Source organism: Nicotiana tabacum, chromosome 7 (genome assembly GCF_000715075.1).
Source record: "Nicotiana tabacum cultivar K326 chromosome 7, ASM71507v2, whole genome shotgun sequence".
In the NCBI taxonomy this organism is placed as follows: domain Eukaryota; kingdom Viridiplantae; phylum Streptophyta; class Magnoliopsida; order Solanales; family Solanaceae; genus Nicotiana; species Nicotiana tabacum.
Genome location: NC_134086.1, coordinates 59,734,108 through 59,806,196, shown reverse-complemented (window position 1 = coordinate 59,806,196; position 72,089 = coordinate 59,734,108). Strand labels below are relative to the sequence as shown.

The window sequence follows — 72,089 nt, the reverse complement described above, 5'->3', positions numbered from 1 at the left end:
ATCCGAAGAAAGTGAAAGTAGTGTAGAGTTGGCCCAGACCATCCTCAGCTATAGAGATCTGTATTTTTCTTGGCTTGGCAGGTTATTACCGTCGATATATTGAGGGATTTTCATCTATTGCAGCACTTATGACCAGGCTGACCTAGAAGGGTGATCCGTTCCAGTGGATGGAAGAGTGTGAGGAGAGCTTCCAGAAGCTCAAGACAGCTTTAACTACAACCCATGTATTTATATTGCCTATAGGTTCGTGGTCTTATACTGTCTATTGTGATGCCTCGAGGATTGGCCTTGGAGCGGTATTGATGTAGGACGGTAGGGTGATTGCCTATGTGTCCAGACAACTGAAGGTTCATGAGAAGAATTATCCTGTCCATGATCTCGAGTTAGCTACTATTTTTCACGCCTTAAAGATCTGGCATCATTATTTGTATGATGTTCATTGTGAGATTCATACTAATCATCAGAGTTTGCAGCATTTATTCAAGTAGAAGGACCTTAAATTGCGCCAGAGGAGGTGGTTAGAGCTGTTGAAGGACTATGATATCACTATCTTGTATCACTCGGGCAAGGCCAATGTGGTGGCCTATGCTTTGAGTCATCAGGTAGAGAGTTTGGAGGGTTTGGCTTATCTACCGCAATAGAGAGGCCCATGGCGATGGATGTTTAGGACTTAGCCAGTCAGTTTGTGAGATTGGACCTTTCGGAGCCCAGTCGGGTCCTTACTTGTGTGGTTTCTCGGTCTTCCTTGTTTGATCGTATCCGGGAGCGTTAGTTTGATGACCCTCATTTGCTTGTCCTCAAGGACAAGGTTCTACATGGTGATTCCAGAGATGTGACCATTGGTGGTGACATGGTATTGAGGATGCAGGGTTGGATTTGTGTACCCAATGTTGATGGGCTTTGGGAGTTGATTCTATGGGAGGCCCACAGTTCGTGGTATTCCATCCATCTGGGTGTCGTGAAGATGTACCAAGATTTGAGACAACATTATTGGTGGATGTGGATGAGGAAAGATATAGTTGGTTTTGTAGCTCAGTGCCTCGATTACAGCAGGTAAAGTATGAGCACCAGAGATCGGGTGGCTTGCTTCAACAGATATAGATTCCGGAGTGGAAGTAGGAGCGGATCACCATGGACTTCGTAGTTGGACTCCCACGGACTTTAAGGAAGTTCGATGCTATTTGGGTGATTGTGTATCGGCTGACCAAGTCCATGCATTCCATACCTGTGTGTACTACCTATTGTTCATAGCGGTTGGCGGAGATTTATATCCGGGAGATTGTTTGTCTATATAGTATTCCAGTTTCCATCATTTCAGATAGAGGTACTCAGTTTACATCATAGTTCTAGAGGGCCATACAACATGAGTTGGGTACTCAGGTGGAGTTGAGCACAGCATTTCATCCCTAGACGGACGGACAGTCTGAGCGCACTATTTAGATTCTGGAGGATATGCTACGTGCGTGTGTGATGGAGTTTGGAGGTTCTTGGGATCAGTTCTTGTCATTGATGGAGTTTGTCTACAACAACAGCTATCAGTCCAGTATTCAGATGACACTATATGAGGCCTTGTATGGTAGGCGGTGTAGATCCCTGGTGGGTTGGTTCGAGCCCGGTGAGGCTAGATTATTGGGCACAGACTTGGTTCAGTATGCCTTGGAGAAGGTTAAGGTGATTCAAGATAGACTCCATACATCCTAGTCCAGACAGAAGAGTTATGCGGACCGGAAGGTTCGTGATGTTTCCTATATGGTTGGAGAGCGGGTCTTGCTTCGGGTTTCGCCTATGAAGGGCGTTATGAGATTTGGGAAGAAATGGAAATTGAGTCCAAGGTTTATTGGTCCTTATGAGGTATTGCAACGTGTTGGAGAAGTTGCTTATGAGCTTGCCTTACCTCCCAACTTGGCAGGAGTTCATCCGGTATTTCATGTTTCGATGCTCCGGAAGTATCACAGTGATTCATCGCACGTATTAGATTTCAGTTCAGTCCAGCTGGACAAGCATCTATCTTATGTTCAGAAGCCAGTGGCTACATTGGATAGGCAGGTTCAAAAGCTGAGATCAAAGAACATTGCATCAGTAAAGGTTCAGTGGCGGGGTCAACCGGTCGAGGAGGCGACTTAGGAGACCGAGCAAGATATGTGCAGCCGTTATCCTCATCTTTTCACCACTTCAAGTATGTCTATATGCTCGTTTGAGGATGAACGAATGTTTTAAGAGGGGGAGGATGTAACGACCCGGCCGGTCGTTTGGACAATTAACGCCCTGATCCCCTATTAACTGCTTTTCTCGTGTTTGTTTCTGCTATTGTGAGTTGTCGGGAGGACTCATTTTGAGTTTCGGAGTGTTTTGGGACACTTAGTCCCTAAATGAGAGCTTAAGCTTTAAAATTTGTACCGTAGTCGGAATAGTGTGAAGATGGCCTCGATGGAATTCCGTCGATTTTGTTAGCTCCGTTGAGTAATTTCGGGCTTAGGGGAGTGTTCGGATTGTGCTTTGGAGGTCCGTAGCTTATTTAGGCTTGAAATGCCGAAGTTGAATTTTTGAAGTTTCCGGATCGATAGTGAAATTTTGATATCGGGGTCGGAATCTGATTCCGAAAGTTTGAATAGCTTTATAGTGTTAAATGTGACTTGTGTGCAAAAATTTGGGGTCAATCGGACATGGTTTGGTTGGGTTTGTCATCGGATGTAGAATTCTTAAGATTTCAAGTTCATTAGGCTTGGATTGGAGGGTGAATCGTGGTTTTAGCGTTGTTTGATGTGATTTGAGGATTGGACTAAGTTCGTATGATATTTTAGGATTGGTTGGTATGTTTGATTGAGGTCCCGGGGGCCTCGGGTGAGTTTCGGATGCTTAACGGAATTGAATAGGGACTTAGGCATATTTCTGTTTTGCTGAACCTGCTATAACCGCACCTGCGTATGTGGGACAGCAGTTGCGACACCGCAAAAGTGGCTTGATGATCGCAGAAGCAAAAAAGGGGCAAGGCTTCAGGAACCGCAGATGCGGTTAGGTGTCCGCAAATGCGGCCAAGTGACCACAGATGCGGGCCCAACCCGGATAAGTGAATTTTGCACCTGCAATGCCTTTTCCGCGAGTGCTGGACCGCAGGTGCGTCCCCCTGACCGCAGATGCGTAAATCGCTGGGCAGAAATATAAAATTTTGAGGGTTTGAAGCTCATAACACCAAAATTAATTTTTAGCTCGGGAGGAGGTGTTTTTGAGAGGATTTAGAAGAGGAAATCAGTGGTTAATGATTCCTAATCCCTTTCTAGTTGTATTCCATTAATCTAATCTTAGTTTTGTCATTAAATTTCGAATTTGGGTTGAAAAATTGGGAGAATTGAGGAAAAATTCCCAACTTAAAATTTGAGTTTTGAGGGAGATTTTGGCGTCGGATTTTGATGATTTTTGTTTGAGTGTGCTCATAAGTGAATGGGTGTTCATAATCCGTAACTTTTACCCGATTCAGAGATGTGGGCCCGTGGAGGATTTTTAGGTGTTCTTGTATTTTCTTGCCTTAGCTTCGATTTCTTTAGCTAAATTAGTTGTATGTAGTTGTATTTATGTTATGATATTGATTTGATTAGATTTGAGACACTCAGATTTGGATACTCGTGGCAAGAGTGCAATTTCGGATTGATTTTGAGCTGGTTCGAGGTAAGTGGCTTGCCTAACCTTATGGAGGGGAACACCCCTTAGGATTTGGTATTGTTTTTATATGAATGTCATGTACGTGAGGTGACGAGTGCGTACACGTGCTAATTTTTGGAAAACCCCATTTTTTATTAAGTAAATATATGTGCTTCCTATTTGTTGAACGCTACTTGTATCTTAAAGCCTACTGTTAGCTTAGGAAAGTATGCTTAAGTGATCTAGCTGTTCTACGTGCTTAAACTATATACTTGAATTTTGTGCAGCATGTTTAGAATAGAAATCTTTGTTTTCATGATACGAACTTGAATATAACTATATATATTCTTTCTTGAGACTGTTGTGTGTTTACTTTGGGACTACGGGACGATATTCCGGGAGATCCCCCCTGCATATTTACTTTGGAACTACGGATCGGTATTCCGGGAGATCCCCCTGCACATTTATATTTGGGACTACAGGACGTTATCCCGGGAGATTCCCCCTATACTGGATATTTACTTTGGGACTATAGATTGGTATTTCAGGAGATTCCCCTACATAATTATAATTCGGACTATGGGACGATATCCCGGGAGATCCTTTGCACATTTACGTTTGGACTATAGGACGATATTCTGGAAGATCCCCTGCTGCTACCTCTGTGTACTGAGCTATATTCTTTCTGTGATTTTATTTTTACTCGATTGTTAGTATTTTAATTATATTGTCGCACTTCATACTGTTTTACCTTGTTTTATATGTATATAACCAGTAGGGCCCTGACCTTCCTCGTTACTACTCGACCGATGTTAGGCTTGACACTTACTGGGTACCATTGTGGTGTACTCATGCCCTTTCCTACACATGTTTTTTCGTGTGCAGATCCAGGTCTTACTGCTCAACCGTTCTATCAGTAAGGCGGGCGACATTAGAGACTTTGAGGTATATCTGCCACGTCTGCATACCCAGAAGTCCCTCTCTATTCTGCCTTTTAGCTTTAGACTTCCTGTATTTACTTTTGATTAGACATTCTGGAGTTAGAACACTATGTAGTTTTTCATAGCTTGTGATTTCATAAGATTTCGGGTTTTGGGAGTCTTTAGCCAGTTTGAGAGTGTGCTATTGTATAAGCCGAGCGACATTTTAAACTCTTTTATTATGTTTTAATTGTAACTTGCTAGCTTCGTATTTTATTTACCTTTTTCGCAATTTGTTAGGCTTCATGGACAAATATTCCAACGTGAAAGGGTCCGGGCTCGGGGTAGTACTAATTATGCCCTTGGGAGAAACCCCGAGGCATGCCATAAGAACTGTTCCCTTGACGAACAATGAAGCTGAGTATGAGGCTTTAATTGCAGGACTTGAACTGGCCCGCGAACTAGACTCCTAGATCATTGAAATCAAATGTGATTCATAACTGGTAGTAAATTAGGTATACGGGATCTTCGACACCAAAGAAGAACATATGCAACGGTATGTTAACAAGGTCCAAGCAATGATTGCACGATTCAGGGAATGGTCAATCATACACATTACGAGAGGAGAGAACTTGGAAGTACAAGGATTGGCTAATTTGGGGTCGTCCAGGGAGATGAAAAGATCTGACTCCGGTATAGTCGTTCAACTTTGTGAATTCAAAACAACCAATCTAGTCTGGGACTAGAAGAATGAGTTCGTCGAATATCTTCGGCATGGAAAATTGCCCGAAGACCCAAAGACGTCCTGGGAACTACTGTTGCTCCCAAACGCACAAGCAAGTATAGGTGGCCGTACAAGTAATAAAATGATAAGTCGAGTGTCAAACTCACAGAGACTTGTGTTGACTATCCACTAGTTTCACCAAGATTATTATTTGGTCAAGTATTTTCGAGTTCAAAAGTGTGATTATACTACGCAATAATTCTAACATGTAACTAATTTATCAAGCAGCAAAATGGTTGTTATGTATTTAGTAGAGACGAATATTCCAGGTTGTGATCGATTCACCATTCCTATTGTATTCTAATTAACTCTCCATTTCATACAATTCACTCATGGTTGCTAATTAATCGAACAATTGCTCTCGTAGTATTCTCTCGAATTCCTACTCACCTATTCAAAATAGATTAACGCCTATATTCTTATGGAATCAATCTATTAAGAACGCATTAAAATTACGATATTTAATTAAGTATAATGACTAGGTATATTCCTATCCTAACCACAAATTCACCCCCTCAGAGTTAAGATCATGCTATATTCAATTCTTCTCTAATCTAAACATGGTTTTCCCAAGCATATCATAGATAGTAAGTAGAACCTAACTGTTGGCCTGACAGTTAAGCAATTAATCATATAACTGAAGAAACAACCATATATTGGTAAATTATAATCAAGGTTAAGTCAACTTTAAACAACAATATTCATGGTTAAATCACAATCCCGGGACTATGGATTTTAGCCACTCATGATAATATCAAAACAAATTCAAGGGTTGACTAATTGAATATGCTAAGAAAAGATGAAGAAAATTGAGATATCCTCGCTCCCAAATGTTTCTCATGTGTATTTTTCCTTCAAAGTGGCGTCTCCCCCTCAAAATAGGTTTAGTCTTGCTTTTATACGTGTTGGGTAGGCCTCGGGCCGAAATAACCTTGTCTAGAGAAAAGTTGGAGATGTTTCCCGTCGCCAGCGCCCAGGGTAGCGTGGGGCGCTGGTCCGGGCGCTGGAAAACTGAAGATTCTATAAATTACGCCACAGGCCGCCAACTTAGCAAATAGCAATAGGTGCAAGTTTAAGTGGCCACAGGTCCATTTTACCTATTTATATTAAAAATAAAAATGGATTACATGAAAATTTCAATATAATTAGATAACAATGCAATTTATTTTATTTTAATTAAATTAAATTAAATATCTAATTACATCACATTTAAACAACTATGTGCTTGTATCTAATTATATCGATCACCGATTATCTTCAATTTTAATAAGCAAAAAAGTTTTATGTTAGTTTATTACAATTTAATAAATTAATATCATAAATCTACTTAACATTAAAACCGAAGAACTTAATATAATTGAAATATAAAAAGCACATATGACACTAACAATATCATAATTCACTGACATAATACAACAAAAAAGTTATGACAAATAAAGATAGATATTGTAACTAATTTTAAAAAATCAATTTTTACTTTAAACAAATTTTTAGTTACAATAACAACAACAATAACAAGTTCAGTATAATTTCACAGGTGGAGTCTGGGAGGGTAATGCGTACGCAACCTTATCCTTACCTTGTGATGTTGTCTCCAATAGACCCTCGGCTCAAGGAACAACGAAAATTAAGTAACAAGCAGTAGCAACATGTAACGATCCGACCGATTATTTTGAGCTCTAACGCGTCGTTCGGCAGTTCGAGGCCATGAGCAGCTTCACTTCAGATATTATGACTTGTACGCATGGTTGTTCAGGAAGTTTGGAATTTATTTGGAAAGAAAATTCACATTTTTGAAGCTTTAAGTTGAAAGAATTGAGTAAGGTTTAATTTATGAGTGAATGACCTCGAAATCGGGGTTTGAAGGTTCCAGTAGGTTCGTATGATGATTTCAGAGTTGGGAGTATGTTCGGATGGGGTTTTAGATGACTCGGGAGCGTTTCGGCGTCTACTACGGAAGTTAGCATTTTGGAAGAACTCTATAAGTTTGGGTTAAAGTGCATTTCAGTGGAATCGATGCCTTTTTGAGATTTTTCGAGTTTGGGAGTAGCTCTGTAGGGTGATTCTGGTATTGAGAGCGCGAACGGAAGTGGATTTGGAGGTTCGTAGGTCATTTTGGAGTAATTTGGCGAAAGTTAGAAATTTGAAGGTTTTTTAGAGTTTGACCGGAAGTGGACTTTTTGATATCGGGGTCGGACTCAGATTCCAGAAGTTGGAATAGGTCTGTAATGTCAAATATGACATGCGTGCAAAGTTGAGGTCAATCGGACGTGATTTGATAGGTTTCGGCATCGAATGTTGAAGTTTGAAGTTCTAAAATTCATTAAGCTTGGATTGGAGGTCGATTCATGGTTTAAGCATTGTTTAATATGATTTGAGGCCTTGAGCAGGTCCGCGTTTTGTTATGGGACTGGTTGGTGTGATTGGATGGGGTCCCGAGGACCTCGGCTGGATTCCGGGTGATTAACGGATCAAATTTGGAGTTGAAGAAAAATTAAGGCTGTTGGCATCTGGTGTAACCGCACCTGCGAGCTTTTGGCCGCAGGTGCGGAACCGCAAAAGCAGCCTAGAAGTTGCAGACCAGGTGAAGGACCGCAGGTGCGGAGCCTTGACCGCATCTGCGCAAGCGCAGAAGCGGACGCGCAGAAGCGACAAAGGGTCCGCAGGTGCGGAACTCGCTGGGCAGAACGCATTAAATAGCGGAGTTTGGCCATTTTTGCTCATTTTCTCCATTCTTGGACGATTTTTTGAGCTTCTTGAGAGGGGCTTCCACCTAGAAACTTGGAGGTAAGTTAATCCCGCCTATAATGAGTTAAATATATTGATGATGTGTAGATTTTAACATGGACATTAGTGGGAACCGGGGTTTTGGGGAAAAACCTAAAAAATTGGTATTCTTGGATTTTGACCATGATTTTGGACATAAAATTGAGAGTAAATCATATATTTGAGTTCGTGAGGTTATGGGTAAACTTTATCTTCAAAAAAGTTCGGAATCCGGGCATGTGGGTCCGAGGGTGATTTTGTCAACTTTTCGATCAGGGTTAAAAATTGTTATAAATTGGATTATAATGGGTGTTTGAGCATATATTAATGGGTTTGCATAATTAATGGCTAGTTTTGGAGCATTGTGCATCGATTTGAGTTTTCGGAAGGCCGTGGAATGCCGGTTATGGAACTTCGGAGCGAGGTGAGTCTCCTTTCTAACCTTGTAAGAGTGAATTAACCCCATAGGTGAAATAATTGAATATGTGCTCCTATTTGTAGGGGCTACGTACGCACGAGGTGATGAGAGTCCGTGCATAGCTACTATTAAGCTTAAGTCCAAGTAGTCTAGGGATCCAAAAGCATGCCTTCCTTGTAATATTTGAAATCTTGTTGTCAATTTAAAAAGGCTTAAATCATATCGAATTGGTAAAAGAATTTCTAAAGGAATTAAACATCATTTTCTTGGCCGTTAAAGAGCAATTTGCCTTATCTTAGATAATTGCTTCTTGATGAATTCTTGATTGATTATTTAAATGTGTTTATCTATTGTGGAACGGGCCGAACGCCTCGGTAGATTAAATAGATGCAAACTATGTTTCGCGTCATTCGACCCTCTAGCAGTGCACATTTTATTATTATGTTGGATCGCGCCATACGATCTCGGCATAATTTGTGCATGCTTGTATTGCTTGACTTGCAAACTTATAAATAATGATATTGCCTCCCTGACTTGAGATAAATGTATAAATAATGAAAATGAATTTGGAAATTCCCTATTAATACGAGAATTATTTACTTGCTTCATGTTATTGAGTTGCAACCGTTTTTATAAAAACTCTCAATTTACTATATTATCGGTATATTATTGGACCACTAATAAGTGTCGAAGTCGACCTCTCGTCACTACTTCTTCGAGATTAGACGGGATACTTACTGGGTACATGTTGTTTTTGTACTCATGCTACACTTGTTGTGCATTTTTGTTGCACAGACACATGTATGTCTAGTGGCCTAGTTTGGCGCAGCAGCATCGTTGATACAGAGACTTAGGTGAGTTGTACTTCTCGAGATGACCCACAACCAGCAGAGTCTCTTTCAGAGTACTGTATCGTATTTTCTCTACTGTCCAATTTGTATTCCGGACGGTTATTATATTACATTGTTTCCTAGAAATCGCCCATGCACTTGTGACACCGGGTTCTAGGATGACTATGGGATTATTCAATATTTAAGTTTATTAAAGACACCATTATTCATTCAGTGAATTTCATTATTTATTGTTTAATGTATACAGAAAATAATTTCAAGAATATTAAAACGAGAAATTACTAGTTATTTGGTGTTGGCTTGTCTGACAGTGGTGTCCAGCGCTATCACGACCCTTAATGGATTTTGGATCGTGACACAACAACAATATAATACGAGCAAATAGCACAACATATAATAATAAAGAACCATGAGTAAGAAAATACTTTTAGGTACAATATAAAGGATTTTTAATGCAAATCAAAACTCAAATACGCATATGCACAACAGATTAGTAACCATTTTGTTTATTTGTTATTTGTCGGAAACTATTATTATTATTATTATTATTATTATTATTATTATTATTATTATTATTATTATTATTATTATTATTATTATTATTATTATTATTATTACTGTTGTTGATTACACTACTTGAGTTCTGGTTGGTATATCTTTTAGTTTTTTTTAAGTATGTTTTTGTTTATTACATAATTTAGTATCGGCACTTTGAATATTCCATGATAATGTGGATAAAATATAGTAACAATAACGAAAAAACAAAAGGAGAAAAAAACCCAAACACCCCAATTCCCTTGGGAAAGATCAAGAACCTAAACCCATTCCCGCCTACATATTAACGGCAACCATCCAATCCTTGTCCCTCCTCTCTTCGCAAACCATCGCCTAATCTTCATGTATGGAAACGAGCATCACCATTCTCTCGGGTCTAACTCATTTCTTTACTTTTGGTTATTGTTAAAATCCTGGAACTTTTCGCCGTAGGAATCTCTACAATTTATGGGTGTTTTTTGGTATTTTTTAATTCCTATAATTTCTTTTTTAAATTTGTTCAAATTGTTCTGCTGTATCAAATGAGATTAGTACTTAAAACTTAATTGTTGTAGTTCTAAATGCGATCGTGAATCTTTTTTTGGTGATAAAGATAATATTGCATTAAACATAGCTAAAATTACTACAGAGAAGGTGATGCTTGTGCATCGCCAATATAATTGTTTGAAAGTTGTCTATTACAAGGATTAATACTAGTTATCCTAATGGTGTTATCTACCACATTTACTCCATTGGATGTTGTGGTTTCTTGATCAGCCTCATAGTTCCAAAAAGTGTTTTGATCCATGTCTGCAGCTTGTTCCGACGGTCTGCATGTTGTCTTCCTATAACGAAGCGTTCCTGCCTGATCCATTTGAAAAAAGGTGTTGACAAAATCCGGTGGCTCTTCAAAAACATTAGGTTTTGCAGCAGATAACCACCTCATTCCCCTCTCTGTAAGTGTGTGCAACGGTAGTATTATGCAGTTGGCCCAGGAGGTACCTGCAGTCAGCTAGTATATTAGTATAAACTATGTTGTCATTTTTTAACATGGTAAGTACCTCTGATGCATCGACGTTTATTTCCAGCGGAACCAAATTGTGTGTATTTGCCAATTCCAGTGCATGAAATAGGGCATTTAGTTCTGCATGGATGGTGGTGGCAGTGTCAAAATTTCCTGCAAAACCTATAATCCAATTTCCATTTGAGTCGCGTATGAGCCCCCTATACCTGCTTTATGAGTGACCGATGAAGCAACCCCATCAGTATTTAATTTATAGTAATTCGGTTTAGAGGGTATCCATTTGATAGGTTGCATTATAGAAATTTTTGTTTTTTCCATGTTTGTGGCTAAGTAAGTAAATCCCAGCGCTTGACTGGTGATTAATTGAGTTGATAGTTGTTGTTGTGTACGATTAAAGTTGTAATTGTTACGAGTAATTCACGTGTGCCATAATGTGTATGAAATAAAAGTTTTACTATTGATACGGTAAGGCATATTCCTGTGATTTGTATTAATGAGTTTCATTAACCATTTTGAAGGATGAGAAGAACTGCTTATATGGGTGATAAACTTCATTAGACCTAAGTCATTTCATATGTGTTTTATGTTAGAACAGTATAAAAACATATGGTTGATAGTTTCCCGATCTCTCCGACATATTTGACACTGGTCGTCTAGTGTTGTGCCTATATGATGAAGGTAGTGTTTTGTAGGTAACCTATTGTGCATTGTAAGCCAAAGGAATATTTTTATTTTGTGTGGTACTGAAATCTTCCAAATTCAATTATAAAGACGTGTGTGGTCTATTATGTTTAAATCATGTTGTAGCAACTTTGAATCTTATGAAGGAAGGAATATTTTAACCTTTTTTAAATTAATAACTCTATTGCAAATTATGTATTAAAACGCCATGAGATTCCCTATCGCATTTTAGCCACTACTAAAAAACAGTTGTTTACCGACGCATTTTCCATCGGTATTTTGAGGCACTTTCTGACGAAATTCCTCAGTACTTTTGAATTTTTTAATTTTGAATTTTTTTAGAAAATAACCGACAGACAACTCTCAGTAAATAATGATATTTTGACCGGTCAAAATTTAATTGGTTGTACTGATGCACTCCATCGGTAATTTACCGACAGACTCCCTCAGAACATTTTGTATTTATATTTTTGAATTATTTTTTTAGGTACCGACGGTGTCTCTCGGTGCTTTAACAAAAAAAAAAAGAAAATAAAGTTATCGACGTATTCAATCGCTATTGCATTTACATTATATTTTGAATTTTTTTCTTACAGTACAGATGGACTTCCATCGGTAATTTAAATAAATAATCTTATACATAATTATTTTGTATCTTTTATTACACCATACCGAGGGAGGCCATCGGTAAGCCCCTCGGTAAGTATTTACTTAATTATCTCACTGGTTGATTAGCTTTTATTGAAATTTACACTAAGTGAAGGTATCTACAAGAAAATCACGTATTACATGGGTATTTTGTTGGTGATTATATAAGAAAATCCGCAAGAAACTTAGTTTCCTGCGAATTTTCCTTCCAAAAAATTCCGATGGAAAAAATCTTTGTAGGTAATTATTAACTGCAAATTTTAAAAATATCCCCAAGTAAATTATCTGAAATTTTAAATTCGCATGTAAATTACTTGTAGATTCTATGATATTGTAAATATTCGCATGAAAGTTTTGGTAAAAATTTAATGAAAGTTGGGAGTTTTCTTGCGGATTTTGATAAGAAAATAGCTGCAAGTAAATCCTCATGAAAATTCCCAAGTGCATAAGTCGACATTTTTAGATAAAAATGTAAAATTACCATCATAATAGTTTTATATACTTTTTTTAAGTCAACTCTCCCACATATATTATTTTTTGTACGCTCTATATATGGCCTCCCCCACCCACGGTTTGCACACTATATTGCATCAAGGATGTTATTTTACTCATTGCCAATTAATATTACTAATTACTAATTTTTCTAATTGTATAAATGTAACCCACCTCCGACATATTTCCGTTTTATCATTTATTAATTTCTTTACTTGAGAGGTTTATTACATCAAACCACAAGACAAATTTACTGCTAGCAAAGCCCATCAGTACATGCGCTCCAACAAGCTCAGCTTATAAAGTGAAATAATTTACAACTATTGACCGATGTGAGACAAGAATCCATTATCCACTTCCCAAATCAGTAACCTCTACTTATTATTTATTTATTTATTTTATAAAAGGATACATTAATTAAGGATTCGTAAATCAAATGAAACACTCCTTTTCAAGTAATAGCAAATTACGTTTATATTACTTTTAATTTTAATATATTCTTAATTATTTTTTCAAAATTTTATTTAAATTTTTTGAATAACATATTAATTACTTTTTTATATAAAGAAAATAGCTAACATGACTTAAACACATTGGACATGATAATTAGTAAAAATTATTTCGCTAATCCTAATAAAGTATGCAGGATTAACTTATTTTAATAATGGTAGGATTTAATCACAGTGATGATTGCTCCCAATGGGAGGACCATGCCACGTAACCATGCTACTTAGTAATGAATAAAACTTTCTTCTTCTTTGCCAACAAAAAAAAAATCAAAGTAATGAGGTTAGAAAGTAGAATCATAAGATCATTCGATATTAAGTTTCAATATTAACAATCTCAAACTATATTATTTTATATTGTAGCTAAATTTATCTTATTAAATAAATGTGAAAAATAAAATGCATAAGCTAGAAAGTTAATAAAAATTAGTTCATTTTTATAAATGTAACATAATTTTCCTATGCTTGGAAATTAAACATAAATACTTTTCAATCATTTAGTTACATTCAATATATTTCTGATGATATTAGCTGAAATATGTCAAATGTAGTCGTATCTTAGCTTTATTATGCCCTTTATATCAATCATATTAAATTTTAATTCTTAAAATAACTAGTCGTGTGATAATTATTTTGTTATTGAAATTGTTGAAAAAGTAATAACCGACTATGTTATGCCTAATGACTTATAATGTTCAATCCACACATATATACATCGTTAAATTTTATATAGATTCAACATTTTTACATTTACCAATAAAACATAATAGATAAAATTAATTCCTATGGATATTTTTACATATCAAGTTTAGCTAACTTTGAAAATATATTATTTTTAAATTAAAAAATAACATCTTAAAATTAAATAATATTTTAAAAAGTATTTAAAGAATTTCAAACTTAAATATGTTGTTATAAAATCTTTAGATAAATTCTCAAGGATTATATATGTCACGATCCAAATCGATGGGCCGCGACGGATACCCGATACCTTACTCAATCGAGTAGCAATGCGACATATCTTTCATATCATACTATCATAGGTAAATGTCTTTCATTGGCAAATGGGCCAAACGGGCCGTCATGGGCTAACCAGAATAAACATTGGGGAATACTCAATATATGACGACCCAATCTGATATAAAACTTATACACGTGTACGGGCCTATAAGGCCGATGTAATCATTTGTAAACTCAAAACATAGGCCGGCAAGGCCATACAAGCATCCGTATATATGACATCTGTCTACAAGCCTCTAAGAGTACATACTTATCATAAAGGTCGGGACAGGGCCCTGTCATACCAAATAATACACATCTAAATCATACTGACCAAGCAAGCAACTCCGGAGCAAATGGAGCACACCAACATCTTCCGCTAAGCTGATACCCTACTTGGAGGACTCTCGACCTGTCTATCGGGACATGCGGGCATGAAATGCAGCGTCTCCATGCACAAGGGACATCAGTACAAATAATGTACCGAGTATGTAAGGAATGAAAATCAGTAACTAGTAGACATGAGAGAAACATGGAGTAAAAGACTCAACATGTATATCTGAATAACTCTGTGAATCATTCATATTATAATGTCTAGCATATGTGTATAAATGTCATACCATACATGGGTATATGCGTTTATAACATCATCAAGCCTCTGAGGGCATCCCATCATATCATCTCGACCATTGTGAGCAAATCATCAACGTATATCAACTGATCAGGTGGTGATGCGTATAAAATATCGTAACCTTTTTCCATATCCCATATACATATATATACATATATACGCATATATAATGTCATCTGATCATAGGTCAGTGTACATGAATGCAATGCATGAGAAGTACGTCAATAAATCTCTTGGAATGTCATAAGATCATTATGCCTTTGATTAATATCAGGAAATAAACATTTTTCAACTTATGTATTTTTCTGAGACCCGTGAACAGATGATAAAATAATAGGAGACTTGGAAATTCAAGAACATAGGCACCCCTAATACTTCTATCAATAGAATCATTCCAGGAAGTTGTTTGTTTCGTATGGATCATGCCAAAAGAATGAAGGGATAGCCTTAACATACTTGAGTCGATTATCTTGACAATCATCCAACATACGTCAATTGCGACAAATCATATAATGACGGATCAAAGTAGGAAAGAATCAGTATGATATTCTTTGAGAAATATTGCATTGTACTCCCTTAGTATCGCAAAACCCCGTTGCTATAACATCACATAGTCTCGTATGATCTTTGGTAGCAAAGTCACGTTGACAACATTTGAATAAGTTGCTGAAGCTTCCTTCTTCATTTTAGAGACTCTAAAATGAATTTGAAAGGCTTTCTTAACCTTTAGGAGTGGGCCCCCCATTTTGGCTTAGTTGATCCAATTATCTAAGAATGACACCTTGAATAATTATATAAGAGTCATATGTTGGGGGTGTTGGGGGTTGCCACGTTTTCTATGTTCATTCTTATCCAATAGTGTACTAATTAATTGCTTAATTAATTTGCTAATCCCCCAATAACCAATAATTACCCAATTATCCACATAATTAGGAATTATCTCAATTTACTTGAAATACTACTCACTTTTAGTACTTTTTATACATCTTACTATCATGACCATGTGGTACCTTGTATGGTACTAGTCCATAAATACCGGGTATTATAGTTCGAGCTGTATTTTATTCCAAATTGACAAACTTCGACGAAACTCATTTTCTTCGATTTGTTTGTCCTCTCACCTTCACGAATTTACTTATTCCTTATTAAAAATAGCATAATACTTAGAATTCCAAAATAATCTCATTCCCGAGCTTATGCCGATTAACTTACGACGAAACATCAACGTACAAAAAAATGCGGGACGTAACATCTCACTTCTGAGCTCTCATTAATTTATTTATGGCGTATTTTCACGTACGAAAATATGGAGTGTAACAATATATCCAACTAAAACAACAACAATAAAATTTCTTTTAAATCCTAAGAAATAATCCTCAATCACAATCGTATGATGAAATACTCAAGTAAAATCTCAAAAAAAATAATTCCCACCTAAAATCACACAAATAATCTCTAGTTAATTTTTTAGAAAATAATATTTCTAGGTAAATACCAAGATATATTATCAAGAATAATTTCTAGCAAAAATTACTATAATAAAATCCCATGTAGTTTCACCACATAAGTAACCCCCCTACCCCCCACCCCCACCCCCCAAAAAACAAATTCTAACTAAATTCACAGCAACATAATCTCTAGGTAGTTTCCCAGGTAAGAAAATCCCTAGATAAATCCTCAATAAAAAATTCCTAACTAAATCTACAGCAACAACATTTCTAGGTAATTCCGCAGCTAAAAGAATCCCCTAGTAAATTCCCAAAAAAATATCCCCAGCTAAAATTCGTAGCAACAATATCTCCAGATTATTCCCAAAATAAGCAAATCCCCAAGTAAATCTCCAAGAAAATATCACCAACTAAATTCGCATGTAAAGTTACCTGAGATTTTCCTACATATTAACATAGGATTTTTTCCCATTTTCTTTATATATTTACCTACAAATTTTCTTACGGAAATGTATTTGCCGATTAGTTTCCCCAGGTAATTTCCCAGGAAATATTTTAGCGTATAATGGCGCCAAAGTTACCTACGGATTATCCTATGAAATTGTTTTCCGCAAGTAAAATATTTTAAATTTAGGAATTTTAATATTCTCCATGTAAATCCGCAGGTATTATCTGCGAATAAAATCTCCAAGTAATATTCCCATGTAATTAGCACTTTTCTTATAGTGGTAATTACGCTACTTAAAAATATATTAATGGTAATTAGCTTAGTAATTAATAATTACACTAAGTAAAAGTGAATTTGTAGTATCCTTAACTACATTGATTGACCTATACATTAATAGTTACACACAAAGAAGAAGTGTATTAGTCATTTCCGTAAGAAATATTGGTGATGGTTTATCTTATAAATTGATAATTACTGTAAGTATAAGTGTATTAACGATGTTAACAATTGATTATCATACACATTGATAATATAACTATCAATGCAACCAGGGATGGAGTTATTCGATCACAGTGGATTTCGTGCCTGAATGTAATGTGCAGTCTGGCCTTCAATCCGATTAGGGGCATGTGGTCCTTTCTCCTACGCCTAGTGCCTCCGCCCGTCCGCTGCTAGGTCCGAAAATGGCATCGGGCGAGCCTGTAGACATGTGATTTTTGATCCTCCCCAAGATTTTTTATACTTTAGCATGTAAATATTTAATTTAGGTCTAATATCGCTATTTTAACTAATTTTGACTCTTTTACTTTATTTTATTACAAGAAAATGAAAATTACAAAAATATTTTATTTTATGTACCTTTCATAAAGTAAAAAAAATACAAAAATAGTTCCTTATTTTTATCTTTATATAATCTTGAAAAATACAAAAAATATATAATAGTTTCATATTTTAATATAGTTTAGTTTAATTAATTAGAATTTATTTTTGCATCATGTAGTATAATTATCTTATATTAAAGGAATTTAGCTATGGTTTTGAATAATAATTTTGGAGTCTTCTTAGCCCAAAATTAAGACACAAAAAGACATGGTTCAACCCAATTACCCTTAGCCCATTCTTCCCAACCCATTAACCCATTTAAGTGCAAGATTTAATCCTAGCCATCTATTTTCTTCTAATCTAATGACCATCATCCCTTCTCACTTCCATATAAAATACTCAATTATAGAAACTCTACCCTAAGTTTTCAATTCCAAAAAACCTAGACCCTGAACTCTAAGCTAGAACGGCAGGATTCAAAAATTTCCTACATCTATTAACAGCCATACCCTCTCCCACAAAAAACCAGCCGCAAACCACCTTAACTCCACCACCCCATTCCAGCAGACCCATTTTCCATTGACAATCACAACACTCTCAAGCGCAGAGCATAAAAAAAACCCAACTCGGAGAAAATGAGGCAATTCGATCCGTGACCGGTTTTCTTCTGCCGTGAATGAAGACGTAACTGGCCATTCCTCGTCGGCTTCGCCGTCACCGGGGCTGTCATCACCAGGCTCTCCCTCGGTTCACTGAAGAGGATAGGAAGAACTCTAAATTTGCGATGAGGCACAAGAAGTAAGTGTATTAATGTGTTGAGATTTGATCTTGTAGATCTAGAACATTGACTATTGGATTATGAATCGACGAGTGGTCTATTACGATTGACTTGCTTGGAAGCTTCGTTAAATTATAGTACTTTTCGTTTTTGTTTTAGTATCTTCGTTAATTGGATGGTATATGTATTCTGCTTTATGGGCTTTCTTAGTTTATATGGTAGCCTTAATTTGCTAAGACGTAGTATGGGATTAAGCCTTTGTTTATATCATTTCTAGTAGACATGGTATTGTGTTCGATGTGTGGGAGGAAACAGAAGATGAATGTTTATGGTGCTTAGAGTAGACTCGTGTTTTAATAGTTTATTAGTACATGAAGAGAGCAAAAGTTTTTTTTAAAATGTGCTTCTATAGAAAAGGCTCGTGACTTGTTAGGTTTGTGAGTTTGTTACTGTATGATAAGAAAATATAGGTAAATACTAGAATGTGATCCTGGGTTTGAGGTGTAAGATTATTTATCTGAGCTATAGATTGATTACGTTGGATAGAAAAGATAGTTGAATTTGAGTTGATAAAATAACGTGCTGGTCTTAGCTTCATACCTAGATTACATCATTTCTTTCACAATTTCCCTAATGCATGACCCTCGCTTAATTATTTCTTTTTTAATCCTTAGAAATTGAGGTGTGCCATTTAGTCGAATTTTCACGACCCTCGCAAAGTTGAAAGTGTGTAGATGTTTTAGGCGCGCTATTTTTAAAAATTAATTTCCTTAAACTCAGGTGTGCATTTCATGTGACCCAAATCCAAATCTCAACAACATTAAATAAAATGCGTCAAGGACTCCGAGTGCATTTCATGTGGCGTGGTTCAAGACGTGTTTTAGATAACATTGAATCTTCCTAAAACTAATTAAAAGTGGCTAATAAGTTAAAAATGTACCATAGGATAAAACATGTAATAAATCAAATAATTAGGCCAATAATAATAGTTGAGCGACCGTGCTAGAACCACGGAACTCGGGAATGCCTAACACCTTCTCCCGGGTTAACAAAATTTCTTACCCAGATTTCTGTGTTCGCGGACTGTAAAACAGAGTCAATCTTTCCTCGATTCGTAATTTAAAACCGGTGACTTGGGACACCATAAATATCCCAAGTGGCGACTCTGAATTTAAATAAAATAATCACGTTTCGATTGTCACTTTAATTGAAAAAACTCCCTTATATCCCCTCGGGGTGAAAAAGGAGGTGTGACAGCTCTAGCGACTCTGCTGGGGATCGAACCTGGAATTTCTGGTTCAGGGTTCAAGAATTCGAGCTTAGAATAACTGTTATACTTGGCTTTTATTTATTATCTGATTTTTTTAAATGTTTGTGCTAAATGCCGTTTTTTACCGCTTTAATATTGTCTGAAATGTATATAAATTGTTACAAAACCCTCTTCTCTCTGAGTCTTCTAAATCATCTGGGAAGTGTGCACTTCGTGTGACTTTTTTTTTGTTAGAGTCATGTCCCAATTTTAGAACGAAGTTCGGACAAGTTGCAAAGCCAGTGAAGCTTCTGTATTCCCGATACGCTACCCCTTCTCGGCTCGAGCTGTCCACTTGGGTAAGCCAGGTCTAGAATAATACACCCAGGTTTTTAAACCTGGAATAACATAACCTCATGCCGGATCCCTAGTAGGAACGTTTGTTTGCATCACATGCATTTGACTTTGGATACTCAACACAGGGGTTGAGTCTGTCTAGGACAGGTGTACCCAAAAATCAAAAGACCATCTTGATTCATCTTACGTGCTACTTGCGTATCTGTCTGTTTCGGCTTGCATGTTGACTGACTTCTAGAATAGGGAAAGAAAAGAAAAAAAAAGGAGAAAGAAGAAAAAAGAAACAAAAAGTGAGGGGTATAGAAAATTCTGAAAATCTGCCAAAATTCTGGGAAAAAAAAGTCATTTCAAAACGATTTCAAGTGTCATGTTTTCTTGTTCCGTCAAAACTGGGCGAACTACGCGGGTCTGATTCTCACCGGATGTGAGATACGTAGGCAAACCTCATCAGTTCCGGCCCATAATTTAAAAAAAAAAAAAAATATTTTCCTTTACTTCCTCTCTAGAAAAGTCTTTTTTTTGAGACACCATTTTTAAAAAAAAATTCAAAAAATATTTTCATTTACTTCTTTCTTTAGAAAATCTTTCTTTTAGACCCCAATTTTTTTTAAAAAAAAATAAATACAAAAATATTTTCTTCTAATCTCTCTCAAAATCCAAAAATATTTGTTTGTAAATTCAAAAACAAATCTCTTTTCTTTTGTAGTATTTCTTTCATAAATTCAAATCAAAATCCAAAAATATTCTCTTTCTTCTTTATAAGTCTTTCTTTCGAAAAAAATAAAATAAAAAATTCAAAAAAAAAGTTAGTTTATTTACTTTATTCATGATCTTTCCGAACTACGCAAGATCTGATTCATGTTCCCACATGATACGTAGGCAACCCACATCAGGTTCGATCACCATTAAAAAGAAATGAAAAAAATGAAGAAATGAAAAATATTGATAATAATAATGACCGACTGAGTCCATTTTAACATGTTTTTGTTTTGAATTGTGAAGAAAATTGAGGTGGTCGGTTTGCGGTAAGCTGACAACACAAGATCCAAGGAAATAATGTCATTGACAACTGACATCGAAGTCGTTACAAATGCTAAAGAGATTCAGGGTCAGAGGGTTCAACAAGAGTATGCTATGGTTGAGGAAAATAGAATACTGAAATAGAAAATGACTAAAATGTGTCAAGCATGTACCAATGGCCAAAGACCGCCCTTTTTTTCTCATGGTTTCCTAGAGTCCACACCCATCTCAACTACTACCACTCAGGTCTCATTGTCTGAACAATCCCATCCACCTAGGTTCAGTCTTTATCCCAACTGTGCGACTATAGTTGGAACTTCTGTTGCGCGCCTCCAAAGTGTTCCATTGACAACCAATCAGATAACCACTACTGTTATGCCTATCTTTCCCGTCCCACAACCGACAGTGGTGCAGAGGAAAACTCATGAGTCACAGTTTGCTACCCAGCAAGAACAATCCCACTCTCCTGAGTACCATTCGTACTTCTTTGATCTTCATGCAAACATTGAGAAGCTTGCCCGAAAGATGGCACATGAAGAATGACCCAAAGAGTGAAAAGTTTAGAACAACAGTTTAAAAACATGCAAGGGTTGGCAGGTCAGAAGAGTATTGCCTTGAAGGATCTATGTATGTTCTCCAATGTTCATTTGCCACTTGGTTTCAAGGTCCCCAAATTTGAAAAGTACGGTGGACATGAAGACCCCATAGCCCACTTGAAAAGGTATTGCAATTAATTAAGAGGTGCAGGAAGAAAGGAAGAATTACTGATGGCTTATTTTGGGGAAAGCCTTACGGGTGTGGCCTCTGAATGGTTTATAGATCAAGACACATCTAACTGGTATGTCTGGGATAACATGGCACGGGCCTTTGTCAAACAGTTTCAATACAACAACGACATCACCCCATACCGTAATTCCCTTTCAAACCTGAAGAAGAAACCAACTGAAAGTTTCAGGGAATATGCCATTAAATGGAGAGAGCAAGCAGCTAGAGTTAAGCCACCCATGGATGACCACGAGCTAATCACTGTCTTCCTTCAGGATCAAGAGCCAGATTATTTTCAAAATATGATGTCTGTAGTGGGCAAATCCTTCTCGGAAGCAATTAAAATGGGAGAAATGGTAGAGAATGGTCTTAAGACAGGCAAAATTATAAGTCAAGCAGCTCTTAAAGCCGCAACTCAGGCTGTCCAGGTTGAATCTGATAATTTCAGTGACACAAATAAGAAGGATGAAGAAATCATGATGACAACAGGGTCGATAAGAGGTCCCAAGAGAACATCTCGAATGTATGAGCAGCCTCATCAGGTTTCCCATGACTCCCCTGAGCATTGCTATCCACCTCAGAACCCATAATACTCTGTCGCTCCACGTCAGTATGTTGTCCAGCCACCAAAACACCCCAGAAGGCGAGCACGAACATCACAAAATCTCCACCAGCCTCCACAAAATTTTTAGGTATCCTATAACCCACATCCAGACTAGAGGTATAGAGGGGAACAAAGGTTTAAAGATAATTTTACACCAATAGGAGAGTCATATGCAAGCTTGTTTGAGAAATTAAAGCATTATGACATGATTGCACCTATTCCTCCAAATCATGTGGACCCACGTGCAAGAAGCTTTGACCCTTCTAAAAGGTGTGAATACCATTCCAATGGTACAATGTTGAAAGCTGTCGGAATTTGAAAAGAGAAATAGAAAGGATGATCCAGGAAAACCTGATTGTGATCCAAGACAGTGACACCCAGAATATCGTGCAGAATCCTTTACCTGTACATGATGATGCACACTTTGTGGGGATGATGCGTGGTGACAGGGAGTATGAGAATCCTCTCTGGAATTTGCTAACTGAAGTTAATGATTTTGAAATTGGAGAAGGCTCTGTTGATTCTAATGAGCAAATTTGTGGCTAAATGTCAAGCTTAGCAATTGAAAAGTCATTCCCTCCTCACTAGGAAGGAATCTTGGTAGTCTGTTTTGATGTTTTCTCTATTATCTGGGTTATTTTAGGGTTGTGATCCAATTTTATTTATTTTATTGAGTCGAACCCTTCTATCCCTCCATTCTGTTTGTGTGAGTCTTGTCTTTCTGTTCTGTTGCTATTTTCATTAGCCGGGTTATTTAGGGTTGTAACTCGAATTTTAGGTTGTTTGTCTTGTTGTTTACTCAATGAAATACAGTTTGTCCTTTTGTGTCATTCCATGCTTAGTTCTTTTCCCGCTAGTTTTAATGACATGACATGCATGCGGAATTTTTGGAGAGATCTTAAAATTGATTTAAGTTTGAATTGGACAATTGAGGAAAAGGCCTTCTTGAGGATGAATAAAGAGTTGAAATACTTTGGAATTAAGGTCGAGTAAAATTCACCTTCAAATCATTGCGAAGATCGGGCTTGAGGATGTTTAATCAATTGAAGTTTGTTAGAAATTTTGACACTAAGGGATGGAAAGTGTCTTGTGACCACGACACACCAAGAGGACAGACATGTTCATCAATGCTGTGATCGCGAAAGATACTATATTTGGCATTCTCGAGGCTGGGAGGCCCTCTTTCTGCTATCCAAACACTTTATATCCTTTGTCACACCTTCTTTTTACCCACACCCCGTAAAGGGCAAAAATATAAGGGAGTTTTTCTAATTAAAGGACAATCGAAACATGATCGTTTATTTATTAAAAATCAGAGTCGCCACTTGGGATAATTTAGGGTGTCCCAAGTCACCGGTTTTAAAATTCCGAATCGAGGAAGTTTGACTCTATTATCGGTCCGCGAACACAGAAATCCGGGTAAGGAATTCTGTTAACTCGGGAGAAGGTGTTAGGAATTCCCGAGTTCCGTGGTTCCAGCACGGTCGCTTTGATCATACCTGGCTTATTAAAATTAGTGATTTTAGATCCTATGTGCATTTACCCCTTTACCGCTTTTTAATTAAGAAAATTATCTTGAACTGAGTCACGCGTACGTGTACCCATTTGTTTGGCACGTCAAAAATCATGTCACGCGAACGTGTCCACAATTAATAATGCCTATTATTATTAAGAAAGTTTAGCCAAAGTTACGCGAACGTATACTCCGATTTTGTTTTTAGAAATCACAATCATGTCACGCGGACGTGTCCACAATTGCAATGGTATATCAAACGTGCCTAAAGCAAACTACGATCATTTGTTATTTGTTATATCTAAATTATGAACTTAATACGAGGCCCATGTATGATTAAATGGTGGATGACACACCTCGGACTATATGAACTAAATTTTATTAGTGGTTTATTAAAACAATTTTATTATTAAGAAGAATATGATCGAAGTTGCACGAACGCATACTTCGAATTGGTTTTTAGAATCATAATTATGTCACGCAAACGTGTACATAATCAAGATAGATTAATTAAGAACAATATTTCCGACTATTCCACATGAGACATTTGCTACAAATTGATACAACTCTCTTAAATTCACTCAAGCTAGAGGCTAATGAAGATTTTTGTGCATCGTGGATTTTATTTACATTTGTATTGGATGTTAATACCTTACCGTTGCATTTCTATTAGTACCACAGTAGTTGTTTGTTGCATGTATTCGGCAGGCAAGTCATTAATTCATGGAAAGCATTCAATTTGGATTATACATAAAAAAAGGTTAAGGTTCACAAATGCCTTAAACATAATCAACATTATGTGTAATATCCATAGCAATCACAAATTAATGCTATATACTCTTGAGTTTAAATACTTCAACGATAATGAGCAAAGATCTGTCAGCTTCATGGACATATCCAGCAAATCCAAACAAATCGGGGTGCAACAAGAAAGTCATTTCTAGCAAAGCAAAACGTAACAGAACCAAGCATTAAGTCTATAGGCATGACTGCCCGTATAGGATGATTAAACATAATAAGATACCTATATGTATGATTTCTAACACATCAACATATAATAGTATACTGTTAGACTTATAGGCAGGATTTCTACCCAACTTTTATTGCAAAAATAAGAAACCCTTCCCGATTTCATTAACACCCCAGAATTATTATTATAAAATAATTATTACAGACCATAAATTAATGTAATGAATTATAAAGTGAGTAAACTATAGGGAGCCTACAGCAGGCCCAAATACACCTGGACAGGCCAGGCCTTCAACTCACAATAGCTCCAAAAGCCATGTTCATACAACTAACCAGTTGTTGAGTGATTCACCCATATATCAAGATTGAGCATACAGAACCTAAGTCCCTAATGTGTCAGAGTTCCCAAAGGCTTCAAGAACCTAGGGTAGTGCCCACACTAGGGAGATTGATCAGAAACAGTTTAGGGGGAAGACTAGGGACCAAGTCCTAATGTGTCAGAGTTTCACAAGGGTCTCACATGAACCCTGATCAGTGCTCACACTAGGGAGTTCAAAGGGCAGAACTAAATAGTGTTTGGCTTTCAGTCGGCTAGGAATAAGAATTCAGAAGGGCCAGATAGTAAAGGAATAGGAGATAGTCAAAGAATTTCACTGAAGGGACAGAACACATATACACAAACAAGTAGTAGACATGCTTGAACTTAGGCAGATTTGGTCAAGTTTTAGGAATTAATCACATGTTAAAAAGGCAAGTTCATAAGCAGATTTGTAGTGATAACAGAAGATCTAGATTAGATTAAGTGCAAACATTGGTATCATAAGAAAGAATCACACTAATTAGCAATAGATCAGAGCATGTTAAAAACTAATTAGGGTCGTTACTAGAGGGGTCATAATATAATGAGAACAAAGTCAAACAGACCAGATTATAATGCACTCAGAAATAGACTTGTTATCCTATTAAGGAAGACACATGTACCTAGTTAACCAAACGACAAAAAAAGTATGAGAGCATGTTTACAAGCAAGTTCATAACAAACTTAGCTTCGAGAGATGGTTATCAATGACATAGAATTTAAGCAGAATCTAACTAATCAACTCAAAATAAGTTTAAGTATATCTCAAAACACAACATAACAACATTTAGGATGGCAAAGGCTAATTGAAATAACCATTAAATAGATAATCAGAATGAAACGGCAAAGGGTTTAATAACTCACCAGTTGAGATGAAATAGGGAATAAAGGAATCCAACAATGCAGTGAATATTACCAGACAGAAGCAAGAATTTGGGAATTTCTGGCCTTGGTTTTTAGTCGGCCAGGAATCAAAACGCATAGCAAAATCATTCAAGAGAGAGTAGAAGCACACAACTTTTGTGTAGTAGTGAAAAGATTTTTGAACTCAGAACTTCCAGGCTTTCAAGGGGGAGTGGGGAGGGGTTAAAATAGTGCCGAAATTAGAACATAAACATAGCTAATTTAAATACCAAAAGACAAGTACTTAAATCAGTAAAATTAAAACCCTAAATTTTGGGTGAAGATACACAAAATCAGTAGAAAATAAGGCAAAGAATCACATAATGCATATAATGAACATAGACAGGGAATTATTCAAAAAGAAATATAGAATTGAACCGGATTTAGTTCAAGTAAAAGGGTCTGAAACCCTAAATTTGGGTAAACCACAAAATCGACAGACAATAAAGGCAAGAATCACATATTAGCATAAAAATATACATAGATAGGAGATTATTCAAAAAGAAACATAGAATTGAACCAGATTTGGTTCAATTGAAGAAGATCTGAAACCCTAATTTGGGTAAGTAAAGAAATCGACAAAAATAGGCAGATTCACAAGTAATAGAGTGAATAGAGATAGAATAATACCAAAAGTCAAGGTTTGAACCAGCTTAAGTTCAAATCAAAAGAAAATCTTAAATCCTAACCTTTAGAGTTAAGTACGAATCAGTGAGATATGAGAGAATTTGTACAAAATAACGCGCTTGGACTCAAAGTCGTCCAAATCCAAGAGGTGAGCATTAATTAGGACAGAATTAAAGTGGGGTACTTTCCATGTTTAGGCAAGTACCTAAGTTATTCCATAAAATAGCACCAAATAAGGAAAATATCTCGAGATGGTAGGTGAATAAGGAAAGAATCCCATTAGAAATGAGATTTGGGGGAATTTTAGTGAGGCAGCGGAATTAGGGTTCATCAGAGGGGGGAAACAGAGGCGACGAGATTAATAATTTATAAAAATAATAAATAAATAAATAACAAAAATATTATTTGTGCATAAGAATGATTTAAAACAATTATGTAACACTATAAAAATATAAAAGGTTATTTTTTTTTGCATAAATAATATAATCATAAGTACATATGGGCTATTATTGCAAAATATGCAATTTAGCCTTAATAATGCAAATGTAATTATAAAAATGCACCGAAAAATATTTAAACATTATGTTGGTATAAATGATAAATGTAGCTGATTAAATCATCATAAAAATAATATGAAAGATAATTATTGGATATTTATATAATAAAAATGCAGAAATAAATTGATTTAAAGCTTTTAAAAATTATGAAAAACTATGAAAAATACTTGTGCATGCTTGTAAATCAAATGATGATACATGTGCACTATTTTGAGTATATATATATATATATATATGAGGTAAAAATTGGATAACAACAGCTGCCCCTCTTTACCCGAGAAGGATGAAAGAGTTGTCGGGTAAAGAAATGATGATCGATTTTGACCGAATGAGGTGTTTTGAAAAATATAGGTTACCCTGGTCTCTGAGCTGCCTACATATTCCTGATTTTACAGGAATCAGGCCATGTGTAGTTCTGGACCCAACGGTGAATGAAACTGATGGAATTGTTATAGGAATTATCGTGTGTTTCGGAAAGGGTTCTTTTGAGTAGGATAGTATCGGATGAATTTATGCGAAGTCACGAATGTGAATTTGAGATGTTATGGATGTATCACAGGCAGATATCTGAATGGTTGTATAGTAAAAACGAGTAATTGGTGGGAGTCGATTACGTTTGAAATAACGGCAAGGTGTGAATGATGTGAGCAGAAATCGGAGCGAAGGTTGCTCCTATTTGAACACACACACACACACACACACACACACACACACACACACACACACACACAAATATATATATATATATATATATATATATATATATATATATATATATATATATATATATATATATATATATATATATATAGAGAGAGAGAGAGAGAGAGAGAGAGAGAGAGAGAGAGAGAGAGATAAGATGGTGACTCTGAACCATGATGCCTCTAAATAATGATGTGCAATATTGAGAGATACTCAGGCCATGACATGGTGTCTTTCGGCTATAAGGATTATGCCTTCGGACTATGATGCCATCGAAAAATTTAGCTATGCTTCAGCCCATGAGATGAAAAGACATGATGCTTGAGATGAAACAAGGTAAAGCTTAGTCCTATGTAAGGTCGGGGGACAGAGCTTAGCCCCCAAGAGAAAAGAATAATGCAAGGCTTTGAATAGCGCAACATTTGTGGTTATGCAAGGAGAGACAATGCTTAGTCTCGTGCAAGGAAAGGCAGAGCTTAGCCATATGCAATTGGGGAGGCAATGCTTAGCCTCATGCAAAATGGGAGACGATTCTTAGTCTCATGCAAGGAAAGGCAGGGTTTAGCCTTATGCACTTTAGGAGGCAGGGCTTAGCCTCATGCAAAAAGAGGAGACAATGCTTAGTCTCATGCAAGGAAAGGCAGATCTTAGCCTTATGCAATTAGGGAGGCAGGCTTATCCTCATGCAAGAAGATGAGACAATGCTTAGTCTCATACAAGGAAATGCAGAGCTTAGCCTTATGCAATTGGGGAGGCAATGCTTAGCCTCATGCAAGATGGGAGACGATGCTTAGTCTCATGCAAGGAAAGGCAAAGCTTAGCCTTATGCAACTGAGGAGGCAGGGCTTAGCCTCAAGCAAGAAGAGGAGACAATGCTTAGTCACATGTAATAGAAGACAGTGCTTAGCCTTATGCAATTGAGGAGGCAAGGCTTAGCCTTATGCAAGAAGAGGAGACAATGCTTAATCTCATGCAATGGAAGGCGGTGCTTAGCCTTATGCAATTAGGGAGGCAGCGCTTAGCCTCATGCAAGAAGAGGATACAGCACTTAGTCTCATGCAATGGAAGGGGTGCTTAGCCTTATGCAATTAGGGAGGCAGCGCTTAGCCTCATGCAAGAAGAGGAGACAATGCTTAGTCTCATACAATGGAAGTCAGTGCTTTGCCTTATACAATTAGGGAGGCAGGGTTTAGCCTCATGCAAAATGAGGAGACAATGCTTAGTCTTGATGCAAGAGAACGTAATGCTTAGCCTTATGTAATTGAGGAGGCAAGGCTTAGCCTCATGCAATGAACAGATAATAAGTAGTGGTAGAGTATTTTCTTATCTGGAGACATATTTGCGTTTGGTAGCCTTTCCATTATGAAGATAGTGATTTTGGTACGTGTATACTTGCGAATGCTTCTGTCATGTTCATTGTGTCTACATCAAAAAAAATCATGAGTTTTGCTGGGAAGGTTGATTCATGCCTTTTCCTGCTTGTTTTGCTTTGATTTGCTCTGGACATCCTGTTTGAGTTACCCTGGGTAACATCTGGCTGTCATAGAAATAAAGTTTTCGAAAAGTATGCATGCATTTGATAAACATATCTATTTTAAAACATAGTAGGTTATGATATCGAGTAAATTAAATGAACCAATGACTGCGATACTTTAGAGACATTGCGACTTCTTTGCATTAGAATTTTGAGGGTCCTCCTCAAAATTCTGCCCATTTTAGTAAGTGATTCTTAGTCATTATGCATGTGACGAAGTTTGTTGGATTTGCTCCAGAATTTTGAGAATCCTACCCCAGTTACTTAACCGATTCTCTGCCTGTCTTACATATGATGACTTCGGCTAGACTTGCTCCGAAATTTTGAGGGTGGTCTTCAAAATTCTGCCCCAGTTTCTGGTTGTGGGAAAAATGAAAATTTTATTGAGATGTGACCGCACCTATAGGGCTGCCTACGTATCTCCTCTTAAATGGGAATCAGGTCAAGCATAGTTCAGTTACATCAAATGAAAAAATTTAAATATAGTATCTTTTGACTGCGTCCGAATTGATAGGCTTTGGCCAGACTTCTCCATCCATTTCTGCAAGTATGAGTGCTCCTCCTGTTAGTACCTTGTAACCATGTAGGGCCCTTTCCAATTGGGTGAAAACTTTCCTTTGGATTCTTCTTGATGTAGGAAGATTCGTTTCAACACCAGCTGCCCCGGTGTGAACTGTCTAGGTTTGACCCTTTTGTTGAAAGCTCTGGACATTCTGTTATGATAAAGTTGACCATGACATACTACATTCATTCTTTTCCTATCGATAAGAGCCAATTGTTCATAGTGACTCCTTATCCATTCTGCATCACTGAGTTCTGTTTCATGTATAATTCCCAAAGAAGGAATTTCGACTTTTGTGGGAATGACAGCTTCAGTACCATAAACTAGCATGTAGGGAGTTGCTCCGGTTGATGCGTGGACTGTAGTACGATATCCCAATAAGTCGAATGGTAATTTCTCGTGCCATTGCTGGTGGTTGTCTACCATTTTCCTTAGAATTTTCTTGACATTCTTATTGGCAGCCTCCACGGCTCCATTCATTTGAGGTCTGTAGGATATGGAGTTCATATGCTTGATCTTGAAGGTTTCACACATAGCATTCATTAAATTGTTGTTGAGATTGGTGGAATTGTCGGTGATGATGGACTCTGGTATACCGAATCGGCAAATAATATGATCTGTGACAAAATTTGCGATGCCTTCCTTGGTTACAGCCTTGTAAAATGCAGCCTCAACCCATTTTGTGAAGTATTCTATGGCCACTAAAATGAACCTGTGCCCGTTTGAAGCGACGAGCTCGATTGGACCGATGACATCCATTCCCCAGGCGGTGAAAGGCCAAGGTGCACTTGTTGCATTGAGTTCATTTGTTGGTACCCGTATCATATCTGCATATACCTAACAATGGTCACACTTTTGGACATACTTGATGCAGTCTGTTTCCATAGTCATCCAAAAGTATCCTGCTCTTAATATCTTATTGGGTAGAACGAAACCATTTATGTGCGGTCCGCAAGTTCCAAAGTGTATCTCCTCGAGCAGTCTAGAAGCTTTTTTAGCGTCAACACACCGTAATAACCCTAGGTCTAGAGTCCTTCTATATAGAATTCCTCCGCTTTGGAAGAAATGATTGGACAATCTCTGGAGCGTGCATTTCTGAGTATGGTTTGCATGCTCCGGGTATTCTCCTTTTGCCAAGTATTCCTTGATATCATGGTACCATGGATTCCCATCTGTTTCTTCTTCAACATGAGCGCAATAAGCTGGTTGATTATGGATTCTTACTGGAATAGGATCGATGAAATTCTTGTCCGGATACTGTATCATGGAGGACAAAGTGGCTAGTGCATCTGCGAACTCATTCTGGATTCTCGGAGCATGTTTGTTTTCTATCTTTATGAATCTTTTCATCAACTCTTGTACGTGATACAGATATGTCAATATTTTGGTATTCTTGGTAGCCCATTCTCCTAGAACCTGATGTACCAAAAGATCTGAATCACCAATTACCAGCAACACCTATATATTCATGTCGATGGCCAAATTGAGCCCCATGATGCAAGCCTCATATTCTGCCATATTGTTGGTGCACAGAAACTTGAGCTTTGCGGATACCAGATAATGTTGACCTGTCTCTGATACCAAAACTGCTCCAATACCCACTCCTTTGAAATTTGCATCTCCATCAAAGAACATTCTCCAACCGTCGTAGGCTTCGTAATATCTTCTCCTGCAAATGACACTTATTCATCGGGAAAATACCTTTTCAATGGTTCGTACTCCCCTCTCACAGGATTTTCTGCGAGGTGATCTGCTAAAGCATTTCCTTTGACCGCCTTCTAAGTCACATAGACGATATCAAACTCACTCGACAATATCTACCATTTTGCTAGTTTCCCTGTAGGCATTGGTTTCTGAAAGATGTATTTCAGGGGATCCATCCTTGATATGAGATATGTAGTGTATGCACAGAAGTAGTGCCTCAATTTCTAAGCTATCCACGTTAGAGCACAGGAAGTGCGTTCCAGCCGAGAATACCGTGCTTCGTAGGGCGTGAACTTCTTACTCAAGTAATATATGGCATGTTCTTTTTTTTCCCATCTCATCATGTTGTCCCAAAACACAACTGAAAGCTCCATCTAGTATGGACAAATAGAGTAGCAAAGGTCTACCAGGTTCCGGCGGGACCAAGACTGGTGGTGTGGATTGGTATTCCTTGATTCTGCCAAAGGATTTCTGACATTCTTCAGTCTATTTTGTTGTAGCATCTTTCTCCAACATTTTGAAAATTGGCTCACAGATCACGGTCTACTGTGCTATGAATCGGCTGATGTAATTGAGACACCCCAAGAAGCACATCACATCTTTCTTTCTCTTCGGAGGTGGCAAATATTGTATGGCTTTGATCTTTAAAGGGTCTAATTCAATCCTCCGACGACTGACGATGAAACCTAGCAGTTTTCCAGCAGGGACTCCGAAGGCACACTTTGCTGGATTCAGTTTCAGATTGTACCTTCGAAGCCGATTAAAGAATTTCCTTAAATCTGCTATATGATCTACGCTTCTTCTGGATTTGATGATGACGTCATCCACGCACACCTCTATTTGTTTGTGAATCATGTCATGGAAAATGGTCATCATGGCTCTCATATAAGTTGCTCCAGCATTTTTCAGGCCAAACAACATCATTTTATAGCAATACATCCCCCACGGAGTGATAAAGGTTGTTTTCTTAGCATCTTCCTCATCCATCCAAATCTGATGGTATCCGCGAAGCAATCCAAAGGATTGGAGTTCGTGTTTGGCATAGTTTTCAATTAGTATGTGTATATTGGGTAATAGGAAATCATCTTTGGGGCTTGCTTTGTTTAAATCTCGATAGTCGACACATACTTTGACCTTCCCATCCTTCTTCGGAACTGGCACGATGTTGGCCAACCAAGTAGGGTATTCAACCACTCTGACAACCTTAGCTTTGACCTTCTTGGTGACTTCCTCTTTTATTTTCATACTCATATCAGGTTTGAACTTTTTGAGTTCTTATTTCACAGGCGGACATATCGGATTGGTAGGTAGTTTATGAGCCACTATAGACGTGCTCAAACCAGTAATATCATCATAAGACCATGCGAAAATGTCCTCATACTCCTTCAGGAAATGGGTGTATTCTTCTTTTTCTGATGGTGACAAGTGGATATTATGCGGGTTTCTTTGGTTGTTTCGGAATCTCCCAAGTTGACTATCTCAGTTTCGTCCAGGTTGGACTTAGGCTTATTCTCAAAATTCTCAACTTCTCTGAAAATTTCCTCAGGTATCACATCCTCTCCGTCTATCTCTTCTGAGTCACTATCCTTATGTTGCATTGTCTCATTACATGTTATAGTCGTTGGTTCATCAGGATAAGTAATAATACTGTTGTAGAGAGAAAAATGTAAAAGATAACAATAAATACTAAAATAGCAATGTATTAAATAACTTGAGAACAAGTACGGCCCGATAACTCGAGCAATTATTTCAAAACAAAATGCATCTAAACAAAATACTGAAAATGTCTTAAATGCTTAAAATTGCTTTTTTTTAAATAGATCATGCTAATTGTCAGGCTACCCAAGAACTCGACGGGCCCGAGATGGTGCAGCGGTCCAATTATTGAGAACAACTCCCTTTCCCGCGGTCTGGATTGTAAGGTCTTCCTGCTCTTCCTCCTCAACTATTGGATTGCAGTCCATGTATTCATCGTCTAGAAATAGATTCCTTAGGCCAACTAAAGCCTCATCTTCTTCAGACCCTCATATCACATCAGTCTGTTGAAATGTCTTATGCAGATGCAGTATTGGCTGTTCAAGAGGGTAATAGGGACCACGCCATGGCGGGGACCAATCATCATACTCCTGCCAGGTATACTGGTATCCAAGTCCAAAAGTTGTTACGTGACATTTTGGTTGTATTGGCTTAGTGATACCCTAAAGATTCTTGCCGAGACCTTTACCGGGTTCATACCATATGCATAACAGTATGCTTTCAATCTTATTACTACACCACTTGTCTTTCTCGATTGTATTGACGAGCTCAATGCGATGGTACGTCTCCCCACCCCACTTCCTTCTATTCTTGACAATTGGAACGGTTTGATTGGTGTAAATAGGATAATTTCTATCTCCATGAATGATCATTTCCTGATGGTTCCATTCGAACTTCACGGCCTGGTGTAGCGTAGAAGCTACGGCTCCAGCAGCATGTATCCAAGGTCGTCCTAATAATAGATTGCATGTGGCGGATATGTCTAATACTTGAAATTCAACGTCAACCCAAGTCGGGCCCATCTGCAAAAAAAGGCTGTTTTCTCCAATTATGGCCCTTTGAGACCCATCAAATGCTTTCACATTCATGATCCCTGCTCGTATCTCATGGAAATCCTTACCTAACCTTTTCAAAGTGGTTAAGAACCCCCATCTATCAGGACCCTGGCGATGAATTTGTTTTCAAATTGTACTGTGATGTGAAGTTCCCTGTTATGAATCAACCCTTCTAGTGGCAACTCATCTTCGTGAAAGGTGATCTTGTGGTTTTCTAGTACTTGTCCTACCATGTTGGCCATCTCTCCACTGGTGATGTTGTTGGGTACGTAAGATTCATTCAACACTTTCATTAATGCATTCATATGCGACTCAGAATTCTGTAGTAGTGATAAAATGGATATCTAAGCTGGGGTATTGTTTAGATGATCCACCACAGAATATTCTCTTGTTTGCACCTTCCTCCAAAGATCATTCGGGCCTGTTTCAATGACAGGCTGCTTTGGGCGGCTTCTTTACTTATTCCTCCCAAATGCTCAGGTGTGTAAACCTTACTGGTCCTGGTCATGCCTTGTGCGACACCTGTTTCTTCTATTTTCCCTTTTCCTTTTCTTCTTGCCTTTGTAGCATAGTCCCATGGTATAGCATTGGAATTAAAGGACGGTGTGGGTGCTACCGTCACAGTGAAGAGTGTGGTCACTTCTACCTAAAATGAAGCCGGTGCGGCTGTGTGCGTTGTTGTTTTAACTTCAAATGGAGTTGGCGTGGCCATTTCAACCTCAATTGGTGACTGAATTTGCACTATAATAGGTGTGAGAGTGATTGGAGGTATTATGGTTCACCCCCTTCACAAATAAGTCCAATTGATCCTTCTGGATCCCATTCTTCATCAGTTTCTACACATTTACCCCCTCGCCCATGTGATTCGGGAGAGGATTATTACGGACATTAGGTACAGCCTCTTTTGCTTGTATAACCTTGGTGTCAATTAGTGTCTGGATCTTATCCTTCAAAGTGTGACATTTATCGATGGTGTGTCCCTTCATGCCCGAGTGATAGGCACATGTATTGTTCGGATTAACCCACTGGGAAGAGTTTTCCATTGTAACAGCGGGAATGAGGGTGACATAACCGACAGCCTTTAGTCTTTTATAGAGCTGATTAATAGATTCAACAATAGGCGTGTATTGTCTGGGTGGTCTACGGTTAAAATTTGGTTTGGGTTTCTGGTAGTTTTGGCGGGCTGGTGGTGGTGAGTGGTAATATGCAGGTTGTGTGTTATAGGTATGGTAAGTGGTGGCGGGTTGTTGGTATCTGGGAGGTGAAGGCTGATACGTGGGTGGTGGGGTTTGGTATGTGAGAGGAGATTTTGGTCCTTGGGCTACCATCACGGCTCCTACTTTTTTCTTTTTGGATATACCCCAGACTACAAAGCTTTGTTCGTAGCCTGCAATGCCTCAAAATTAGATACCATTCCGCTCTTGATTCCTTCTTCAATCCTTTCCCCCAATTTGATGATGTCGGAGAATTTGTGATTCTCAATAACCATTAACCTCTCATAGTACTGTGAATCCTGAGCCCAAACAAAGAATTTGTTCATTTAGTCTTCCTCTAGTGCCGACCTTACTTTTGCGGCTTCCGATCTCCACCGAGTAGCATACTCGTGGAAAGTCTCTGTTAGCTTTTTCTTGAGATTCTGGATATAGAAGACATCTGGTGCATTCTCTGTATTAAACCTGAACCGATCCATGAAATCTGATGCCATGCTTACCCAACTAACACACTTCTTTGGATTTTGACTGATGTACCAAGATAGGGTGTCTCCACTGAGGCTCCTCATGAAAAATTTCATGCGAATCCTTTCATCCTTTCCAACTCCTACGAGCTTGTCACAGTATGTCCTTATATGCACCTTTGGGTCATCTATTCCGTCAAACATCTCGAACTTGGGAGGTTTGTAACCCTCTGGCAGTTCTACGTCCGGCTGAATGCACAGATCCTCATAATTCAATCCCTCAATACCTTTACCCCATTCGATACCTTGGACTCGACTTGTGAGCTTCTTAAATTCCTCTGCCATATTCTTGATGAACAGGTCCTTCTCCGTGGACTCGGGTATGTATAAGGTTTGTGGAGGAGTATGGGGAAAGGTTTCCACATATATGGGGTTGCTTTGATGGACTCTAAGGATTTGGGTATAGTGGTGATCATTGGTTGAGTTTTGAGGATTGGGGTTAGGTTGTGGTGCATTATGAGGAGTATAATAGGTTGTGATTTGTGGATACTGAGTTGGCTGATGATGATGTTGTAGAGGAGTCAATACTGGTGGAAGATTGGAATTTTGAGGCGGTGTGGCATATTGGTAAGGTGCGTGAGGATTTTATGGATGCTGGTTTGGTGTATTTTGGGGAGGTATTGGGTTTTTGGCGTTTTGTTGGTTGATGTCGGGGATGTTCAAGGCAAGGGAGAGGTTTTCCAAGTTACAGACCTACTCGAGTTCCCCTTGTAACTCCAATATCTTTTGTTCCAACCGTAAAACCAAGTCATTTGGTGCTGGAGTGCTTCAACCATCTGAAGTTTTGACATTATCTTCATGTGTGGCATTGCCTTTCCTAATATTGCTTGTATCATCCATTTTGGCCTTCCCTTTGCTTTTAGGATCGTTTGGAGGAGGAAGAAGTAGAGGACCTCTTGATCTGGTATGATATGCTAATGATGCTAGTATGAACGAACAAACCTTAGGGGATGGGAATAAGCAAATAAAGAAAAAGAAAAAACAAAAGATAAATAAGTCAGTGAGGAGTATTAAAAGGCTGTTTGCAGTTTTTAAACACATATCGCGGAATTATAAATTCACGTCCTAATTTAGGGACCTCATTGTGCCCGAGGTAGGCCTAAGAGATATATATATTTGGAGAAAATTGATGCCAATAACTGCATCAGTTCATTAGTATGAAAAAATAAACTGAATCTTTATTAAAATGACAATAATGATAAAGAGTCACTAATGGCATGTGCCTTATTACAACCGAAGCCTAAACGAGTCTGGAAAGCAAGTAAAACATAATTTCTAATCTATTTGGTCCCAGAAGGACCTTCTCCATGCTTGTCCTTCTTTGCTCCATCGATCAAGTTCCCCAGGTCGCGCATGTCCAGCAGCAGATACGCCCTTGCTAGGAGACCTCCTTTGTTTCCATCCATGTTTTGACAGCCTGTAACTCTATTTCTTATCTTCCCTTCCAGCTCCATCAATCCCTGCTCTAAATACTTTAACCTCTTTGTTGATTTAGTAGCGATTTCTCTCCATTCATTGTTTGCTTCCATGTCCGCTTTGTGTTGTTCCAAATGTCTGGCCTCAGATTCAAAACTCCTTTTACGTAACCTCCTATATTTGACTTGGGCCTCGGCAGTGTCGTCTATGACCCTAATTCCCAAATCAAATCCTGGCTTGATTTCTCCTGTTATGTCATCGACCAACCATGATGGATAAAAGTGCGCACGGCCAGCATGGTATCGATCTGGCTCGATGGTATCCTTTTCCACCATGACCTTTAGACGCTACATGTGTTGTGACTCGTACTTGAATGGAATAACATCACCTTTGATATATACTTTGTAGTGAACCATCTTGGAAACTCGGTGTATAACTTGTTTCCTCCTAGCTTGCCTCATGACTCTGATAGGGGCATAAGGATAAATACCCTTTAATCCAATTAGCATTAGATGAGGAACATCTCTTGACCTGATGATGAACTCGCTAGTAGGGAACCATTCAAACATCCAATGGACCTTGTTGTTGGTCAAATTGCAAAAGAAGTGTACCCATTCCAACGACATTTCCTGGTTGTGCAAGCCTCTCCGGGATGAAAGTCGTTCTTTTTGGGTGGTGAAAAGCTATGTGGTCATTCCATGGTTGCCGCGGAAATTCTTGATGGTACCGTCCCCTTTGAAGATATTCCAACAGCCATACTTATAGTAGCAAATTACAACCCTCAAAATGTTTGAATCCCATCTTGCAGCGGTCCTATTGGCCCAAGTAAAGGTTAGTTTTGAAGACTGACAAAGGAACTCAGGCATGAATCAGGACCATCCCTCCAAGTCCATCCCATGTGTGTATAGAAACGGGCAGATTCGAGCATGGGGGATGCACGTGAAGGAGATAAGCTTAACTTGGTATATTTGATATCTCCTGATCGAAAATGTTGCATATGTGATATGGAGAAGGACTCCTTAATCAAAGAGAACACTATCCAAGATAAGGAAGGAGTTAGAAGTTGAAATCAACTAGAACTCTTCCACCAAGGAAGAGTAGCATTAGAACTCTAGTTATTTCTTCATCTACTAACTCTATAAATTGCAGGATGTTCTCACTTTATAGGTGTTGCACAAACGGAGAAGTTAAACGGGAATTGAGAGCAAAATAGCAAGGCAATTTTGCAAGCAGTTCGTGTGTGATTCAAGTGTGCAAACCTAAAGCTACATGAACCAGATAGAAGAATTAGTTCCTCGTGTTTGTCTTTTATTCTAGTTCAATTGTAGTAGGAGTTTTCATATTGTACCTTTCAGCTTTATCTAGAAGCAATTGTAATAGGTACTTTGAGTATTCAAGTTAGAGTTAACTTGGAGTTGTCACAACAGTTAGAGGTTGGTTGCTACAACGGGATTAGAGGTAATCCTTAAGTTTTGTTTTGGCTCAGTGATTTAGTGAAGTGTTGGAAAAAATCCTACTGAGTAGTAGGTCGTGATTTTTTCACCTTTTGAGCCGGGTGTTTTTCACATAAAAATACTTGTATTCTTTACTTTTTCTATTTATTGTTCCGCAACAGTAGTATAAGGAACACATAGAAGAACCAAGTCCTTCTATAATCAGTTTAAGTGAAACATTGGACACTCAACCCCCCCCCCTCTCCCCCTTGTGTGGTATTGAAGTATAAAACATCAATTGGTATTAGAGCAGGTTATCCTTGAAGAGACTAACACCTTAGGAATAGATCAAGATGAGCGCACTACCTGGAAACTGGGAAAGGCAATCCACTTATAGGCCTCCACTCTTTAATGACCAATACTACTTTTGGTGGAAAAATAGGATGAGAGATTACATCATCAGATATAACTTAAACTCATTGCCAAGTGGTGCAATTTGGTCAGTCTTTTGGTGTATAAATTGGGGCACAACACCGACTCCGCCATTTATATTAGGGGAAATGACACAGTTACCCACAAAAATAAAACTATTTATCCTTATCTACCCATTTATTTTTCTACCCATCAAACTAATTATATTTCCTACCCATAGTAGTTTTTGTGAGGAATTTTCTCTTTTTCTCCAATTCTTTTTTATTTATATGCTTCTTTTCTTTTTTCCTTTTTTTTCTTTTTTTTTCTCCTTTTCTTTTTTTTTTCTCCTTTTCTTTTTTCTCGTTTTCTTCTTATTTTTTTCTTTTTTCTCTTTTATTCATTTTTTTTGCCCAAATCGTATTATTGTTATACTTACCATAATTTATTTCACACTCAAATTTGACTCCTTCTTTATTTTTTTATTTTTATTTGTTTTCTTTATTTATTATTCCTTTTCTAATTTCATGTGATTGTCATGCAAACCTTGATCTCCTTCCCTACAAATATCAATACACACTCTACCATTAGCAATAATACTACCAGTTATGGAGCAAGAAAACATAATTTATAGCCACCAAATCTCCATATATACTAGTTAGAATAGAAATGATAATAAAATATTGGAAAAGGCAATAAAAATATAAGTAACAAAAAAGACTTCTAGTGCCATATGATACCAATATGGTATACATGTATACCAGCAGAGTATATGATTGCTCTAGAATATTGCTACAACTATCTGCGGCTATACTACTGTACCAAAACATTAAATGATGCAATAAAAGTATGAGAAAATTATATGCTCACATTGCAAGCTAAATATTCGCAAGGCAACTTGCTCATTCCGTATGCTAATAAGGTATATAGTTGTATGGGATCCTTCGAACAATTTCCTATAACTAAAGAAAAATCAAACATTGCACCAATTAAATGTAGCTAATACAACCAAAAAATATTCCAAGTAACATATGATACTAGTATAGTATATAGCTGTACCAACAGGGTATATAATTGTACGCAAAGGGTTTAAAAAATATTAATTCATTTTTAAACTGAAATAATATCGGTCGTTAATAAAAATTTCTAAAAGGACCCAATTGTAAGAGTATACCGTTACATTATATAGTATACTATGATAGTATATCATTGGAATGAACTATATACTAAAATGGTATATAGTATATCATTTTGGTATACAATACAAATTATTCTTCGTCAGTTCAACGCAATAAATTATCCACTATTGAATTAACCAAAATGGTATATAATATGTTATTTTGGTATATAGAGGATTGGTTCATTCCTTCAAAAAAATTAGTAATACACTATTGTATTTAATTATATACTCTTGAATTAATTATTGTATACCAATAGAGTATATAATATACCATTTTGGTATACAGTACAAATCTTTTTTCTTTGCTAGTTCAACTCAATTTCAACCCAATATTTAAAAATCTACTCTAAAATCTCCAAATTGACTCAGAATATAGTCACTTCCTCCAACTAACACTTCGAACATACCCTGTCAGAATCGGATCAAAATAACCACAAACTCAACAAACCCAATTTATAAGTTTCAAGCTTCAAGGTTCTCATATAGCAGATTAATGTTTGTCACAATTAAATCTTCAAAAAATAATAATTAACCCCAAAACTTGCAACACAAAGAGTGTCAGCAATTAAAATTTGTTATTGCATACATAACCTCACAAATTTATAGCAAACTGAAATCTTAAATTTTTTTGTCCTTTTCTGATAGATCTTTTTTAGTTTTTTTTTTGTTGGGACAAATGATAAAGATAGGAGAGAGAGGTAGATAGATCATATATCTAATGAAAAATTGTAGGGATATTGGCAAAAGGAAAGAAAGAGAAAGAGCGGAGAAAATGATAAGAGAAGAAAGCAAAAAGGAGGAGAAAAATTAGCTTTAACAAGAACAAAACAGGAAGAAGGATTAACGGGGAATTACTTTTGGTTGCATAGGTATATATTGTAATTATTTTTAGAATAGGTAAATGAGGATAATTATTTTTGGGTAGAATAGGTATATAGCATAATTTGCTCTTTATATTAGTTCACTACAGAGATAGCCATTCTCAGGGATGCTATTTAGGGATTCGCCAATACTTATTTTTGTCCTGAAATTTTAAACTAAAAATCTTAAATTCAGGACAACTCGGGATATATTTATCCTGAAAAATAAACTGAAAAATTAAGATCTAGCTAATTATTAAATACAGCCCTTTAGAGTGTCTATCTGTTGTCATTTCTACCTCTTTCTTTGGAAGAACCTTTGGATCGAATGAAGTGGACATCAAAATTGGGCTACCTTTGATTGATTTGTAGGGGCATTTGTATTTATACCCGCTTTTTGTGTCACATTTTAACTTGTGCCTGCTTTGCGAAAAAAATTGCAAACGTACCCGTTTTTTCGCATAACTTCAGCACACGGGGCTGAAGTAGCAAAGGCAATCATGCAAAACTTTAGCATTCTAGTAGTCGGGCCTGAAGTTCAGCTCTAGAGCTGAAGTTTTTGTGTTGTAACTGGGAAACTTCAGCTCTAGAGCTGAAGTTTTTGTGTTGTAACCGGAAACTTCAGCTCTAAAGCTAAAGTTTTTGTGTTGTAACTGGGAAACTTCAGCTCTAGAGCTGAAGTTTCTGGGACTGTTTATAAAAAAGTAAATCTTTTTATTCAGAATCTGCAATGTCGAGAATTAATCTTCATACAACAAATATTTGATAATTTGGCTCTGCTATTTATTTAGCAGTTTTGGCGGTCATTTATACAATAACAGTTACTTAGAAGCAATATTCGGTATGGTTTGCTCCAGAAAATTTCAGATATAGACCCAACCAAACACTCCAAGCAATGGATAAAGTATTTAATTGAATAAAGTATAATATCTTCCATGTTACTATCCAACAAAACATATTGTATTTTCTGGAAAAAAATCTGCAACTTTTCCTGTTACTATCACATAAACTAAGTTCTAGCCACTGAATCTTGATCTACAGGCTGAAGTTCAAATCTAAGAAGGCTGAAGTTCGCCAGTTACAAACAAAAACTTCAGCTTTACAGTTACAAACAAAAACGTTCCCTAGTTATAAAACAAAAACTTCAGCTCCCCAGTTACAAAAACAAAAACTTCAGCCCCGGTTACAAAACAAAAACTCGTCAGTTACAAACAAAAACTTCAGCTCTAGAGCTGAAGTTTTTGTGTTGTAACTGGGAAACTTCAGCTCTAGAGCTGAAGTTTTTGAGAGTTCCAATATGGGTATCCTTAAATATTCCTTCTTTGCTAGAGCTGAAGTTTTTGAGAGTTCCAATATGGGTATCCTTAAATATTCCTTCTTTATCAAACTTGATAAAACGCAGCAACACATAGGAAGCAACCCTTTGCAAATTGAACGATGATGCTTGCTTGCCTTATTAAAATTGATGTTGCATACAAGTCAGATCTGTTATATATGAAATTATTATTCGTATTATCGCTATATTATTTTTTTTTAACAAAATTATCCACTTATTAAATTATTACAAAGCGTCAAAAGCAGTTGAAAAGTATGTTTCGAAATGAAATAATAAAGTCAAATGATCAGGTCCTTTGCCTTTGGTCAATTCACGTAACTACCAGACAGTTTGTGAACGTTTGTGGTTGTTTGCAATAAGAAAGTGAAAGAAAACGAAGGAGGAGAAGGAGAGGGAGAAAGGGGACTGAAGTTATTTAAAAAGTGGGTACAAATTAAAAGTTTAAAAAAAAATAAGTATAGGTTAAATGGGAGCGACCAAACAGGGCGTGTAATGCAATTTTTACTAATTTGTATTATTACTTCTAATGAGGCCCAACTTTTCCCTGTCCATAAAACTCATATAATAATCACAAGTAAACACAAGAAATGAGCATCAAAGCAAAAACCAGTATTCACCAAAACTAGAAGAATTCCCAGCTATGGCCTCAGCAATGTTGAAGAGAACAACAATGATAAAGTCAATGGTTCAAAGCCTGAGATCCTATGCTTCTGTTTCTGTAGGTACTGATCTTACAGTAGCTGCACCAAATGTTTCACTACAAAAGGCTCGATCTTGGGATGAAGGTGTCTCCTCTAAATTCTCTACTACCCCTCTCAAAGATATTTTCAAGGTAATGACAAATATAATCAAACTCCCTTTTAAAAATTTCATTTTTTTTGTTTAATTTATATTACCCTTTTCTTATTTCTTCAACTTTTTTTTAGGGTTCTTGAGTTCTGACTATGTTGTATATTTTTGGTGTTCAGGGTAAAAAAGTTGTAATCTTTGGCCTTCCTGTAAGTTCACTTTTCCTTATATATTGCAATTGACTTTGAATTAGTACTATGGTAATTAGTAATTCTCATTTCTTGGCTTAGGAGTAGTTCTTACATAAAAAAATTTGTTTCCGCGAACGTGGGGTTTTCGAATTATGAGAATTTTGTTTGTCTAATGTAAGAATTTATGCATAAAGAAAAAATGTCCTTCCTTTCCATTGGGATTTATCCTCACAAGCAAAGGCGGACCCACGATTTGAGCGCGACGGGCACCACTAACCTTAAATATGCCAATAATTAATGATAAAATTCTTTGTGCAGTTCTTTAAGAAATTAATTAGTATGACAACTTATCCTTAATATATAAACAACCAGAAATTTTTAAAGAAAGAAAAAGCACTAAGCAAGAGTGAAAGATTACTTTGCAAAATAGGTGCTACATAGGAAGCAATGTTGATAGAAGCGGTGTTGACCGACACTGCTTCGTTAATTTTTCTTATTATATATATAGGTAAGTAATATGCAAAAATAAAAAATTGTTATCAGTACTTTGTTATAAAACATTTTGACAAAACTGGTTTACTAGGTCGTAATGAAGCCTTCAATTTTGCGTAATAGACCAAGGTTTCGAAACCTGGAAGGTTAAAGGACAGAAACTATCATCGAATCCAAAAATGTAAAAGAAAACAAAAGAAGAAAGAAAAAAATGCTAATTTTGCTTGAACCAGGTCTCGGGGAAGGTGCTTAAACTAGCAGCTCAATCACTGCTGCCTTCCAGATTTTATTTTTCAGGGGGGCCAAATAAATTATTAAAGGGGTCCTATATGGATATACAGGACACATAAAATCTATATATGCATGATTTTTGTCGAGCCTAACGGGTTCCGGTGACCCTGCACCTCCACTATAGGTCCGCCTCTGCTCACAAGATAGGGATAAGGTCTGTGTACACACTATCCTCCCTAGACCCCACGGTGTGGGATAATACTGGTTATGTTGTTGTTGTTGTTGTTGTCTTTCCATTGGGATTTAATAGGTAAAAAGGTCGCAATCCCTAACAAATTGGGTGGAGTATATAAATCCTCACGGACAATGTAGCTCCATTTAATCTTAATGAGTAATCAAATTGGTAATTTTTCTTTTCTTTGTACTTTCAGTACAGATAATAAATTGTTCTTTTGTACTTTCAATACAAAGTCCTAAATCGAGATGGTATTTGATGGCTAAACTGCAGAGAACAGCTTCATTTGTTTAGTGTTTTATCTTCCTCTGACTACAAATGAAAACTGCTTTTACTTATGCAAGTCATATTCAAAATAGTTTAATCTTGTTAATCCCAATTGTTGCATGCTACTAGATTAACATTGCCACCTGGTTGGTGCACATATTTGCTTCTGGAGGAATGATAAAACGTGGCACAAATTTAATACAATTATGTGATCTGAATTATCTCTTTTCGTCTTCATGAGCCGACTGTCTTTCGGAAACAGCCTCTCTACAAGGGATAGGAGTAAGGTTTGCGTACACACTACCCTCCCCAGACCCCACTAGTGGGAGTTACTGGGTTGTTGTTATTGTTGTTGATCTGGATTATAGTACAAAAGGGTTTGCCTAGTCTGCAATAGAAGATTGAATAAAATGACACTATGAAATGGATCGAAGGTTGAATAAAATGACTCTAAGAAATGATGAAAGGAAGGAAGGCTTCATGTTTTCTTTGATGATTGCGGTAGGGACATTGCCTCATAAGAGGTCTTCTTGCATAAGCATTTGTATCGAGCCATTTGTTTAATATCTGTTTTTTTTAGTTTTATATCTTCCTAAAGATGTTACAATTTCCAGGGTGCATACACTGGAGTTTGTTCAATGCAACATGTACCTAGCTACAAGAATAACATTGATAAGTTCAAGGCCAAAGGAATCGACTCTGTGATTTGTGTTGCTGTGAATGATCCGTATGTTATGAATGGTTGGGCAGAAAAGCTACAAGCCAAAGAAGCTGTAAGTTACTCCGCCATGCCTTGTCATCCTGTCATATCCTTTAAGCAAATGTAACCTTCACTAGTTACTACTTGAACTTTTTGCCGTCCTTGGAAGACTTGAAGGACTTACTTCCACTCAGTTGTCAGCATAAGTAAACAATTTTTGGTAAATCAACTTTATCGATCATGTTACTTGTGTAGGGAGCTGAAGAAGTTTAATCTGTCCCTTTTAGTAAGAATTGGAATCGCAAGACGTTTTTTCCCAAGGGCTTTGGTTTAGTGGTAAGAGAGAAGAGAGTGATGTATCGGATAGGCGCATGTTATGAGTTCGACCCCTACTGTAGACTAATAATAGTGTGGTATTTAAGTAGAGAAGGGTAGAGGACGGACCCAATATTCAACGAGTTTCAAACTGTGTGTCAATTGGTCTTCAGGATTCTCAGTTATGAGGGGGTCTAGAGCGGGGGGTTGGTCAAAGAGGGATGTGGAGCAAATCTTACTTTTAAGCAACATAAATGTTGGAGGACAGTTGACTCATAAAAAAAATTAAGCATATCTGATTGACAGGAGCAGTGCAGCCTCAGCTAAAGGAAGGAAATAAGACTAGCATTCCTCTACATGTTCAATGATATTGACTCTGACGATATGCTAATATAATTCAACAACTCAAAGTTTGTCTCTGACCATATTCTAATATATCCCAACTGAAGCTTAAATTTGCTCCATGGAGCTGGAAATCTATTAGGTGGGCAGATCGAGCATGACATAATTCATAAACTGTATGAAGGATCAAAAAGACAAAGCCCAATATTGTCAATTGTTATGGACTTTATTGTTAACTCTGATTGACTGAGCTTGGATAGTGATAATTAGTGACAGAGATATGGCAGATAGTCAGAGAGATGAATGATTAAGATTCTCGTGATGTTACTTAGACATGTCACTTTGTTTATTGACTTTTAATACTCAAATGCCGTTCTGATTATGAGTTGATGTTGCATTTATTGAACTACTTGAAATTTATGGTAATTTGATAGCACTATAGATGTTAGAAGGTGGTCTCTTAGCTGTTCCTTGATGTTGATAATACCTTTGATAGTTCTTAACTTCTTATACTAGCTCTAACAATGAGGATGAGTGTGGTTGACTGAATACTATTCGTCTGATGCAGATTGAGTTTTATGGTGATTTTGATGGAAGCTTCCACAAGAGTTTGGACTTAACAATTGATCTCTCTGCTGCTTTGCTTGGACCTCGATCTCACAGGTTAGGAGTCAATGTCTTAAGATCGTCACTTGTCATTCACTACTTCGTCATGGCTAATTAACTAAAATTTCTACATCCAACATTTGTCAATGTAAAAATTGATAATCCCAGTGAAATGTGCAGTAAGTTTAACTAGTTTAAATTAAGCCCTGAAGTGACATGGAGAAGTGGGTATGGTTTCATCCATTGCTTTATGTTAAGACGATGTGTACGTGTACAAAATAAAAAGATATTGACATACATATTTGCATTAACTCCTTTTCATCCTTTCTCCGGCTAAGGGTCTATCAGAAATAACCTCTCTGCCCTTCCAGGTAGGGGTAAGGCTGCGTACATCTTACCCTCCCCAGACCCTACTTGTGGAAACTCACTGGGTTTTTTGTTGTTGTTGTATATATACATTAACATGTGAGTCTCTGTGTGTGTGTGTGAAATGTGCAAAAGTTTAACAAGTTTAAATTACGCCCAGCATATATATATATATATATATATTGTGTAAAAATTGTACTTGGGAGCTATAGATCCTAAATCCTGGATATGTTTGTATTAATGAACATAGTTGTTTGTGCGCACACAGGTGGTCAGCGTATGTGGATGATGGGAATGTGAAGGTTCTGAATGTTGAAGAAGCTCCTTCTGATTTCAAGGTTTCTGGCGGAGACGTTATCTTGGGACAGATCTAGAGACTTGCTTATGCGCATGTTTGTAGTTCTAAACACCTTGTTTCTCCATTGCCAATAAGTTTTGCACGTTGTAATTTCGGTTAATAAAATGTACTATTAACCTAACAAGTTAATTTCAGGTCTGATACATTATTAATCCATGATAATAAACTATTCTTTTGCTTTGCTTTCTGGGGTTCACAATTTGTCCCAGATTATTACGTGTAATTTAGTCGGGATAAGATGCCACAATTACAAAGAAGAGTCTTAAAGACTTTGGATCCGTCCTCTAGGGGAGTATATCTTAGTATTTATTTACCTGTTCTTTGACTCTCTATGGCAAAATTGTACTTCTATTTGAAGATTAATTTTATTGATTCCCGACTTAAATCTGATGGATTAGCTCATTTTCTGAATATAAAACTTTCACTGTTCAAAGATGGCAAGAATTTTGGATTGAGTTTTATCGCACTCTAGTAAATAGGTGAATTGAGACATGGGCACAAGTAATTAGGTGGTTGCTGTATTAGGTGCGAATATTTGGCGGTTACGCAGAAGAGGGGATTTAGCCATCAAAAGAAATGCAAGATTGAGCATTAAGCCATGAAACTCTTATACCGATTACAACTTTTTCGAATATTTAATAGTATATTATATGAAGTGTTACGAAACTTTCAAATAATGACGATCAGTATTCAATCGAGAATACATTATAAGCGACGAAAATTCTCTTCCCAGACACTATATAAATTATTTGAGAGTTCTAAAAAAGAGAAAAAGAAAAAGTCAAATTAGGGCAAAATAGCTGAACTGTGGGCTTGTATTGGGCCCGTGCCGAGTATCCTGACCAACTAGACTACAACGGAGCTGTTACTAATGCTGCTAGAACGATAACTATACTAGATTTGTTTTACAACCAAAGGAGGTCCCATTTAATGTTAGTCAGTATCTTCTCCTATTCTTTGCATTCCGAAGATTACTTTTGGCTTATGCCAATTATATCATAAAAGAATTAGTGTAATAGTGAAGGTTACAATGAATGTGTTTCAAGTTTTAATAACCTTCTCACTACTTGTATATCTGAGGGGTTGCTCTGATGGTAAGCAACCCCCACTTCCAACCGAGAGGTTGTGAGTTCGAGTATTCCCAAGAGCATGGTGGGAAGTTCTTGGAGGGAAGGATGCCGGGGGTCTATTTGGAAACAGTCTCTCTACCCTAGGGTAGGGGTAAGGTCTGCGTACACACTACCCTCCCCAGACCCCACTAAGTGGGATTATACTGGGTTGTTGTTGTCTCACTACTTGTATCCCGTTCACATGAATTCTGTGATAGAAAGACCGCAGAAACCAAGTACTGCATTCAACTGATTTTCAGTTTCCCAACAGAAAACTGGCAATAATAAGAGCAGAGAAATGAGTTACATGTCCGATGTTAGAGAAGTTTCATTTGTTGTTTGCCTGTTATGACGCGTTTAGACGTCAGTTAGCACATGGATATGAGTAGCAAAGACATCTAGCAATCTGCTTCATCAGAAATGGAGGTCTCTTTAGTCTGTCACAAGAAAACTCAACTTGTAAATGACAAGAAGTTGTGGAGCCTTAGAATCCTCATTACAGAGGCCTGCTGACAAGCTTCGTTTTGCAAGTTTTTTTATGACTCAACATTCGGCTATTTGAACTTACTTTTACTGATAAAGCATGTTCCTTTCTCTGTATGATTTAAAAGAAGAAAAGAAAACGTGGGTTAAGTAGTGAAAGGCGGAATCCGATACCTTTTCTTAATGTTTACTCTTTTCTTTTTCTTTATATCAGCTACAACAGCGAAAAGCAGAATTTAGAAGAAAATACAGCCACCATAAAGAAGAATGAAGGATAATAGTCCATAAGACATCCACTCTTGAATATCCATTAAGGTAATGGACATGGTTATAAATTACACAAGCTTATCAGTCTTCCTGTCCTATTACAGTAAAGAGAACAGGTCATGAGACCTTAAGGCTTAAGCACAAACTGTAATTTCTTCAGCAGCATATCAACCTCCAGGTTTCACACAGTAACTGCAGGACGCAAGTCAATCACCTACTGTGATAACTGACCTTTAGAACGTACGTCACTTGCAGATTTTAGATTATGCTAATAAGTAGATAGCAGAGACAAAGAGGACCATAATCAGGCACCATTTATTCTTGACTTCGATAGGGTTGCAGCATCAGTTTCCGTTCTGAAGAAAAAGAAGGGAAAGAAACAATTAATCAATGGAAAGAGCTCATTTCAAAAGCAAAGAGAACCATCAAGATGGATTGTTTAAATAATTTTTTTTGGTAATCCTCCAATCCTAACCTCATGTTATAGTAGCTTCACAATACTTACTAGTTTGATGAGATAAGGATAAGAAGCTGAACTGTAACTTCCAAATGATCGATTTGATTTGTTTGTAATTTTAATGAGACTTGTCGAAGACAATTAAATAAATAAAGGTTTCTGTAATAGCTTAAATTTTCAGATAAGGTATTAATGCAATTCAATGTGGTATCAAAGTAAAATGTGCCCTTAGGTTCAAGTCTGATTGCAATCCTTCATCAAAAAGTATTTTCACAAACTTGATCTCAAAATAAGAATCAGCACTCAGGTGAATGCGAAGACACATTTTTAGTAAAATAAATATGTTTTTTCTAACAGTTCAAGTTCTTGAATGAGGTGGTACAATCCGACAAGATCCATTGAGCACATAGGGACAGATGGAATAAGAAATGTCATGGGAGAACTCTTTCTAACACATCACACTATGAAAAACTAAATTAAAATGTAGCAGTAGTTCTGGCAGGAGAACAAGTGAAACATGGAAATATAAAGGAACAAGCATAGGAAGCACGAGCACCTAAAATCCTATCTATGGACTACTGTCTCAGATACTGAACATCCTTAACATCCTCAGATTCATATTCCTACCTCGCTTTTAATCATTTCGCAAACCCAGAGGCAGATCTAGGATTTGAATATTAATGGGTTCGAGTTCGAGATTCTACCACCACCCAGTTGATTTACTGGATTCGAACCACCTTGGGGTGCGGCCCTTCCCCAAATCTCACGCAAGATGCTGAAATCTATTATTTGTACTTATTTAGTGGATTTTTAAACAGAGCCAAAGCTACTGGGTTTGGATGAACCCATAAGTTAGTAAAAATAGCACGGTATAGCCAGTTTTCGGACTGGTCATTCAAAAATAGCCAGCGTTTACGAAGTCAATGAAAAATAGCCACTATTTTGCTGCAACAGAGACCGGTCCAGCATAATATAATGGAGTTCGGTGCACCTGTGTATGAACTCCAGCATATTATGCTGGACCGGTATACTTTGCTGACTCCAGTATAATATACTGGAGACTGGAGCACCGGTGCTCCAAACTCCAGTATATTATACTGGACAATTATACTTGCTAGAACTCCAGTATATTATGCTGGAGTTCCAGTGTACTTATGCTGGAACTCCATCATATTATGCTGGAGTTCCAGCATACTTATCTTGGAACTCCAGTATAATATGCTGGAGTTATGCTTGAACTCCAGTATAATATACTGGCATATTTTCCGGGTTTTGAACAGTGTTTTCGCTCAGATTTATCTTTACATGAAAAGCGGCTAAATTTTGATTACTTTTAAAACTGGGCTATTTTTGAACGACCAGTTGTAAATCTGGCTATTTTTGAATTTCTCCCCATAAGTTATACGCAGATCCACCCCTGCCCAAATCCAACCACATTCCTACTGTGCTGACGCAAATCTTTTATTTAATTCCTTCTTCCTTTTCATATAAATATGACCTGGCGGCATAAAGGGAAACGTTTTGTAAGGAGTAAAAAGTATATTTCCACTTGCCTGCCTGTAAACTTGATTTTTCTAATTTTCGAGAGAGAAAAGGAAATAAATAAGGTGGCCTATATACAACAACAAACCCAGTGTAATTTGTGATGTATTTTGTTTAGGCAATGTTGTTTCAGATTCTGAGTCAACAATTCTGTAGTTGCACGCAAGTAATTTTATATTCAATCAGAAAAAATACAAGCAGATTAGGTTTCCAAGTTTGGTTTTCTGTTTAAAGGAAATCAAAATCCAGCAGAAACTATGGATAACAAATGGAAGAGCAAATTGGCAACATCAGGGATGATGAACATGGAAACAAGTAAAGCTTCATAATTGTTCAAGATATAGTTGAACCAACTACAAACCTGTCTAAGAAAATTTCCATTTGGCCAGTGTTGGTGTTGGAGATCAATGAGGGAGCGGTAGGAGTTACTTCAATTGTAGAATTCTTTATGCAACTATCATGCGATTGAAATGTCACATTTCCTTGCTCACACACTCCTCTACTAGGAAAGTTTGAGGTACCCATGGTACATGCAGATAATGGTTCAGAAGCTCCTGGACGTTTTGAAGTAAGATCAAGTCGTTCAATCATTCTTGTAACGCTAGCTATTCCAGCACTCATCTCACGCTGAACTTCTTTGCCAAAATCTTTGACAGAGGTGTTGCGTGATAATAACTTTTCCTTAAAACCACGAGTACCTTTTGAGATTGATTCCTTATACCTGTTGAAACATAAACAATAGCTTCAGGGGCAAAATAAAAATAGCTTTCAAGGGAAACACAAATTAGAGTTCCTTACCTCGCTGAAGCAGCAGACCATTTCGATTTTATAGATTCAGAAAATGCAAGAAACTCGGATGAGCTTGACCCCTGGGGGCCATAAGTTGGCGGTTGGCTGAAGGAATTCCAACAAGTAACCAAATAGTAAGGCATAATTTGAATCAAATAAAGGTAAAAATGGAGTAGTGCTGCCACAATTACATTGCACTCAGTAACCACATTGAGGATTAAGAGAGAACGCATATCATGGATTTTAATTTTTAGGTGACTTAGTTTCATTAAGCTTTCGATTTATTTATCGGGCTTTATAGTTCTCAATCATACCTAAGCTTAAAAGGACCATTTCCATGGGCAGGAACTGTTGATGATGCAGGCCCAATACTAGATGAAGTTGCAGAAGCAGCAGATCCATCCCCAGTAAACCCAGAAGCTCGGGGCTGTACAGTGGATTCACTATTCTGTATCTGGTTTGACCTAACTCCTACTGGCACAGAAGGGACAACCTGTGTAGGACCAATTCCTGATGATGCCTGTCTTCTCCTTCTGTTGACAAGACGGACTCTACTTGTCGCAGCAGCAAAATGTCGCATGATTCGCTCCTCAAAATCAGAATCATTCTGCTGAGGGGCATCCTGGAAACACTAAGGCTCTAACTCAGTATAAATGAAGCCAAATTTAGTGGAAAGAAATGCAGAAGCCAATTCCAAGTTTAGAAATGTCACCCACATGGTTGGTTTCAACGTCTTCGTTGGTATGACGCACATTAATCCTTGACCTCATGTTCCTTTCAATCTCCACTGCAGCTAGTAGCTCTTGGCTGGAGGCAAAATTTATTTAATGGAGATCATCACAAAAGAGGGAAATAAATACACAGCAATGAGGTATCAATCATACTGCTGGCTCTTAAACAATATGAATTCTGAATTAAAAAATATGAAGTTCCTTGCATCTCGCTCGTATTTACTATATTCTCTTATATTGCTGTTATTTTGCTATTTTAGGTTCCTTTATGTTATGTTATGTATTTTATGTTATTTTATTATGAGTCTATCAATGGTACTAATATATCGTCACTTGGTGCTTTCTTGAGCTGAGAGTCTCCTGGAAACAGCCTCTCTGCCCCTCGGGGTAGGGGTAAGGTCTGCGTACATACTACCCTCCCCAGACCCCACTTGTGGGATTATACTGGGCTGTTGTTGTTGTTGTTGAAGTTCCTTGCAGAAAAAATAAAATAAGATATGTAATTCTGGCTGCAGCTAGCAGCTCTTGGCCACAGCCAAAAGTTTAATTTGGATACTAGAATGAGGAAACTACATAAACAATACACCAATTCCATGAGAAAGTCAATGGTTGATTCTTATACAGTTGTGTTCTTAGCCATAGAATTTTTCGAATACCTTGCAGGGTCCTTCAGCGCAAGAACCCTCCAACAAATTGGGCACTCCTTGCTTCTCTGAGACCTGAACAGAATATACAACATGTTCATTGAGCACATCGATCAAGACAATGGTGGTTAAAATGAGCACATAATAACAAATTTCGTATGTACCATTCAAGAATACACTGCAAATGATACTCATGCTTACAATCTGTTACCTGAAAGAAAACAAGAAATTAAGAAACTTGGATAAATGCATATAATCAAGTATAAAAAGGAATTGCCACAAGAATCAAAAGAAGACATCACCATGAGACAACAAAAACTTTGCAACATCACTTTGATACATACTGAAGAAAACTGTCAAATAAGTTTTTGGAAAAAACTATTCAAACTAGTTCACAAAGTACATATAGTTGGGAAAATTAGAAAAACCCTAAAGCCCCTAGGAATTCGTTCAAGTTGCAAAAGATTGAGGGATTTGAGACTTAAGTCGTAGGTTCGAGCCTTGCGCCATGCAATCTAAGCTTGGTATTTGATTGGAGAAGGGCTAAGGGAGGGGCCTATTATCCCCAAGTTTCAAAGGCTGCAGTTGGTCCTAAGGGTTGGACCCAGACGAAGTTCCCCGTCATAAGAAAAATCCTAACAAATCAATTAATAGTATTATTTTCCATTGGATCTGACCAAACTTTGCATACATCTGATCTTTTCTCTTCTTTTTTATGACATACTTAAAAAGGAACAGAAAGAAAATGAGGGTCTATCAGAAACAACCCCTCTACCTCACACGAGGTAGAGGTAAGGTATGCATACATATTACCCTTCCAAGACCCCAGTTGTGGGATCACATTGGGTATTATCGTTGTTGTTGTTCTGACCAAACATTGGACCATACTGAATGAAAAACAAATGTTAGATGGATGTCTCAGTAAGACCAGCAGAGAAACTACGCACACCATACTCCTTTTGTTGAGATGCTGAGGAAAAAAATATTTAAAAAAAGGGGACAGCCCGGTGCACTAAGCTCCCGTTATGCATGGGGTCCGGGGAAGGGAATAATAATAATAATACTAGGCCACTATACTCCAAAGCTTACTATAAGAACAAGCACTTCTAAACAAAACCAAGATCTAAACCATACCACGAATTCATGTATATTCTAAACCATAACTAAGATCTAAAGCATACCATGAATTCATGCATACTTATTTACATTTCTAATGTCCAGTAGATTATATTATCATTGTGCAAATCCTAATATAACAGGGGGCTAATAAAATAGTCCAGACATTAGAAAAAGGTTCAGTTTTTATTAGAAGAATAAGATAGAAATTGGTGCACATAAAGAAAGTTATCGAAATTATTTCCATTTAGAAGGGAAAAATACCACATATTAGATTTTCAATGTAACAAAGACAACCGACTGATCAAACCATGATCAATAAAGACATACATGAGTAACAATATGTCGCAACAACAACAACAACAACAACCTAGTATAATCCCACAAGTGGGGTCTGGGGAGGGTAATATGTACGCAGACCTTACCCCTACCCCGAGGGGCAGAGAGGCTGTTTCCAGGAGACCCTCGGCTCAAGAGAGCAACAAGAGACAGTATATTAGTACTATCAATAGACTCATAGTAAATAACATAAAATACATAACATAAAATAACAAAATAACAACAATATAAGAAATATAGGAAATACGAAAAGGATGTAAGATATACTAATATCCAACAGATATAGCCCTGCATCAGTAGCTGATCAGTAGCATCCTAAGTCTAACTCCTAAATGGCTAGTCTCCCTCTAGTGCGCTGTAGTAATATTCACAAACTTCCCCCTAACCTACAACCTTAATGCTCGACCTCCACAATTCCCTGTCAAGGGTCATGTCCTCAGAAATCCTAAGTCGTGTCATGTCCTGCCTGATCACCTCCCCCAATACTTCTTAGGTCTCCCTCTAACTCTTCTCGTGCCCACCACAGCCAGTCGCTCACACCTCCTCACTGGTGCATCAGTGCTCCTCCTCTGAATGTGCCCGAACCATCTGAGTTTTGCTTCCCGCATCTTGTCCTCCATGGGGGCCACGCCCACCTTCTCTCGAATATCTTCATTCCTAATCTTGTCCATCCTTGTATGCCCGCACATCCACCTCAGCATCCTCATCTCTGCTACTTTCATCTTCTGGATGTGTGAATTTTTAACCGGCCAACACTCGATCCCATACAACATAGCAGGCCTAACCACTCCTCTATAAAACTTACCTTTTAGTAACGGTGGCACTTTCTTGTCACACAAGACTCCCATTGCTAACCTCCACTTCATCCACCCCACCCCTATACGATGTGTGACATACTCGTCGATCTCCCCGGTCCCCTGAATAACTGACCCAAGGTACTTGAAACTACCCCTCTTAGGGATGACTTGAGAGTCGAGCCTCACTTCCACTCCTGCTTCCGTCGGCTCGGCCCCAAATTTGCACTCGAGGTATTCCGTCTTCGTCCTGCTCAGCCTGAAACCTTTAGACTCAAGGGCATGTCTCCAAACCTCTAGCCTCTCGTTGACGTCGTGTCGTGTCTCGTCAATTAAGACTATGTCATCAGCAAATAACATGCACCATGTCACCTCCCCTTGAATATGATGTGTTATGGCATCCATCACTAGGGCAAATAGGAAGGGGTTGAACGCAGACCCTTGGTGTAACCCCTTAACAACCGGAAAATGGTCGGAGTCGCCTCCTACTGTCCTAACCCGAGTCTTAGCTCCATCATACATGTCTTTAATCACCCTAATGTAGTCAACCGGGACTCCTTTTATCCCTGTATTGTTCCATCATCCTCCTAATAAGGTGGATAGCTTCTTATCCCTGTGTCGCACCAATCAATAATTAAACCACAAAATCCAAACTTTTTCCTATTTTTTTTCTTTATTTTTCTTTGCTAAAAAGTTGTCGGAACTTCCAAGGCGTGAAATTACACACTGATAGTACTCTGCCATTCAAACCACCGGACATTGGAATCATCTAACATCTCCTTAATAAACAGAAAAGCCTCAACTTTGCGCAATATATAGCATTTGTATTTTTAGATAAAACAGAAAATGCATTTAAAAAAAGGAGAAGATGAAAATGCTACAGGCAGAAAATTCCCTAACTTCTAAGTATCTAGTTTTAGCCAAAAACCAAAAAAAAAAAATGTATCAAAAACAGGAGGCGATGAATGGAGATGGCATACAGCAGGAAGGATCATCGGAGTAAACAGCTCAAGGAAAATGCTAAAAACAGAAGGGGGGGGGGGGGGCTAACTTCTACGCAATATATACAATCTATTTTTAGCAACAAAAAAAAAAATACATAAAAAACAGGAGCGAAGCATACAGCAGGAGGATCATCGGAGTTAAATGGCTCAAGGCAGATACTGCAGGCATCCTCAAAGCTATCATCAACGACGGCCGGCGAGGCGATCATCGGCGGCGAGTTTAACGAATCGTTGGCCATGAAATTCAGCTTAAAACTGTAACAATCAAAATGTAAGTATATGTATATATAGAGACAAATGTAGTATATATTTATAGAGAGAGAGAGAGAGAGCGCGTACGGAGAGAGGAAAAGCAGAAAGGTAAGGGGAAAATGTGGAGAATAAAGTAAGAAGAAGAAGAAGGAAGGAAGATGAAAGAAATAGAAATATAGAAATAGTAGTTACTAAAACGAAATCCTAGAAAAGTGTAGGCTGTAGAGAGAGAAAGCGTGTAAAAAGGTCAAAAGAAAAGAATTATGGATGAGAGATTGCTGGAAAACAATCCGCTCTATATTCAGACGGTTGTTGGAATCAATCAACTCTTCTACCTTCTTTTTTTACCCAAAATAAAAGAGTTAAATTTTCAGTCTTGGTTTTATTGAAAAAAATAATAACTAAATATTATTACTAATTATTAATTATTAATTATTTTGATTAAGAAATAATATGAGGGTGAGGGGTCCCTGTTGACTCTTCTTGTCCCACACAACTTGATTGAATTATTTTCTCCATCTCAAAATCAACAATGACGTACTACTAAAGAACGAGAGTCAAGTCTACTTTGGACTTTAATTTTTTTAATATTATTTTCATGCTCCCGACCTGCATAAAGGTTCTGCTATGTTCCATAATTTAAAATTTAAAAATGCATGAATTTGTATCAGAAAGATTGTAAGTATGGTGCTCTAACTATTTAATTATTTGATGAAATCATTATTTGGAATGGCTTCCTTGCACCTTATTGTTGTCATTATTATTATTATTATATTATAAAATCCTATAGATTTAAAATTGTCAATTGAACCAAACGAAAAATAGTTAGAGGGGTAGAGCAAATCTTGGTCTTCCTTTTAGTGGGTCGTGCCGACCTCACTTATCATCTTTAGTTTTTAATATTGTAAGTGGTATGCAATATTGAGTTACAACTTTTAGTTGCTTAAGAGCACCATATGGAATACGACAATTAATATTTAGATGATGAAATAATTACCCATAAAGTATTATTGCATTGATGTATTTACAATTATTTGGTGATACGGTAGCAAGAGAAGTTGACACACTATTTATGTTGTTGTAGTACATTTTTTTTTGTTAAAATCATATATTTGTGTTAGCTAAAAAATAATATTCATGTTTCACTTGATTAAAATAGCTCAAATTATTTGAGGTGTTGTTTGGTTGGGGAAAGTTATCTCTGGAAATGAGATAATAACCATATATATATTTGTTGATAATTACTTTATTGTCTCACTTGTACCTTGAGAGATACTTCCGTTTGGACATGAAATTTTCCCCCCTTTTTTTCCAAAAAAATTTCACTTTTTTTTTCGAAATCAACGTTTGTTCATAAAACTTTCAATTTTCACTTGAAGATGCATTTAGAAAATTTGAAAAACTCTAAAAAGCTGTTTTTCAAAATTTTCACTCAAATCACTCACAAAACTTCAAAAACAACCCAAACTAAATTTTATGTCCAAACACAACTCTAAACATCAGACCTAAAACGAGCACTAATATTCGTTTAGCTCATTTATCAAATAATTGTCAAAAGGGGTTATTTCGGATGCATATCCACATTTTCAAGGTTAATATAATGGTTATAGACTTATAGTCACCTATATTAATTTAAAGAATTTCAAATTTGATCTTTTTATCAACTATGTGTAGCTAACTTCTAGAATCTGGATATGACAAAGGTGAAAATAATCAAACATGAGCATGTTGAAAAAAATTAAAACCATCAGAAATCTCTATCTGTCCTATTTCAATTTCGTCTTAATATAGGATGAACAAGTCTTAATAAATCAAGCAAAAATAAGAACAACTTTAGTAATAGAAGAAATTCGTATATAGAATTCATGGTGAGCATAAGAGATGCAAAAAATTGTGTATTGTATACTGTAAGCATTTAAAGTTTCTTTAACAATTAACCTATGCTTCACCGACTTTATATATTTTTGTAGTAACTGATAAAGAAATTTTTAAAAATTGGAAAAGGAAAAATTAAAAGTTCGACTTCTAATAATTTCAAATATTCCACTTAAATTAATGTAATCACTCTTTACATATTACAAAATGATCGGTGATCACGCCCAACTCTAGTCCTAAAAAGGATAAGCGGTCGCTGCAAATATAATCCGGTCTAAGAATTCGGAGTTGAATCCCATAGAAAACTAAGGTTTAGCTACAACTGTTCACTATCACCAAGAAGACAGGTTTGAACAATTCTTAAGTTAATAAAATTAAGATTCTTATGTCTAACTAATTAACTAGCAAAAAAATAGTAAATTAACAACTAAAGTTACTAAAGGTTGGAGACAAGATTAAGGAGGTCTAGAGTTATGATTTCCCCAATTGTCGGAATTTTTTCCGCTACGTCTCCTATAATTTCGCCTAATTATTCTCCACTGATCGTGAGTACTTCAGGTGTCGTAATTCTCTTCCGAGAAACTACAATAGTTTACTAGACATATTCTTCCGAACTACGCTAGCTGGAACAATCTTACCACTCACTATGACCACGTCAAGACTTTTTTATTTCTAAACCCACCTTTAAACTTGCTGTATTGATTCCTCATATACGTTAGGAGTGATGTTGTTCAATAACTACCTAAATATATACCCTTTCCACTGCAATACATAATAAATAGGCACAATCAATTGATAATCATTCAATCAACAGAAATAAGCACGTAGTTGAACAATTAAAAAAATTCAAAGGTTAAATTATATTCATACTTAATGAGAATTTATCCTCCAAAAGGTTACATTAAAACCCTAAATAATAAATTAGCTACTCATAGTAGTATGCGAAAATACAATACTAAAATTTATAACCAACAATAGAAAACAGGAAGAAGAAAGAAAAAACTTGTGGTTGAATCTTCCTCCTTGCTCCTAGTGACGTATTCTTGCCTCCAAAGATGTTGTGTAATCCTAAAGTAGTGTCTCCTCCTATAAAGTTATGTTTTAAGATGTATTTATATGACCTAGGTAGGGTGGAGGGCCCTCAAATACAATCTAATCTCAAATAGAAAAGATGGAACCCGTGTCTCCCTTCGCGCATTGCGCGCCCATGAACGCGGACTCAACTTTTGCAATTTTTCAGTTCGCGAAGCGATCCGTGTTTTCGCTTCACTTCGCTGTTTTATGCCTTCAGTTTTCCCCTTTTTCGCGTCCGTTTATGTTTCACACACGAGATTGGACGAGCTCCCAATTCTTTCCATCTCTTCCTTTTTGTGTCAAATTGTCATCTTTTTTATCATTTCTCATCCAAACTCGTTCCTACACATAAGAAACACATAATGAACATATTTCACTTGAAAAACCACGTAATCTCCCACGATTCACACAAGAATTAATATCCAAATATACTAAAAAATATGCATTTTTCATCATTTATCACCACCACACACTTAAACTCTTGTTCGTCCTCGATCAATTTAAAATTAAGCATGTCGGCAAGTGCACTTTTCAAAACATACTCAAGCATCCTACCAATGAGAATGGTTTATATCAATGCTTAGAACCTAGCAGAAGCACTATTTATACTTTTACTCAAGGTTTAAAATGATGCCAAGACTATTTAAAATATTTGTGTGACTCTTTCTAACATCCTAGTCTTAAACGATGACTCCAGTACATTCCTCTTTGTGACTCGCTTCTTGTGCAAACTAAAGATACGAGTTCCTTACCAATCCGTTATAAAGCATGTGCCTTCACCAACAAAACAAAGAGAGAGTAATCAGTCTGCACACTCAAATATGAATTCAAGTATCATTTAAGGACTCAACGCCTGTTTGGCCAAGCTTCTAAAATCAGCTTATTTTGAGAAGTGCTTTTCTCAAAAGTACTTTTTTAAAAAGTATTTTTAATGAGAAGCAGTTTGTGTTTTGCTAATTAATTTGAAAAGAACTTTTGAGCAGTAATTAGTGTTTGGCGAAGCTTTTGAAAACTGCTTCTAAGTGTATTTTTCTCAAAAGTGCTTCTTAGAAAAGTACTTTTGGAGAGAAACTATTTTTTTCTGCTTCTTCTCCTCAAAAACACTTTTTTTTCTTTCAAAAGCTAAGCCAAACACCTCAATTTTTGGCCAAAAGTGCTTTCTGCCAAAAAAGCACTTTTGGCCCAAAAAAAGCTTGGCCAAACAGGCTATCACAAAATGAAAAAATTCACTCACTCTCGCAAAGAAACTCATGTACCCTCAAAGCTCGTACCATAGGCTTGCCCGTAATGTAGGTCTCTACTAATTAAACTCGCAAAGTCTAGGATCAATTAGTTCTTCATGTGTTGTAATGTAGGCTAAGGAATGGATTGGATAGATATGGATAATAGTGACTAACCCTCTAAGCACTTTTAATACAATACATTTTAAGCAAATCCTCTTCATGATCACTCAACATATCACTACGAAACCGTACATGATGTAGCCCATTCACTTTAAGCACATCTACATAAGCACTAACACATATCAAAGTGAATTAGAGGATTTTTTTTATTTTTTATTTTTTTCTTTCTTCTTTTTTTAAAAAAACTTTTGAACACCCTCCATAAATTGGTATTTCCAGCTAGTGGCTCTCTCAATACACACATGCACCTTTTGGCTTTTCTATGGTTCCACTCAAAACCTACCAAATATCTTTTCCTTCTCTTCTAGCAACTTAAGTGCTTTCGGAGGTAAAGATTCAACAAAATTTAATTAAGAACAAAAGGGATTCGTCTTGTAATGTGGGTACCAAAGAAAAAGTTTACAGGCTCAAATGTGCTAGCAAAGGATAATTTTATCACTAGGAGGCAAGTAGCTCAGAGGTCAATCAAAGAAATGCCTATATCATTTTTTAGACTCGCAAAGCTTACTTATTTCGTTTCAACTCATACACATGGCAAGTTCTAGACTAGCAAGGGACGACACAGAGTACAACCAAATATTTCATCTCACACAATACACATGACTACTCAGGATGGCCCAGACTCGACTATCAAGTTAAGGCAACTAAGCACAGTCATAATATAATTCAATCACATAGGATTTACATAATAGGATTAAAAGATGAGTCCAAGTGTCAAAATAAGTCACATATACTCTCAAGGCATATAGTTACAAGAATCAAGAAGAAAGTACTCAGCACAAATGCTCCAGCTTTAAGCCCCAATATAAAACATGTCAAAAAGAATATATACTCAAGTTCTTCCCATTTCATTATCAATTCAAAACAACCAAAGGAAAGGAAAAAATAATTTTTTTTGTATTTTTCTTTAGACTTTATATCCTCAAGAAAACTGTTTAGGAAGTCCACTGTTGGAAAAAAGTTTAAAACTTTTTAAAAATTCTACTTAAAAGGAACAACTACCCGGTTCAAAGAGTCATCCCTTGGAAAAGAACCGTAGTCATAAGAAAAAAAAGGGATTATTTCTACCTAATTATTTTATTTAAATTTTTTTTCAACACATATAAAAATAACACAATTAAACTAGCATAAGAATCCACCCAAACAGTCTCTTTACCCCACATTTAAAATTGTGCAATGTCTCCAATGCACACCCATAAATACAAGAGGGTAACGAAACTCCCTGGTAGGCCATAGGCCGAAGCATATCAGCTCATAGGGTACTCAGACTTCTCCCACACTTGATATTTTTGCGGGCACCCCACACTTAGTTCTCACCATTTCACTTACTTTGCTTTCTTCCAATGGATTTACTTCTCATGCTCCTAGAAAATAAAAAGTTGACATTCCAAAAAAAAAAAGAATTGAAATAAATAAAAAAAAATAGTAAAGTTGGGTTGCCTCCCAATAAGCGCTTAATTTAATGTCGCGAGACGACGCTAATCACTTTTTGTCTCCACCTCGAGCTTATGAATTGAAGCCCAAATTTTGCTTCAAGTTTTCGGTTATGCTCCAAGGGTGGTGGAACAAATCTAACTACCCCAAGAAAATAATGTAGCATTCTGCTCTTCTTAGCCTTTGCATGAGGTATGTAATCCCAGCTTTCTGCAAGAAATTTTTTAGAACATAGGCAACTTGTTTCTCATTCATTGACTCCTCAATTGGCTCGGGTGGCTCTAATTCTATATCATCAGCCAAACACAATGTGAAAAAATGCTTGGAGTGTGGACCAATGTGCTCAACTACATGAACCTTGGGATTATCAACATCTCAACACCATTGACACTAGAATCAACTAAATATGTATCCTCAGTGTCCTTGGTTGATTCCAGTATCTCATCTACAACATCAACATCTTGAAATTTTAGCTGGTTAGAGTGTTGGTGGTCTACTTTGGACCCCTCCATTGGCACCTCAATTTCTGTCTCTAATGTACACTACTCCTGGCTACTATCCATAATATTAACATGTTGAACATTAAAAGTTTCAACTAGTTGACTCACTTGAGCCTTCAAGTTGCGAATAGTTGCATCTTGCCTTTGTATCTAATATTGTGTCTCATTATTTTTTTTTCACAGGGCAACTTAGCATATCCTTATCTCATTCAGATTATCATCCCCTGGTTCTTTGTTCTTGTTAAACTCACAATAAAAAGTAGAATCATCATAGTAAGGGGTTAGGGGAAGATAATAAATATAAGCACAACCATGAAAGTGACCATCTTGACCACCACACATATTGTGAGCACCTAATTTTTGATAATATTTAATTTTTTATCACTTCTTCTATGTAAATATTTTAGGGGTTTTAACCTATAATTTTTAGCTTTGTTACACTTTTTATTATAGGGTAAAAATACAAAATTTAAAAGGTGAATTATTACTATTACTATTATTTTATTTTTATTTTTATTTTAAAATAATAAAATAATTCCGAAAAAATATTAATTTTTTTTAATTTTCAGGAGTGATTTAAAAAATAAGAAAAAGGGAAGTATTGAATAAAAAAAATAAAAGTAAAAGTAGGTGGAATTCTCTTTTAAAAAGTAAAAGAAAGTAGAAAATTAAAAAAATAAAAGTAAAGTTTTGTGGAAATTTTAAAAAAATAAAAAGTAAAAGAAAGTTGGAATTAAAAAACAAATATAAAGGTATCTAAAAATTTAAAAAAATTTAAAGTAAAAGAAAGTAGCATTTTTAAAAGAAAAGCAAAAGAAAGTGGATTGTTTTTTAAGAAAAGTTAAATAAGTGAAATTCTCTTTTAAAAAGTAAAAAAAGTGGGATTTTAAATAAGATAAAAGTAATTAAAGTTGGAATTTATAAAATAAAAGTAAATAAAGGTGGGATTTCTTTTTATAAAAAAAAATAAAAGCATTTTGTAAGTGGGATTTCTTTTAATTAAAAAATAATAAAATATTTTTTTAAAAAAAATCTGAAAAATCTCGAAATTTTTTCTATAAATAGAAGAGAAAATTTGAGAAGAAAGAAGAAAAAAAAAAGAGGGGGAGGAGAGAAATTTAGGTTGAAAATTTTCATTAAATTTTTCTTTCAATATTTCGGGCCTTGAATCTTGGGTTTGAAGAAGAGTTGATAGAGATTTTGTTGTTGCTGCTGTATTGACTCTACAACTTTCAGATTTTATTCATTTGAATTCACTCTCTTGTAGGTATGTAATTCAAGCTCTTGATTTAAAAAATGTCGGAGCATTTTTATTGAAGCAGAAGCAAATTGATTTGGTTCTTTTGATAAAGTTTCTTTCGTATTTAATCTGTTTGCATGAATGATGTTTCTTTGATTGAGTGAATTGAGATTTGCAAATGTTAACGTTATTTTAGTATGTTCATGACTCTGTCTCATTTTTTTTTCTTGTTTTTTTTTTTGTTTTTTTTTCTTGGCTCATGACTTGTAACGAGCAGATATTGTTTTGTTTACATTTAGATTTCAAGCTCAAGTAGCACCATGTTCATATTTTGAAATTTAAAGAAGTATGTGAAGTTGAACAATTTGTCAACATTAAGATGTAAAAAAAAATAGATTGCGTTAGTGGAAAGATCTTATCATCATTTTATGTTATTGGCTGCATATTTTCTTAAATTAACCATGTGAAGATTCAACTTCCCTGCTTCAAAATGGTACTGTAGAAGTTATAGTGGTGATACTACAACTTTCTCTTTAGCATAATGTTAAATAAATTAATTACTTTAAGTGTTCTTTGTTATAATCAAGTTTAAAATGCATTTTTGTATGTCCATGTTTGTTTTGTTCCTTCTGGTTCATCCGAATAGTTCTCAGCATGGTTTTTTTTGTGCTCATATGGTCATTTAAGATTCATTATTTTGTTATAAAATTTTGTTAGTTTCTTTCTAGAATTTGAAAACGAAAGTCGGTCTTTTGAAGATGATATGGAGATGAACTCAAGCTGGCACCTGTCTTTTGTTATTTTCACATAAATGCCAACTCCACCTTTTTGAATTGTAGTATGCTATAACAAAAGGCTCCAGTGATATACATGTAGCTAACCCATTTCTTTAGGCCTTTTGTACTTATCAATTTATACCACTTCATCCACAATAAAACATCAAAACTCATGACCCTCATTTAATTAATTTTAAATCCTTAGAATTCGAGGCATGCCATTTAGCGAATTTTCTATGGCCCTCGCAAAGTTAAAAAATGCGTAGTTGCTTTAGGCGCGTAATTTGAAATTACCTTCCTAAAATCGGGTGTGCATTTCATGTGACCCAAATCCAAATCCCAACAACGTTAAATAAAATGTGTCGTGGACCGTGGGTGCATTTATGTGACGTGGTTCAAGACATATTTTAAATGACGTTGCAATCTTTCTAAAAATGAATAAGAGCGGTTAATAAGTTAAAATTGAACCATAAGCTAAAACATGTATTAAAATCAGATAATAGGCCAATTATAACAGTTGAGCGACCGTGCTAGAACCACGGAACTCGGGAATGCCTAACACCTTCTCCCGGGTTAACAGAATTCCTTACCCGAATTTCTGTGTTCGCGGACTGTAAAACAGAGTCAATCTTTTCCTCGATTCGGGATTTGAACTGGTGACTTGGGACACCATAAATTATCCCAAGTGGCGACTCTGAATTTTTAATAATAAATGAATCCCATTTCGATTGTCACTTTAAGTTGGAAAAAACTCATTTATACCCTTTCCGGGGTGTAGGAAAAAAGGAGGTGTGACAGCCTGGCGACTCTGCTGGGGACTGGAACCCAGAATTTCTGGTTCAGGGTTCGAGAATTCGAACTTGGAATAATTGTTATAATTGGCTTTGTTTATTATCTGATTTTTACATGTTTGGGCCTAATGTGCTAAATGCTGCTTTTACCGCTTTGATATTATCTGAACTGTATATAAACTGCTACGAAACCCTTCTCTTCTCACCTTCGGGGATGTGCTCGCTGGTCGAGACTCCCTATTCTGTTAGTGTCATACCTTGAAATAAGAAAGAGGCTCGAACAAGTTACTAAGCCGGATGGCCTTTTGGTTCCCGGTACGTAGCCCCCTCCTCGGTTCGAGTTGTCCGCTCGAGTACACAGTCTAGAACAAATACCCAGGCTTTGAACCTAGAATAGGAACGTTTGTGTGCATCATGTGCATTTGACTTTGGAGGCTCAACACAGGGGTTGGGTCTGTCTAGGACAGGTGTACCAAAAATGAAAAAGACCATCCTGATGCATCTTACTTGCTACTTGTGCATTTATTTGCTTCGGACTTGCATACTGACCGACTTTTGAATATTTTGAGGAAAGAGAAATAGCAGTATGAGGGTTAAAGAGAGTTAATCGCCTGTTTTGAAAAAAAAACCAACGTCCAAATAGTGTCGAAACTCTGCCAAATTTTTGAGAAAATTTATTTAAAAAAAAAAGAAAAAAAGGAGAAGGAAAAGAAAAAATATTTGTTTTCAAAAATAGTTTGTTTATTTTGCCAATAAAATGAAAATAGAATTTTGTTTTCAAAAATAGTTTGTTTTATTTGCCGAACTACGTCAGTTTGATTCTGACAGGGTGTGGGATACGTAGGCAACCTTCATCGGGTCCAACTTCTTTTTGCCAATAATAGCCCGAAACGAAAAAAATAATAATTTATTTTACTATAAATAGGTAAGGTGATGCCGTTTTTATCAAAAATAGCCGAATGTTCTCGAAAGGGATGCCAGAAGGTTGATTTCGCATAAACAGCCACCTTTGGTCTTTTTCCAATTTTTGGTCAGTTAGCAGGCACAACCTTAAAATCTCCCTCCGGAAGTGCTGAAAGGCCGTATTTTCAAAGTTGGGCTTTTGGTTTTAGAAAAGAAAATCTGAAAAAGGGTCAGTTTTGATTCAAAATAGAGTAAATCATGATTAATCACCTTAATATATGTGCAGAATGAGCACAAGCCAGAATTTACCAGTAACAATTATGCACAAGATCCCTTTGGAGTTGCACATGTGGTGAGATGACTTGGGCAAATCAGGGTGAGACACAGTCAATCTATACTTGGGAGGCCTCGCTGGGTTGCTGAAAATTAATCCCAGAGGGGATATCATAAAGGCATTGGTCACATTTTGGGACCCAGCTCACAACGTATTTCATTTCTCAGATTTTGAACTTACCCCAACATTAGAAGAAATAGCCGGATATATTGGGGGTCCCAAAGTTCCTCTGAGACACCAGTACCTAATTGCTCCGAGGGCCATAGCCGTGCACAGGTTCCTAGACTCTTTGAAAATAAGTAGGGAGGTCCACAACCCAGACTTGGCAGCTGGTTTTTGTACTTTGCAGTTTATATACAATAGATATAGTCATATAGGGGGGTTCAACAAGCCGGAAAACAAAATCTGCAGCAAGGGAAACCGCCTTAAGTGGGAAGAACACAGATGTTTTGCATTTATGGTGGTCTTTTTGGGACTTTTGGTGTTTCCTAGAAAAGATGGGAATATTGACATACGAGCAGCCGGGGTTGTCAACACTTTGTTTACTCAGGCCAACAACACCCTCGCACCCATGATAGTAGCTGAAATCTTTCGCGCTCTCACAGCCTGCAAAGCCGGGGGAGACTTTTTTGAGGGGTGCAACGTGTTGCTGCAGATGTGGATGATCGAACACCTATGCTGTCGTCCTCAATTTATGAGTTATGGGTCGACAGAGAAAACATACATAGAGGAATTTTCTACGAGGGTTGATGGAATCAGCTTTCCAGAAGGGGTCACAAAGTGGATAGCGCGCCTCCGTTCCGTCACTGCAAGCCAAATAGAGTGGACATTTGGATGGCTGCCTGTGGATGAAATCATATATATGCCAGCCACTGGACCCCATTTCCTTTTGATGGGACTCAGGAGTATCCATCCCCATGCCCCGTATCGAGTTTTGAGGCAGTTGGGGAGATGCCAAATAGTTCCGAAAGATGAAGATCTTAGTGGCCAAGTGGTCGAGATCGGGCCTAACGGACAATTTCACGAAGCAGCAGTCCGCCAAATTTGGAGCGAGTGTCAATACTTAACGGCAAATACATGTGTACGTGATCGGTCCAAAGGTGAAGTTTCGACGGCATACCTTGCTTGGTATAGGAGAGAAATCAAGTTTGGGAGGCCGACCAAGAGACCCCATCTCCAGGAGTTCGCCGGGGCATCGCAAGAACAGTGGGATTGGTTGGCTAAAGAACATGAGTACAGGGCCACAATAGGCAGATTGGAGAAGCAAGTCATGGAGTTGCAGTTTGAGAAAGATCTGCAGGCCGCCGCAGATGAGGGGGAGAAAAAGAAACTAGCTAAAGAAAATGAGGCCCTTCGAGCCCAAATTCAAAAGATGAAAATAGCTGCAAAAAACCCCGCCTGAAGTGCCAAAGATGAAAAAATTATAGATAACCTGAGGCGGAAAGTGGGCGAATATAATTTTGATCTGAACAAAGCAGAAAGTGAATTAACCAGGGCTCGAAAACAATTTGCCAAAAACTCGGCAGAACGAGCACGTCTGGTTAAGCAGCTGAAAGAAAAGTATGACAATGAGGTTGCAGGGCTAAAGAAAAGGGTCATCGCCACAGAAAACAAAATGATCAAATAGGCAAAAGACTTCAGGGTTGAAAGGGAACATTGTTATACGACCTTGGCGCAATTAGAAATAGACTTGCAACAACTTCAGGAGCAGAATTATGTGGCCGACCAAACTTTGGAAGCCAGGGCCTAGAAGATTGGGCGTTTGTTACAAGAAAAAGGCGTCATAAGAGAGAGAATTAGAAACATCACCGACTACGTCGTTATGAAGTGCCAGATCTGTGAGGATATGACTCGCACTACCTTCTTCGCAGCAGTGATGACATTTGTTAAGTAGATATTGAGTGACTTGGACTTACTTCAAAGGGATCTTGTATATAGGCCCGCGACGAGACCGAATGATGTCCCACGGGCACCAGGAGCATTGATGTATTCATGATTTCTCATGAAGTCTGTATTTCCGTTTCGGTTAAAGTCTGTCAGTCATGTTGAGTTTGTATTTTCTTTATGTTATGTATTTCCTTTTATTGGAGTATGATAGCTTATTTTCGGAGTCTGTATTTCGTCTTTGCATCAGAATTTGTTAGTCTTTTGGAATTTGTTAGTTTTGAGTTTTGTAATTGAAGCATTTGGTTTTAGAGCTGTTTACTTGTGCACTTATCTCCAAAACTACGCATGGTCTGATTCATGCGGGGACATGATACGTAGGCAATCTCTATAAGATTCGACCACCACTAAAAAGAAAAGGGGGAAATGAAAAATAAATAAAGGAGGATAAAATAAAGGAAGCTTAAAAGAAGGGGCACAATTATGAGAGGCCGGAATGACGCACACAACCGAAGCAAATGCATGATAGAAAATGGTTAATTGCCTAGGTGCATTGCATCCCAGCGTGTAATTGCATATGTGTTAAACTCTAAAAACTAACAAGTTTGTTGTTTTGTAGAGAATTCAAGCAGTTAGTTTATCTAGAGGATACTGGCACATTATCATTACCAAACCAGATCAAAAGAACCAATACCAGAAATCATGTCTATCCCGGATGTCGACACAAGTGTTGAGGTAAAGGAGTTGGACGTCAGTAAAATGAAAGAGGAGATGCTCAAACTTAAGCAACAGATGGCCGAGATATATCAGTCCTGGTCTAAAGGACAATCACCCCCAGCTTACCCTGCTAACTCTGCTTCCACCCCACCACCGGGTCAGGCTCAGGATCATCCTGCCATTGATCCAAGCTTTACCATTTACCAACATTACCATGGCACTACTTCTCATATGCCATAAGCTCCACTACCAAAATCAATTCCATACCCCCCTCCGCCAGTCACCCCTGTCTTTGTGGCATCTTCACCAGCTGGACTCCATAGATCCTCGAGTGAGCCTATGTTCCAAGTCAGGACAACCAGTACTAACCCCGGAGCCCACCTTTAAAGCTCCCGAAACCTACCCTTATAATCCACATTCTGATCTCCCGAGAGAAGCTGAGAGATCAGCCAAAAATCCCGAACATGAGGAGATGTTCAGGAAAGTTAAGAGCCTAGAACAGTCATTCCGGGACTTGCGAGGATTAGGAGGTCAAGTAAGTGTACCCTACAAGGACCTATGTCTGTTTCCAAATGTACAATTGCCGCCAGGTTTCAAGATGTCCAAGTTTGATCTATACAATGGGCACGGTGATCCAGTAACACACTTAAGAGGTTTTTGCAGTAAGATGAGGGGAGCCGGAGGAAAAGATGAATTGTTAATGGCTTACTTCAGTTAGAGTTTGAGTGGATCAGCATTGGAATGGTACACCCACCAAGATCACGGAAGATGGTACACATGGGATGATCTGGCACAAGCGTTCGCTTGTCACTTCCAGTATAATCTTGAGATCATTCCAGACCGACTGTCCTTAACTAAACTGGAGAAGAAGCATAGTGAAAGCTTTAGAGAATATGGTTTCCGATGGAAGGAGCAGGCAGCAAGGGTAGGTCCCCCAATGAAAGAGAGCGAGATGGTTGATTACTTTTTGCAGGCATTAGAGCCGACCTACTTTGGTCATTTGGTGTCCGCAATCGGCAAGTCTTATAATGAGGTTGTAAAAATGGGAGGCATGGTCGAGGAGGGACTTAAGTCCAACAAGATCATGAGTTATTCAGCAATCAAGGCAACTACCCAGGCCATCCAAAATGGCACTAGAGGTGTACTTAGGAAAAAGAAGAAAGAAGATGTTGCGACAATTGAGTCCGGATCCTAGTTCGGATCTAGCGGCCCATCACCCTACTATAACCAACCCCGACCCTACCACCAAAATTACCCCCACACTCCATATAGCCCTCCACAACAATACTACCCACTGCCAGATCCCTATTTTTCCGTTCATCAGGCACAAACCTATACCCAAACCCCGGCACACGCACAATGGCGTGCGCTGGCTCCACAAAATCCATACCCAGCTCCACAAAACACATATCCACCCCTAAGAGCCTACAGAAATTCCCCCGGAACGGGTTTCCGACCAAGCCAAGCCTTCAAGAATGAGAGGTTACAGAAGCAAAGACTTTCACTCCACTAGGGGAATCGTATACCAGTCTTTTTCACAGGTTGAGGCAGTTGGGCATGCTGAATCCAATTGAGCCTAAAATGCCAAATCCCCCTCCTAGAAATATTGACCGCTCGGTGAGTAGTGAGTACTGTTCAGGGGCCCCTGGGCATGATATAGAGAAGTGTTGGAAACTGAAAACAGCTATGCAAGAGCTTATTGATACTCATCGGATCGAGGTCCAGGCCCCAGAAGCACCAAATATCAATCATAATCCACTGCCAGCTCACCATGAGACACATATGATTGAGTTGGTATACAAAGGAGAGGAGCCTAAGAAACCCTCGCAGACGGTAATGATGATCCGTTCCAGCGAAACCAGTTCAAAGGAGAAGGTAACCAGTGGGAAATCAGTGGTCCAGTTGAAAGGGGTAGACAATAAGCCAACTGTGGTAGCCGAGAAAGGGTCGTCAAGTACTGTTGCAGT

General features: G+C 37.3%; 2 protein-coding genes across 3 annotated transcripts; one reads left to right on the top strand and one right to left on the bottom strand.

The window, feature by feature from the left end:
- Window positions 1-43,329: 43,329 nt before the first annotated feature.
- LOC107802071 (peroxiredoxin-2F, mitochondrial) lies at window positions 43,330-47,847 on the top strand. The gene is made up of 5 exons (XM_016625512.2): window positions 43,330-43,604; window positions 43,741-43,770; window positions 45,592-45,750; window positions 46,903-46,997; window positions 47,575-47,847. The coding sequence occupies exons 1-5, from the start codon at window positions 43,413-43,415 to the stop codon at window positions 47,678-47,680; spliced, it is 582 nt and encodes a 193-aa protein (XP_016480998.1). The 5' UTR covers window positions 43,330-43,412; the 3' UTR covers window positions 47,681-47,847.
- A 1,667-nt stretch (window positions 47,848-49,514) lies between these two features.
- Window positions 49,515-57,543, bottom strand: LOC107802070 (E3 ubiquitin-protein ligase RHF1A). Of its 2 annotated transcripts, none has more exons than XM_016625511.2 (9): window positions 57,279-57,543; window positions 57,059-57,194; window positions 53,851-53,897; window positions 53,699-53,761; window positions 53,028-53,118; window positions 52,626-52,933; window positions 52,321-52,416; window positions 51,884-52,243; window positions 49,515-49,879 (listed from the first exon to the last, which is right to left on the bottom strand). In XM_016625511.2, the coding sequence occupies exons 2-9, from the start codon at window positions 57,176-57,178 to the stop codon at window positions 49,828-49,830; spliced, it is 1,137 nt and encodes a 378-aa protein (XP_016480997.1). In that variant the 5' UTR covers window positions 57,179-57,194; window positions 57,279-57,543; the 3' UTR covers window positions 49,515-49,827. The 2 variants fall into 2 exon arrangements, with proteins under 2 accessions (XP_016480997.1, XP_016480996.1); XM_016625510.2 differs by having other exon boundaries at window positions 52,626-52,942; window positions 57,279-57,541.
- Between the last annotated feature and the right edge of the window lie 14,546 nt (window positions 57,544-72,089).

What these genes read in the sequence shown, in the direction of transcription:
- LOC107802071 (XM_016625512.2), top strand. Translation starts at nt 43,413, where the DNA reads ATGGCCTCAGCAATGTTGAAGAGAACAACAATGATAAAGTCAATGGTT. An exon ending in TTGTAATCTTTGGCCTTCCT is followed by an intron (nt 43,771 to 45,591) that starts GTAAGTTCACTT and finishes TACAATTTCCAG; the next exon opens with GGTGCATACACTGGAGTTTG. An exon ending in AGCTACAAGCCAAAGAAGCT is followed by an intron (nt 45,751 to 46,902) that starts GTAAGTTACTCC and finishes CGTCTGATGCAG; the next exon opens with ATTGAGTTTTATGGTGATTT.
- LOC107802070 (XM_016625510.2), bottom strand. Translation starts at nt 57,178, where the DNA reads ATGGCCAACGATTCGTTAAACTCGCCGCCGATGATCGCCTCGCCGGCC. An exon ending in ACTCCGATGATCCTCCTGCT is followed by an intron (nt 53,898 to 57,058) that starts GTATGCTTCGCT and finishes GTTTTCTTTCAG; the next exon opens with GTAACAGATTGTAAGCATGA. An exon ending in GCGCTGAAGGACCCTGCAAG is followed by an intron (nt 53,119 to 53,698) that starts GTATTCGAAAAA and finishes TTTTGCCTCCAG; the next exon opens with CCAAGAGCTACTAGCTGCAG.